Source organism: Nerophis lumbriciformis, linkage group LG09, assembly GCF_033978685.3.
Source record: "Nerophis lumbriciformis linkage group LG09, RoL_Nlum_v2.1, whole genome shotgun sequence".
In the NCBI taxonomy this organism is placed as follows: Eukaryota; Metazoa; Chordata; class Actinopteri; order Syngnathiformes; family Syngnathidae; genus Nerophis; species Nerophis lumbriciformis.
In genome coordinates, this window is record NC_084556.2 from 3,066,988 (window position 1) to 3,139,076 (window position 72,089).

The window sequence follows — 72,089 nt, forward strand, 5'->3', positions numbered from 1 at the left end:
CTGAAGTCTAGTGTAAAGTTTCCACCATCAGTGATGGTTTGGGGTGCCATGTCATTTGCTGGTGTCGGTCCACTCTGTTTCCTGAGATCCAGGGTCAACGCAGCCGTCTACCAGCAAGTTTTAGAGCACTTCATGCTTCCTGCTGCTGACCTGCTCTATGGAGATGGAGATTTCAAGTTCCAACAGGACTTGGCGCCTGCACACAGCGCAAAATCTACCCGTGCCTGGTTTATGGACCATGGTATTTCTGTTCTAAATTGGCCCGCCAACTCCCCTGACCTTAGCCCCATAGAAAATCTGTGGGGTATTGTGAAAAGGAAGATGCAGAATGCCAGACCCAAAAACGCAGAAGAGTTGAAGGCCACTATCAGAGCAACCTGGGCTCTCATAACACCTGAGCAGTGCCAGAAACTCATCGACTCCATGCCACGCCGCATTAACGCAGTAATTGAGGCAAAAGGAGCTCCAACCAAGTATTGAGTATTGTACATGCTCATATTTTTCATTTTCATACTTTTCAGTTGGCCAACATTTCTAAAAATCCCTTTTTTGTATTAGCCTTAAGTAATATTCTAATTTTGTGACACACGGAATTTTGGATTTTCATTTGTTGCCACTTCAAATCATCAAAATTAAATGAAATAAACATTTGAATGCATCAGTCTGTGTGCAATGAATAAATATAATGTACAAGTTACACCTTTTGAATGCAATTACTGAAATAAATCAAGTTTTTCAAAATATTCTAATTTACTGGCTTTTACCTGTATATATATATATATATATATATATATATATACATATATATATATATATATATATATATATATATACATACACACATATATACCTTAGGTCAGGATATATATATATATATATATATATATATATATATATATATATATATATATATATATATATATATATATATATTCTTTTTTTTTATTTTTATTTTTTTTATTGTTACGGCACAAACAAAAAATGTTATGGCATAAACCAGCCCAAACGTGGCACAAACGAATGGCAGTGTTATTTTAATATTTTCACTGATAAGTTGGGGCCAAATTCCAATTCAAATGGGCAAGGAGGGACCTGAAATCAAGTTTTTCAGTCACAATGTCACGCAATTGAGAGAATGCACGAAGAATAGATACTGTTTTGGAGGTCCAAAAATCACAGAATCTTTTTATAGGAATATCCTAAAAAAAAAAAAGCTATTTTGGGTCCGGTCTGAACTACGACCAGACACGGGGGTGTGAAATGCAGGGGAGTGATTAGTGGGAGTGGAATGAGAACGATGTTGTTGCTGCTGTGCTGTTGTTGACACAAACACAACAAATAAAGTAGTCGTTCTGCAAGTCAGGGCCGTCACAGACGCCCGCCAGTGGGTATCTAGGGACGACGTCTCGTGGAAATCCCGGGGCTTTGGTAAGCTTTGGACACGGATGTGGTGGACTGCTTGACTGTATTTTTGAAATACTTAAAAGCCTTAACAGCATAAGCTGTTTTTTTTACGGCGCAAACGTAGCAAAAATACACAGCAGTGTTTTTTAAATATCTCCACGCAGGTAATTTACCATGATCGAAATCTTCCCTATACATATGAGCATATAGTGTACTGTACATGTACTGTGATGAGAGTGTGATGCTCTCCTCAAGACAACAACATGTGTCATCACTGATGACTGAATTACTTTTTCCATTATTACTAATGACATTTTTGGGGGTTTTCTACGTTTGAAGCGTCCAAAAAAACCCACACACCTTTTATACTCAAACCTTCATCATCTTCAGGCATAAAGTAGTAAAGTAATGCAGTACTCACATGTCCATGAGTACGACCCAGAGAGTAAAGTTCGGTTCAACTCTGACGCTCCTCGTCCTCCTTCTGCGTTTTCTTCGTCTTCGCCGCGGATTCCAGTCGCTGGACGAATGGAAACAAACTGACTCACTGTGAGAGAAGAAGAGAGAGAGAGAGAGAGAAAGTGAGAGAGAACGTCTGTTTTCAATCTGTATTTCTGCCAACCCCGACAGGAAGTCAATCGACTCCAACACACACACGCACACACACACACACACACACACACACACACTGGTCAGTAGTAAACTACCGTCTCTTTGCAGACATTTAGATGTTTTTGTCCTTACCCTCATCTAAGCAGCAACCATGTCTTAAAAGTTGACTCTAATACGTCTATTTCTACAACAGAGATCCATCCTCAAATGAGTCTACTTCATCAACACAGACCTAGTCTAATGAGTCTACATCATGGGTCTCCATCAGGTTGCAAGTGAGCCAACAGATGTTGAGTAGCTCACTGAAGGGTCAAAGAAAAATACACTGGTCTACTAGTGAAATGCTTCCAAAATAAAAGTAGGTCAACCTTTCCAAATTTGGGTCACTAATAAAAAAAAGTTGCTAGTTGGCAATAGTTTCCGAGATGTATTATTGGTTCCAGATAAATTGTTGAAAAAAATCTGTAAAAATGATGTGTTTATAGGCAGATTGACGGTTCTGCCTTCTCTTCGCTTGATCTTGGTTTGTAAAATGTTTAACCTCGTCCTCCAGTGATAATGTTACTTGATGATAATACTTAAGACACTGAGAAATGCAGTTCATTTGCTGTAATGGAAGTGATTACTATTATCCTCGGGGTGCGGCTCCACACTATAATGAGACAGCTCCTCGCTTGTCATTACACCCATAACATATTTTATGCATCCTCCTCTTTGTTTTTTTTAATTTATTTTCAAATGTATTGACTTTGCTTTGTGTGTTACCGAAAGCAAACATTATTTATTATTCTCAGCGTTTTTGTATTGTGATGTGCATAACCTTTGTAAAGTGCCCTTGTAAGAATTTCCCCAGACGTCCACACAATAATTACCTAAGATGTGGCAATACGTTTTTATGGTTCAGGTTATATTTCAAATAGCCTCTGTGTTTTTTCCTGACTTAAGGTACATATGTGTGTATGTATATATATATATATATAGCAGCGAGAATACCAAGAAGCGCATATGCCAAATTTTCAAAGAGAACGGCCTACGGATCACGATTGAAGCCAACAAGCAAACCGTCAACTTCCTTGACGTCACTTTCAACCTGAGAAATAACAGCTACCAACCATTCACGAAACCCAACACAACACTCCAATACGTGCACCATGACAGCAACCATCCACCCACCACCACGAAAAGAATACCTACCGGAATCAATAAAAGGCTATCGATGCTGTCATCTAGCAAAGCTGAATTTGACCAAGCAACCCCCCCGTACCAAAAAGCCCTTGATGAAAGCGGATACAATTTCACCCTCACCTATGAACCCACGCCAGGAAACCAGCCAAAAAAGAACAGAAAACGAAACGGCATCATCTGGTACAACCCCCCATACAGCAAAAACGTCTCAACGAACATTGGACACAAATTCCTCAACCTGATTGACAAACACTTTCCCAAAGACAACAACCTAAGAAAAGTATTCAACAAGAACAACATCAAATTGAGCTACAGCTGCATGAACAATATACGACAAATCATCTCAAAACACAACAAAACAATTGCAAATGAGCCGTCGACCCCCAGTCAGAACGACTCCAAAACCAACAAAGCATGTAACTGTCGAAAGAAACCTGATTGCCCCCTCAACGGGGGATGCTTACAAACATCAGTTGTCTACCAATCTAAGGTAATACGCAAGGACATTAACACATCCGACACATATGTAGGATTAACCGAGGGTGAATTCAAAACCAGATGGAACAACCACAAGGCTTCTTTCAGGAACAAAAACCTGCGAAATACCACAGAACTCAGCAAACACATTTGGGACCTCAAAGACAATAATGTTGAATATTCAATAACATGGCAAATTCCTGCATCCAGCACACCTTACAATAGTGGTAATAAAAGATGCAACCTATGCTTGAAAGAGAAACTGTTTATTATCTACCGTCCAGACCTGTCATCCCTCAACAAGCGCAGCGAAATTGTAACAACATGCCGCCATAGACGGAAACACCTCCTAGGTAACACATGAACCAATCACCACGCCCCTAGGCCAGCCTGTACCCACCCACTCTGTGCCCTATATAAACCATGGTATGCGAATGCTCCCATTAAAATCTCCTGACGATTGAGGGTACCCCCCTCATGAAACAGGCCTGTAGAGATGAAATAGTCTTGTGATTTTTTTTCCCCCACACATACATATATATATATATATATATATATATATATATATATATATATATATATATATATATATATATATATATATATATATAACCTCACCGCACGTCAGTGACGGGTTATGTTTAAAAGCTCATACCAGCATTCTTCCCTGCTTGGCAGTCAGCATCAAGGGTTGGAATTGGGGGTTAAATCACCAAAAATGATTCCCGGGCGCGGCGCCGCTGCTGCCCACTGCTCCCCTCACATCCCAGGGGGTGAGCAAGGGGATGGGTCAAATGCAGAGGACAAATTTCACCACACCTAGTGTGTGTGTGACAATCATTGGTACTTTAACTTAACTTTAACTTTACACATACAAACTGGAGCACAAAAAAAAAGCACATTTAATCAAAAAAACGTTATTATGGTCTTACCTTTACTTATAAATGAAGTCCATGCGCAGCTCCTTTAGAACAAAAGCATCGATAACTTGTTTATAGAAGTCTTCCTTTTCTTTTTTCAGTTTTAAAAGTCTCTCTGTCTCGATGGAGATCTTCCTTTAAGTATTACCTCCTGCTTCGATTGAAAGTCCAGTTTAGAAAACTGTTTTATTTTAGATATGTAATCCTCCATGTTAATAGTCCAGGCAAGAGGAAAAAATAAACGATCGCTGCTAACTGTTGCTGCTTGTTGTCACTTCTTCTGCAGCCGAGTAGTCGCAGAAATGCTCCCTGGGATCACTACCGCCCTCTACCACCAGGAGGCGGGATTACTGCGAGCCTCACACAGTGCGTCTTCGCAGCAGTTTTATGATTGCTCAGCACAAGAAATACGTTACACACATACAGTTGTTTTTGATTGATTGATTGATTGATTGAGACTTTTATTAGTAGGTTGCACAGTGAAGTACATATTCTGTACAATTGACCACTAAATGGTAACACCCGAATACATTTTTCAACTTGTTTAAGTCGGGGTCCACTTAAATTGATTCATGATACAGATATATACTATCAGATATACTATCATCATAATACAGTCATCACACAAGATAATCATCAGGGTGTATACATTGAATTATTTACATTATTTACAATTCGGGGGGTGTGTGGGGGTTGGGGGTTAGGTTTGGTTGTTATCATCAGTCATCAACAATTGAGAACAGAGAAATGGATATTGAAACAGTGTAGGTCTGACTTGGTAGGATATGTACAGCAAGTAATGGACATAGAGAGAGAGAGAGAGAGATCAGAAGGCATAAGAAAAATATCTACATTTGATTGTTTACATTTGATTATTAACAAACCGGGGAGGGTGTTAGTTTAGGGTTGAAGTTGCCTGGAGGTGTACTTTTATTGCGGTTTTGAATGAGAATAGAGATTCCCTTTCTTTTATACCTGTTGGGAGCGCATTCCACATTGATGTGGCATAGAAAGAGAATGAGTTAAGACCTTTGTTAGATCGGAATCTGGGTTTAACGTGGTTAGTGGAGCTCCCCCTGGTGTTGTGGTTATGGCGGTCAGGAAGTAGTTTGACATGTACTTCGGTATCAGGGAGGTGTAGCAGATTTTATAGACTAGGCTCAGTGCAAGTTGGTTTACTCTGTCCTCCACCTTGAGCCAGCCCACTTTGGAGAAGTGGGTAGGAGTGAGGTGGGATCTGGGGTGGAGGTCTAGAAGTAATCTGACTAGCTTGTTCTGGGATGTTTGGAGTCTAGATTTGAGGGTTTTGGTGGTGCGAGGGTACCAGGAGGTGCATGCGTAATCGAAAAAGGGTTGAATGAGAATTCCCGCCAGAATCTTCATGGTGCTTTTGTTGACCAGAGAGGAGATTCTATAGAGAAATCTCGTTCGTAGGTTGACCTTTTTGATTACCTTGGTTGCCATTTTATCACAGGAAAGATTAGCCTCTAGAATGGAACCTAGGTAGGTGACCTCATCCTTCCTGGTGATAACAATGTCACCCACTTTTATAGTGAAGTCATTGACTTTCTTAAGGTTGATGTGGGACCCAAACAGGATGGATTCTGTTTTACCCAAGTGTATGGATAGCTTGTTGTCAGCGAGCCAGGTGCAAGTACGACAGAGTTCAGCACTGAGGATTTTCTCCACCTGTGACTTGTCCCCCTGTCTGATACCAGCAGTGCCGAGTCATCCGCAAACAAGAATGACTTGGCCCTGCTGGTATCAGCAGGGGAGCCAAAAAGGGGGGGTAAAGGAGACGGATTCTAGGGGCCCATGATGGAGGGGGGCCCAGAGAGGCCCCTAATGATGATGAAATTATAATACAGAAAAAATAATGACACTGTGTTGGGGGCCCTGTAAAGATTCTTTTCATGGGGCCCAAAATCCCCAGCGGCGCCCCTGGGTATCAGACAGGAACAAGTGTATTTTGTTGACAAAATACACTGTACATTATACACCTCAGCTAACTAAACTATGGAAATGTATAATATAGTTCATATAGCAATACGGTCTCACTGCATAGCAGGCCAGCAGTTAGCTGAGTCATTGCGCAATCCATGTTGAGGCTCAACTCAGTGACGTGCCTCAACTGGCTGCTGATCACCGCAAGTCTCTTCTCGGTATTTGAACGGCAAATGTGAAAATTCAGCGATTTTGAATAAAAAGAATCCAAAACTGGTGAAGTTAAATGGAAAATAACTTTATAGTGTAATCACTGGATACATATAACAATTTAAGTTTTTTTTTTTTTTTTAATTTTTTAAAAAAAAATTTTCTTTCCATGATGGCACGTGAGGCCCCGCCTCACCTGCCTCCCCTGACTGCACGTCACTGATATATATATATATATATATATATATATATATATATATATATATATATATATATATATATATATATATATATATATATATATATACATATATACATATATATATACATATATATATATATATATATATATATATATATATATATATATATGTATGTGTGGGGGAAAAAAATCACAAGACTATTTCATCTCTACAGGCCTGTTTCATGAGGGGGGGTACCCTCAATCGTCAGGAGATTTTAATGGGAGCATTCGCATACCATGGTTTATATAGGGCACAGAGTGGGTGGGTACAGGCTGGCCTAGGGGCGTGGTGATTGGTTCATGTGTTACCTAGGAGGTGTTTCCGTCTATGGCGGCATGTTGTTACAATTTCGCTGCGCTTGTTGAGGGATGACAGGTCTGGACGGTAGATAATAAACAGTTTCTCTTTCAAGCATAGGTTGCATCTTTTATTACCACTATTGTAAGGTGTGCTGGATGCAAGAATTTGCCATGTTATTGAATATTCAACATTATTGTCCACAAGGCTTCTTTCAGGAACAAAAACCTGCGAAATACCACAGAACTCAGCAAACACATTTGGGACCTCAAAGACAATAATGTTGAATATTCAATAACATGGCAAATTCTTGCATCCAGCACACCTTACAATAGTGGTAATAAAAGATGCAACCTATGCTTGAAAGAGAAACTGTTTATTATCTACCGTCCAGACCTGTCATCCCTCAACAAGCGCAGCGAAATTGTAACAACATGCCGCCATAGACGGAAACACCTCCTAGGTAACACATGAACCAATCACCACGCCCCTAGGCCAGCCTGTACCCACCCACTCTGTGCCCTATATAAACCATGGTATGCGAATGCTCCCATTAAAATCTCCTGACGATTGAGGGTACCCCCCTCATGAAACAGGCCTGTAGAGATGAAATAGTCTTGTGATTTTTTTCCCCACACATACATATATTGCGCTCTACTACGGTATCGAGCACTATTTTTTGGATAACCTTATTAAGACATATATATATATATATATATACAGCCGGCGCACGTCCAAATTTTTCTAACCCAATGCGGCCCCCGAGTCAAAAAGTTTGGGGACCCCTGATGTAAACTGTAAAAAGGTCACATATAATTATTGAATTTGATTGAAATATTTGAGTGGGCCACGGGCCATTCTGTAGTGGAAAAATTGGGCCCGAGGTTAAATAGGTTAAGAACCCCTTGTGTATCTGAAATTTTACAGATATTGTTGATGTCCATAATGAATAGAAAATAATCCATTACTGACCTCTTTGGGACGCCACATGCAATGCATAAGTGTTCTGACTTATTTGCAATGTTAGGAAAAACGGTGTTACATAATATAGAGGTTACATTTACTAGTAATGTATAATGTAAATAATTCCTTTTCCTACGTTACGCCGTTCCCGATGTGTATCATGTAATGTGGCACGCTAGTTTTGATGTGGTTGTATGTCAGCAAGACCGCATCAGAAGCTCAGCAGGTGCAATGCAGGAAGTATCCTTTTACAAGCAACAACTAGCACCAGACTAAAATGAACTTGATATCAAATAGGTAGAGGCAACATCACACAGCAAACAACAGACAACATGTAATTACACACGTCTACTGCTACTACTACTATGAGGGAATAAGGAACAGCAAATTAATGATTGAGGTGACAAGCTTGCAATTCTACAATACCCTGTTTGTGGACAAGGACACTACAGCCATCAAGTTAACTAGTGTTAACACAATTCAGTAAAAAGATTCAACAGACGTTACTGCTGGCAAACTGCCGTTGTTGAGCTAACAAACACAGCTGAAATAATGCTGGGTGCGCTCTCGCTGACGTCGCAAGTTGCTTGGCAACAAACACTGCCTTTCAATGGCACACACACACTGCTCTCATGAAACATCTCTCAACTGCATACAGGTAAAAGCCAGTAAATTAGAATATTTTGAAAAACTTGATTTATTTCAGTAATTGCATTCAAAAGGTGTAACTTGTACATTATATTTATTCATTGCACACAGACTGATGCATTCAAATGTTTATTTCATTTAATTTTGATGATTTGAAGTGGCAACAAATGAAAATCCAAAATTCCGTGTGTCACAAAATTAGAATATTACTTGAGGCTAATACAAAAAAGGGATTTTTAGAAATGTTGGCCAACTGAAAAGTATGAAAATGAAAAATATGAGCATGTACAATACTCAATACTTGGTTGGAGCTCCTTTTGCCTCAATTACTGCGTTAATGCGGCGTGGCATGGAGTCGATGAGTTTCTGGCACTGCTCAGGTGTTATGAGAGCCCAGGTTGCTCTGATAGTGGCCTTCAACTCTTCTGCGTTTTTGGGTCTGGCATTCTGCATCTTCCTTTTCACAATACCCCACAGATTTTCTATGGGGCTAAGGTCAGGGGAGTTGGCGGGCCAATTTAGAACAGAAATACCATGGTCTGTAAACCAGGCACGGGTAGATTTTGCGCTGTGTGCAGGCGCCAAGTCCTGTTGGAACTTGAAATCTCCATCTCCATAGAGCAGGTCAGCAGCAGGAAGCATGAAGTGCTCTAAAACTTGCTGGTAGACGGCTGCGTTGACCCTGGATCTCAGGAAACAGAGTGGACCGACACCAGCAGATGACATGGCACCCCAAACCATCACCCAACCATGCAAATTTTGCATTTCCTTTGGAAATCGAGGTCCCAGAGTCTGGAGGAAGACAGGAGAGGCACAGGATCCACGTTGCCTGAAGTCTAACTTAACCCCATAGAAAATCTGTGGGGTATTGTGAAAAGGAAGATGCAGAATGCCAGACCCAAAAACGCAGAAGAGTTGAAGGCCACTATTAGAGCAACCTGGGCTCTCATAACACCTGAGCAGTGCCAGAAACTCATCGACTCCATGCCACGCCGCATTAACGCAGTAATTGAGGCAAAAGGAGCTCCAACCAAGTATTGAGTATTGTACATGCTCATATTTTTCATTTTCATACTTTTCAGTTGGCCAACATTTCTAAAAATCCCTTTTTTGTATTAGCCTTAAGTAATATTCTAATTTTGTGACACACGGAATTTTGGATTTTCATTTGTTGCCACTTCAAATCATCAAAATTAAATGAAATAAACATTTGAATGCATCAGTCTGTGTGCAATGAATAAATATAATGTACAAGTTACACCTTTTGAATGCAATTACTGAAATAAATCAAGTTTTTCAAAATATTCTAATTTACTGGCTTTTACCTGTATACCATATATTTGACTTTTTTTTTTTTTTTTGCGTTTTTTTTAAAGAGCAATTCCGTTTTTTGGGTAAGGAGCGAGTAACTATAATTAATGGCTTTGTAAAAATAATATGCCGAACACTGCCTATTTGTACAAATTGCTGTTGGTTTTCTACACAACTCAAAGCCCCCCCTGTCTGACACCATACCTTTCAATTTTCCTAAACAATACACCATGGTTAATTGTCTATACCAGGGGTCGGCAACCCAAAATGTTGAAGGAGCCATATTGGACCAAAAATACAAAAACAAATCTGTCTGGAGCCGCAAAAAATTTAAAGACATACTACATACAGATAGTGTGTCATGGAATTAAGAGGACTTAAAGGAAACTAAATGACCTCAAATATAGCTACATATGAGGCATAATGATGCAATATGTACATATAGCTAGCCTAAATAGCCTGTTAGCATCGATTAGCTTGCAGTCATGCAGTGACCAAATATGTCTGATTAGCACTCCACACAAGTCAATAACATCAACAAAACTCACCTTTCATGCACAACCTTAAAAGTTTGGTGGACAAAATGAGACAGAAAAAGAAGTGGCATAAAACACGTCATAGAAAGTCGGAGAAAGTTATACATGTAAACAAACTACGGTGAGTTCAAGGACCGCCAAAATTAGTAGGACAAAACGTCGCTCGCCAAATACTCGAATCAGTGAAGCATGTTTAATATAAACAGTGTGCTTTGTAACAATTAGGGAGGTTTGTGTCATGTTTGTCCTCCTACAGAAACCATATTAAAACAAAAATAGATTTTTTTCCCCTCATCTTTTTCCATTTTTCATAAATTTTTTGAAAAAGCTCCAGAGAGCCACTAGGGCGGCGCTAAAGACGGCTCGAGAGCCGCGGGTTGCCGACCCCTGGTCTATACCTATTGACTTTCTTTCTGTCAAAGTAGCTTTAATAGTGAAGAAAGTTGCTCTACATTTACTTTAGCTCTACAACATAGAAATCCTGTCATAAAGCAACATCCAGTGGTGTGGAGGGGAAGTGCAGCTTCCTTCACATTTCCTCAACTGAAACAGTTCAATGCTAGCAACATACACACACACACACACACACACACACACACACACACACACACACACACACACACACACACACACACACACACACACATATGTTTGATGACGTGAGTCAGTCAAACTGGTCGTGTGAAAAACTGACAGAGCAGGTTGAGCGGTGTTTGAACCGGACCAGAATAGAAAACAGGTGGAAAGGAGACAAGTAGATCTTTGGACAAACACGGTAAGAGAACGTCTTTGCTATTTCATAATTTTTCGAATAACTACAATCGTATTTTGGGACTGGAAACATGTGAATTCACACACATTGTTGGGATGTTAACATCCCATTCCGATGTCATGACAACAGTCTGATTGGTTGTGATTGAGAACGTCTTTGGTTTTATTGGCGGCCTTAACGATAACGGAGGGCGTTGTGGATTGTGCAGCCCTTTGAGACATTTGTGATTTAAGGCTGTATAAATAAACTTAGATTGATTGATTGATTGAACGATCAATCACTCATAGTCCAAAAATATGTCCACTGTATCAGATGACCCCGGCCCCACCTGTCCCCAAACCTCGAGCTCGTTATGCACGCGACAGCTTAGGCTCCGCCTCTTCTCCGGACAGGTAAGTCCGTATATGTGCACTTATACACGTGTGTTTTTTTTGAAGAAGGAGAACACAGCTGAGACATTTTCGTGCCTTTCAGAGATCCGATTTGCCAGAATGCGTCAGATGGAGTTCTGCCAAGGACAGGTACAGGTGTACCGCAGGCACACACACACATGCACACACACCCACTACAACAAACTATTCAGGGATATTCTGGTGAGGAAAGTTAAACTGAAGGGACTGCTGATGCTTTCTGCCAAACTGGTTTGTAAACTGGTTTGAATTTTTATGTGAGCACGACGGTAGCAAAACAATTTGCAAATGCATGTCTCACACAGTGTCTGTCATCCGATCTGTGTGTGCATGATCAGATTTGTGTGTGTAAACAATATGTATTTCTGCATTAGGTTTGCAAGAAAAATACACTGTCCCACAAATTGCTGATCCCATTAGTATTTTTTACTGTTGTAATTGGAAGATCAAGAACTTTTAAGTACTGACGTGATTTGACATGGTTTATGATGTCTCCTTTCCCTTCAGATGAAGATCCCCCTCTTGATTCCACTGCTGAATCGCCGGATTTACAGACACTGGCGGGTGTTGCTGACATACCACCAACGGACGCAAGTGACTCTGCTCATGGCCCACCAATTGTACCCGACCCCTCGTCCCCTCCATCCATGCAAAGTATGGTCAGCAGCATTAAAAGCAGCATACCAAGTTTAGCAGGAACTGCTGACACCATTGCTAACCCTGCCGTTACTATACAAAGCTCCTCCACCTCGTCCCCTCCATCCATACAAAGCATGGACATGAGCAGCCGCACACCAAGTTTAGATGGAACTGTTAGCACCCTTGCTAACTCTGCTGTTACTACGCAGAGCTCCTCCACCTCGTCCCCTTCCTCCATACAAAGCATGGTCAGCAGCATTGCAAACCACACACCCAGTTTGGATGGAACTGCTAGCACCACTGCTAACCCTGTGGTTACTACGCAGAGCTCCTCCACCTCGTCCCCTTCCTCCATACAAAGCATGGTCAGCAGCAATGCAAACCGCACACCAAGTTTAGATGGAACTGCGAGCACCACTGCTAACCCTGCGGTTACTGCGCAAAGCTCCTCCACTTTGTCCCCTTCCTCCATACAAAGCATGGTCAGCAGCATTGCAAACCACACACCCAGTTTAGATGGAACTGCTAGCACCACTGCTAACCCTGTGGTTACTATGCAAAGCTCCTCCACCATGTCCCCTCCATCCATACAAAGCATGGTCAGCAGCATTGCGAACCGCATACCAAGTTTAGATGGAACTGCTAGCACCACTGTTAACCCTGCGGTTAATACGCAAAGCTCCTCCACCTCGTCCCTTCCATCCATACAAAGCATGGTCAGCAGCTTTGCAAACCGCACACCAAATTTAGATGGAACTGCTAGCACCACTGCTAACCCTGCGGTTACGACGGAAAGCTCCTCCACCTCGTCCCTTCCATTCATACAAAGCATGGTCAGCAGCATTGCAAACCGCACAACAAGTTTAGACGGAACTGCTAGCACCACTGCTAACCCTGCGGTTACTACGCAAAGCTCCACCACCTCGTCCCGTCCATCCATACAAAGCATGGTCAGCAGCATTGCAAACCGCAACCCAAGTTTAACTGGAACTACTAGCCCCACTTCTAACCCTGTGGTTACTACACAAAACTCCTCCACCTTGTCCCGTCCATCCATACAAAGCATGGTCAGGAGCATTGTAAACCGCATACCAAGTTTAGATGAAACTGCTAGCACCACTGTTAACCCTGCGGTTACTACGCAAAGCTCCTCCACCTTGTCCCCTCCATCCATACAAAGCATGTTCAGCAGCATTGCAAACCGCACAACAAGTTTAGCTGAAACTCTGAGCACCACTGCTAACCCTGCGGTTACTACGCAAAGCTCGTCCACCTCGTCCCGTTCATCCATACGAAGCATGGTCAGGAGCATTGCAAACCGCACACCAAATTTATCAGGAACTACTAGCACCACTGCTAACCCTGCAGTTACTACGCAAAGCTCGTCCACCTCGTACCCTCCATCCATACAAAGCATGGTCAGCAGCATTGCAAGCCGCATACCAAGTTTAGCAGGAACTGCCAGCACCATTGCCAACCCTGCCGTTACTACCGAAAGCTCCCCCAGCCTCGCTGTTAGCGCCTGGATGAGCCCGCAGACACGGCCACCTGAACCCCTCACTCCTTTGATAAGGGGTGACTCACACACTGGTAAATTAATCACTGTTTCTTTTTGTTGATTATCACTGTGGATCCAAGTTGCTTTTTCTGAATCTCTCGAATGGCTTTCGAATGGCCGTTGATTTTTCTTGAAACAGTATTAAGCGAGTAAAACTAAGAAAATATTGTATAGAAAACACATAGAAGGCACGCAATGAAGCACAACCTTAACAGCATCATAGATAAATTAGTTAGGTATGGGAAAGAATAATATAGGATGATGATAACACAGATCGTCCACCAGAAAATCTCTGGCTCAACACGGGTGTGCTGGCCCAGAACAGGCCCTTCCTAGCCCAAGACAAACAAGGGTGCTAGGGCCAGAGGACAACCAGCCCCCGAGCCAGCAAGAGACCAAAACCCAGAAGGTCAGATGGAAATCAGGAGGCCCCAACTGAGTGGGCGCAGAGCCACTCCCGTCTTCCCCAACAGACCTCACCCCCTTTCCTCGTCAGAGCCCAACATGGGTCGACCCGCCCAGAGTGCCCGAAGCTATGCGATGATTGAATTGACAAAATAACTTAACCCTTTGTGACAAATGTATTTTCCGCTTAATGTCCAGACCTTGTTCTTGACAATTGCTGGACAATCACTGTTGTCTTCCTCTGGTCCAGATGTGCTTGTTGTGGCCCCATCATCACAACCAGAGGGAGATGCTGGGCCTGCTGGACAAGGTACAGTACAGTAGGACCACATGCCATTTTCAGCTTGATTCACGTTCATACTTGCCAACCTTGAGACCTCCGATTCCGGGAGGTGTGTGGGGAGGGGGGCGTGGTTAAGAAGGGAGGAGTATATTTACAGCTAGAATTCACCAAGTCAAGTATTTCATATATATATATATATATATATATATATATATATATATATATATATATATATATATATATATATATATATATATATATATATATATATATATAAGAAATACTTGACTTTCAGTGAATTCTATATATATATATATATATATATATATATATATATATATATATATATATATATTTATTTTATTATATATATATATATAAATAAGAGAAATACTTGAATTTCAGTGTTCATTTACTTACACATATACACACACATAACACTCAACTACTCATTGTTGAGTTAAGGGTTGAATTGTCCATCCTTGTTCTGTTCTCTGTCACTATTTTTCTAACCATGCTGAACACCCTCTCTGATGATGCATTCTGCTTCGTCTCCTTGTTGTGTGCGCAGTTGTGCACTGCACTCTCTAAAAGCTGTAGATGTTATTGTCATACATGCATGCACAGTAGATGGCAGTATTGTCCTGTTTAAGAGTGTCACAACATTGCTGTTTACGGCAGACGAACTGCTTTACGGTAGACGAAAACGTGACTGTTGTTGTTGTGTGTTGTTACCGCGGTGGGAGGACGTTAATGAAACTGCCTAACAATAAACCCACATAAGAAACCGAGAACTCGTCCTCGATCATTCTACAGTTATAACGTGATTGGGCAGGCACGCTGTTTATATTGTGGGAAAGCGGACGTGAAAACAGGCTGTCGACACGTCACTCGGGTCCGCCTGAATTCCGGGAGATTTTCGGGAGAGGCGCTGAATTTCGAGAGTCTCCCGGAAAATCCGGGAGGGTTGGCAAGTATGTTCACATTACATCACTTCCCCTTTTATTCTCGCCACCACCACAGAAAAAGGGAAAGAAGGCCTCTACCTTAATATGTTGGACGGCTCGGATGATGACGTTGACTCCGATTCGTCAAATGAGGAGGAACCTTTGGAAGTTTCATCTGGACCTAACGGACAAATGACAGTTGACCTTGCACACAACCGGCTCAACAACAACAAGTACGTACAGTACATGCTGTACTTCACTCAGTACCACATTTTCCACGACTTTTGCTTACACTAATAATGTGTGTTGTGTCTGTTGTTCGTGCAGTGTCATTTCCAACCTTTCAGCAAGTGTTATACCCCCTCAGCCAGTCCCACCTGCTGTCCAATCACCAAAAATGGCAAAATATTACAAACAAAAGATTCCAAGGTACAAAACAGACACAACTTATGAATTTGTGGAGTCGTCGTTGTTGGTCCAGTTTTCAGCGCTAAGCCTTCTGCTAAATGTAAACACTTAGCAACGGACCTAAGTCCTCACTTACTTTTTACATGAATTTACATATTTATTTATCTCGATTAAGATAATTACCAGCAGATTTGCAATGCTGACCTAGCAAAGAGGCAATAATATAAGTGGTTATTATTTCTCATAGTCTCCTATTTGCCAACACAAATTACCCTTAAGGTTGCTCTCAACATACTTATGAAGGTTCTCATTCATCCAGGTCATTGTCATCTCAGGGCGTTCAATCGTTCGCAACTGGACTGCTTGGTTTGTCTTTTCCAAGACAAACCAAGCAGTCCAGTTGCGAACGATTGAACGCCCTGAAATGTTGCTCTCAACAGTTTACAAATGCTCTTAACGTGTGTTTATGTGAAGTGTTTAAGATCGACACACACTTTTCAAGCGTAAAACATACACAGAGAATGTCTGCAACCTGTGGACAACAGCGGACAACAAGGAAGCCTTTGGTGGTGTTTCTTTCTGTAATTATAATTAATTGTTAATATTATTAGTTATATATAGTAAGTCGGACACGTTTCCAGTGAGGGTTGGACTCCGCCAAGGCTGCCCTTTGTCACCGATTCTGTTCATAACTTTTATGGACAGAATTTCTAGGCGCAGTCAAGGCGTTGAGGGGATCCGGTTTGGTGGCTGCAGGATTAGGTCTCTGCTTTTTGCAGATGATGTGGTCCTGATGGCTTCATCTGGCCAGGATCTTCAGCTCTCACTGGATCGGTTCGCAGCCGAGTGTGAAGCGACTGGGATGAGAATCAGCACCTCCGAGTCCGAGTCCATGGTTCTCGCCCGGAAAAGGGTGGATTGCCATCTCCGGGTTGGGGGGGAGATCTTGCCCCAAGTGGAGGAGTTCAAGTACCTCGGAGTCGTGTTCACGAGTGAGGGAAGAGTGGATCGTGAGATCGACAGGCGGATCAGTGCGGCGTCTTCAGTAATGCGGACGCTGTATCGATCCGTTGTGGTGAAGAAGGAGCCGAGCCGGAAGGCAAAGCTCTCAATTTACCGGTCGATATACGTTCCCATCCTCACCTATGGTCATGAGCTTTGGGTTATGACCGAAAGGACAAGATCACGGGTACAAGCGGCCGAAATGAGTTTCCTCCGCCGGGTGGCGGGGCTCTCCCTTAGAGAGAGGGTGAGAAACTCTGCCATCCGGGAGGAGCTCAAAGTAAAGCCGCTGCTCCTCCACATCGAGAGGAGCCAGATGAGGCGGTTCGGGCATCTGGTCGGGATGCCACCCGAACGCCTCCCTCGGGAGGTGTTTCGGGCACGTCCGACCGGTAGGAGGCCACGGGGAAGACCCAGGACACGTTGGGAAGACTATGTCTCCCGGCTGGCCTGGGAACGCCTCGGGGTCCCACAGGAAGAGCTGGACGAAGTGGCTGGGGAGAGGGAAGTCTGGGATTCCCTGCTTAGGCTGCTGCCCCCGCGACCCGATCTCGGATAAGCGGAAGAAGATGGATGGATGGATTAGTTATCAATGATCAAAACATTACAAAAATTTGACAATGATCTCTAAGTTTGTTTTTTTATTGCAGTCGAGTGTCTACTTTTAACTGACCGGTTAAATAAAACAAGTAAAACATCACTATTTAAACATTTTGGTTGAATTACTGCGCATTTGGAGGTTAAGGTTACAAGGGACACTTAAAACATTGATAACAAATTCATAAAATCACAAGGTGATTCAACATTATTGAAGTATCAAAACATCACAACGCTTGCCGCAACTTTCTGAAAAAGTTGCTGCAAATTCAGGCATCTTAGGTCTCGATCATCACAAAAAAAGCCCACGAAATCCTGGAGGGACGGCCTAATGAGGACAGGCATTGTGAAAGATGGACAAATGAGACCTTTTGTGAAGTTGTGTTGTTGTCATGCAGCCTTGCAACGATTCGAGTGTCCAGAACGAAAGGACAAGGCCCACACTCCATTCCACAAAGTGGTGTGGCCCGAGCAAGCTGGCTGGAGACATGGAAAGGCTTCAGGTATTTTCATCGTCCTTTTTTGTCTTGACAGATAAAATAAACATACAATAAACAGATGTCTTGGTTTTTTTTTTAGACATTATGTATTTTGGGGGACATTTGATGGACAGTTGATGTCACTGCAGAAAAAACGAAAAGTAAGTCCGTCCTCTTTCGTGTATGTGTGTGTGTGTGTGTGTGTGTGTGTGTGTGTGTGTGTGTGTGTTAGTAATAGTTGCGTTTTCTTAAACAGGACTATTTCAGCGAGATCCTCTTCCACGTGTCCAGTATCACTAACATAAAGAAACTAGACAAGAGAAGGTTCTCGGTTTACTTCAAAAAGAAACATTATGACTTCATGGCTCCCAGTGATGGTAAGATACTGCTCTCTACTCTACCACTCTTTCCAATTTTCTGTTGTTTTGTACCATGATAATATTGGTTGACTGATATTATTGGCCGATATTGACATATAAACTGTATTCCGGATCATATCGTTATACGTTTTTTCCTGACGATAATGATGTAATCTGTTATGGTCGGGTCTAGGGATGTCCGATAATGGCTTTTTGCCGATATCCGATATTCCGATATTGACCAAACCCTTAATTACCGATACCGATATCAACCGATACCGATATCAACCGATATATACAGTCGTGGAATTAACACATTATTATGCCTAATTTGGACAACCAGGTGTGGTGAAGATAAGGTCCTTTTAAAAAAAATTAAATAAATAAAATAAGATAAATAAATTTAAAAAAAATTCTTGAATAAAAAAGAAAGTAAAACAATATAAAAACAGTTACATAGAAACTAGTAATTAATGAAAATTGTCATGACTTGGTCCTGGGGTTTAGTTTTTCTAGAAGGCAACGGAAAGTTGGCTCGGGCGAGACGGGAATGTAAGTACATGATTTATTTAATATATCAAAAAAAAGTACAAACGAAAAGCGCGCACAGTGGCGGAGAACAAACTATGAAACCAAAAGACTATAGCATTAATAAACAAAAACTTACTTGGCTTGGACAAAAATAGCAGCATGAAGGATGGACATGAAAACAAGTGTCAGGAATGTACAGAGGATAAATGTGAGATGTCGCCAGAACGACAAACTGAAAACAATGAACTTAAATACTATAGACATGATTAGTGAAAGCAGGTGCGTGACTCAAAACGTGAAACAGGTGCGTGACGTGACAGGTGAAAACTAATGGTTGCTATGGTGACAAAACAAAACAAAAGTGCACAAAAAGTCCAAAAACAAAACCGAACATGACTAAAACAAAACATGATCACACAGACATGACAAAAATGAGTAAAATTAACTGTTAAAGGTTAGTACTATTAGTGGACCAGCAGCACCATACTTGCCAACCCTCCCGGATTTTCCGGGAGACTCCCGAAATTCAGCGCCTCTCCCGAAAACCTCCCGGGACAGATTTTCTCCCGAAAATCTCCCGAAATTCAAGCGGCGCTGGAGGCCAAGCCCCCTCCAGCTCCATGCGGACCTGAGTGACGTGTCGACAGCGGCCTAGCCTGTTCTCACGTCCTCTTTCCCACAATATAAACAGCGTGCCTGCCCAATCACGTTATAACTGTAGAATGATCGAGGGCGAGTTCTTGGTTTCTTATGTGGGTTTATTGTTAGGCAGTTTCATTAACGTCCTCCCAGCGCGGTAACAGCAGTCACGTTTTTGTCTACCGTAAAGTAGTTTGTCTGCCGTAAACAGCAATGTTGTGACACTCTTAAACAGGACAATACTGCCATCTACTGCACATGCGTATGTGACAATAACATCTGCGGCTTTTAGAGAGTGCAGTGCACAACTGCTATACTATATATACAGGTAAAAGCCAGTAAATTAGAATATTTTGAAAAACTTGATTTATTTCAGTAATTGCATTCAAAAGGTGTAACTTGTACATTATATTTATTCATTGCACACAGACTGATGCATTCAAATGTTTATTTCATTTAATTTTGATGATTTGAAGTGGCAACAAATGAAAATCCAAAATTCCGTGTGTCACAAAATTAGAATATTACTTAAGGCTAATACAAAAAAGGGATTTTTAGAAATGTTGGCCAACTGAAAAGTATGAAAATGAAAAATATGAGCATGTACAATACTCAATACTTGGTTGGAGCTCCTTTTGCCTCAATTACTGCGTTAATGCGGCGTGGCATGGAGTCGATGAGTTTCTGGCACTGCTCAGGTGTTATGAGAGCCCAGGTTGCTCTGATAGTGGCCTTCAACTCTTCTGCGTTTTGGGGTCTGGCATTCTGCATCTTCCTTTTCACAATACCCCACAGATTTTCTATGGGGCTAAGGTCAGGGGAGTTGGCGGGCCAATTTAGAACAGAAATACCATGGTCCGTAAACCAGGCACGGGTAGATTTTGCGCTGTGTGTAGGCGCCAAGTCCTGTTGGAACTTGAAATCTCCATCTCCATAGAGCAGGTCAGCAGCAGGAAGCATGAAGTGCTCTAAAACTTGCTGGTAGACGGCTGCGTTGACCCTGGATCTCAGGAAACAGAGTGGACCGACACCAGCAGATGACATGGCACCCACTCTATTGGGGCTCCAGTACTATGGAATGCCCTCCCGGTAACAATTAGATGCTACCTCAGTAGAAGCATTTAAGTCCCATCTTAAAACTCATTTGTATACTCTAGCCTTTAAATAGCCCCCCTGTTAGACCAGTTGATCTGCCGTTTCTTTTCTTTTCTCCTCTGCTCCCCTTTTCCTTGAGGGGGGGGGGGGGGGGGGGGGGCACAGGTCCGGTGGCCATGGATGAAGTGCTGGCTGTCCAGAGTCGGGACCCGGGGTGGACCGCTCGCCTGTGCATCGGCTGGGAACATCTCTGCGCTGCTGACCCGTCTCCGCTCGGGATGGTGTCCTGCTGGCCCCACTATGGACTGGACTCTTACTATTATGTTGGATCCACTATGGACTGGACTCTCACAATATTATGTCAGACCCACTCGACATCCATTGCTTTCGGTCTCCCCTAGAGGGGGGGGGGGGTTACCCACATATGCGGTCCTCTCCAAGGTTTCTCATAGTCATTCACATCGACGTCCCACTGGGGTGAGTTTTTCCTTGCCCGTGTGTGGGCTTTGTGCCGAGGATGTCGTTGTGGCTTGTGCAGCCCTTTGAGACACTTGTGATTTAGGGCTATATAAATAAAGATTGATTGATTGATTGATTGATTTATAGCGGCAACATGATCACGAGCTTGTGTGACAATGTTGACATGATCGACTGATCAGCTGCTTCCTCATTTCCTTGCTCGTAAAACTTTATTGTCGATTATAAATCATGCCTCTCACCTGGAAAATAGAAGGACGAGGACGTATTCCGACAAATTGGTACACTTTGACAGCCAATTTAGACACGGGATGGCGAAAACAACACAAAAGGACGCTTGGTTCCACCCCCCTTTTCTTCGCTAGGATTATGAGTAATTTTTCATCTAAACAGCAATACATGAACATCCTAGCAGTCGGCATCTTAATGACTGCAGACCTTGTACAGTAAGTGATGTTTTATTAAGTTTATTGGCTCTCGCAAAGTCTGCAGTGAGTACTAATCAGTGATGTAATTGGGAAAAATTCCATCCATCCATTTTCTACCGCTTATTCCCTTTGGGGTCGCGGGGGCGCTGGAGCCTATCTCAGCTACAATCGGGCGGAAGGCGGGGTACACCCTGGACAAGTCGCCACCTCATCGCAGGGCCAACACAGATAGACAGACAACATTCACACTCACATTCACACACTAGGGCCAATTTAGTGTTGCCAATCAACCTATCCCCAGGTGCATGTCTTTGGAAGTGGGAGGAAGCCGGAGTACACGGAGGGAACCCACGCAGTCACGGGGAGAACATGCAAACTCCACACAGAAAGATTCCGAGCCTGGGATTGAACCCAAGACTACTCAGGACCTTCGTATTGTGAGGCAGACGCACTAACCCCTCTTCCACCGTGCTGCCCTTGGGAAAAATTAATTAATTAAATGAATACACCGCGCATGCCTACAATGAGCATAGATGTGTGTTTATCCAACTGGGCTCAGGCCGGAAGCTGTCTGGGTCTGGTGAAGAGGTAGCGCGTGGAACGATCGATAGTTTCTCCTGTGTTGTGTTGGATTCTGTCATTTGACTTCAATACAGAAATATTTCTTCCCGTTGGTTTGTGTCACAGATATTCAAGAAGGTTGGGTCCAGTCTCTCTTGGCGTCTCGGGGTCAACCGAGTCCCGCTGCACCGGAACTGCACGGGCCGATCAACATCAAAGATATAAAAAGCCGGAACTACGCTGCCGTCTGCGGTCATGACTTCTGGGTTTACCCCGACAAAGATCGTTTCCAGCTAGGCCTGGCTTCCTACAGCATTCCTCTGAACTTGGCATCAGTCACGGCGACCGGAAAACACTCATTTTCAATGACCACGCCCTTCAAGACCATACAGTACTGACCCGTTTGTCCTCCTTTCTGTCCCATTATATGTGTTATAACTGTTTTCCTCTGTGCTTGACTGTGGCTCCATCCCTTTCCCCAGCATGTCTGTTGATTCATCAAAGGATCTTAAGGTCTGGTTAGACGGCTTGTCCTCATCAATCAGCAGTGCTCTGTCCAGCAGCCAGGTGGCGACGCGTCTATGGAAAAATCCCTCCAATCAACAGTGCGCAGATTGCAGCGCCGCCAATCCTGAGTGGGCGTCGATCAACCTGTTGCTTGTCATCTGTGACAAATGTGCAGGTGACCACTCCCTTATCCGACAGTCTTCCTGTTTAATGCTAACTAACCAGCTAATGCAGGGGTCGGCAACCCGCGGCTCCGGAGCCGCATGCGGCTCTTTGATCACTCTGATGCGGCTCAGCAGCTTACTTGCTGAACCCCCCGATTTTCCCGTGAGACTTCCGGATTTCAGTCTCTCTAGCAGAAAACTCCCCCGGGATTAATATTCACCGATTTTCACCCTTACAGCTATAATAAGGGTGTACCATGATGGTACAACATTTGACGCCTTCTACAATTTATATTAACTGCGTGCTGGCCCAACACTTGTAATACAATATACATCTTCTGCTTCCACACGTCGGTGACAGCAAGGCATACTTGGTCAACAGCCACACAGGTTACACTGACGGTGACCATATAAAACAACAATAATGCGCCACACTTTGAACCAAAACCAAACAAGATGACAAACACATTTCGGGAGAACATCTGCACCTTAACACAACATAAACACAACAGAACAAACACCCAGAATCCCATGCAGCCCTGACTCTTCCGGGCTATATTATACACCCCTGCTACCACCAAACCCCGCCCCCACCCCAACCCTGCTCCCTCACACATCAACCCTCCCGCCCCCCCCCTCTCTGAGCGTCGGTTGAGGTGGGCGGGGTTTGGTAGCGGGGGTGTATAATGTATCCCGGGAGAGTTAGGGCTGCATGGGATTCTGGGTATTTGTCCTGTTGTGTTTATGTTGTGTTACGGTGCAGATGTTCTCCCGAAATGTGTTTGTCATTCTTGTTTGGTGTGGGTTCACAGTGTGGCGCATTATTAGTAAGAGTGTTAAAAAATGTTTTATACCGCCACCGTCAGTGTAACCTGTGTGGTTGTTGACCAAGTATGCGTTGCTGTCACCTACGTGAGCAAGCAAAAGCCACATACAACGTGAGGCTGATCAGGCACACTGTTTATGGTGGGTGCTATATTCTGTACCAACACGGCACGCATGACCCTGACAAGCGCCTTACAGTTAAAACCCGCATGCCGCACCAGCTTTCATACGCCGGATAGTCGAACCTCGGATTCAGGAGGAACAGTGTGGTTTTCGTCCTGGTCGTGGAACTGTGGACCAGCTCTATACTCTCGGCAGGGTCCTTGAGGGTGCATGGGAGTTTGCCCAACCAGTCTACATGTGCTTTGTGGACTTGGAGAAGGCATTCGACCGTGTCCCTCGGGAAGTCCTGTGGGGAGTGCTCAGAGAGTATGGGGTTTCGGACTGTCTGATTGTGGCGGTCCGCTCCCTGTATGATCAGTGTCAGAGCTTGGTTCGCATTGCCGGCAGTAAGTCGGACACGTTTCCGGTGAGGGTTGGACTCCGCCAAGGCTGCCCTTTGTCACCGATTCTGTTCATAACTTTTATGGACAGAATTTCTAGGCGCAGTCAAGGCGTTGAGGGGATCCGGTTTGGTGGCTGCAGGATTAGGTCTCTGCTTTTTGCAGATGATTTGGTCCTGATGGCTTCATCTGGCCAGGATCTTCAGCTCTCACTGGATCGGTTCGCAGCTGAGTGTGAAGCGACTGGGATGAGAATCAGCACCTCCAAGTCCGAGTCCATGGTTCTCGCCCGGAAAAGGGTGGAGTGCCATCTCCAGGTTGGGGAGGAGATCTTGCCCCAAGTGGAGGAGTTCATGTACCTCGGAGTCTTGTTCACGAGTGAGGGAAGAGTGGATCGTGAGATCGACAGGCGGATCGGTGCGGCGTCTTCAGTAATGCGGACGCTGTATCGATCCGTTGTGGTGAAGAAGGAGCTGAGCCGGAAGGCAAAGCTCTCAATTTGCCGGTCGATCTACGTTCCCATCCTCACCTATGGTCATGAGCTTTGGGTTATGACCGAAAGGACAAGATCACGGGTACAAGCGGCCGAAATGAGTTTCCTCTGCCGGGTGGCGGGGCTCTCCCTTAGAGATAGGGTGAGAAGCTCTGTCATCCGGGGGGAGCTCAAAGTAAAGCCGCTGCTCCTCCACATCGAGAGGAGCCAGATGAGGTGGTTCGGGCATCTGGTCAGGATGCCACCCGAGCGCCTCCCTAAGGAGGTGTTTAGGGCATGTCCGACCGGTAGGAGGCCACGAGGAAGACCCAGGACACGTTGGGAAGACTATGTCTCCCGGCTGGCCTGGGAACGCCTCGGGGTCCCCCGGGAGGTGCTGGACGAAGTGGCTGGGGAGAGGGAAGTCTGGGCTTCCCTGCTTAGGCTGCTGCCCCCGCGACCCGACCTCGGATAAGCGGAAGAAGATGGATGGATGGATGGATGGTCAAAATGGCTCTTTGACTGATAAAGGTTGCCGACCCCTGAGCTAATGCAAGGTATATTTCTTCAGGTCACCATCGAAGTCTCGGCAGCACTCTCTCCAATGTCCGGAGCCTAAAGATGGACAACAAGGTTTGGACTGAACCACTCGTACAGGTGAGGGGGAGCGGACGTAACGCACGATTAAATGTTTGTCTGTCTCTCAGACCTGTGAAACCCTCTTCCCTCACAGCTGTTCGTTACATATGGCAACAGGCTGGCCAATCAGGTGTGGGCGCCGCTGGTGCCCCTTTTCGAGCAGTTAAGACCAGAGTCTTCAGATGAGCAGAGATCCAACTTCATCCAAGACAAATACCGCAAGGGGCGGTACCGAAGAGTACATGCGCTGGCGTCCTCTTCTGATCTGATGCAGCAGGTGTGACTGACGCGTGACCATGTTGACCATAAGACCACTTGTACGTCCCAGTGACTCCACTGGTTATGTTTTGTTTCAGAGGATGCGAGAGGTTGTCTGTGGCAGCGATGTCGAAGAAACCATGGCTCTTATCTGCTCCGGGGCAAAGGTGTCACACTCACACAAACACACACCCATTCACACACATTGTATATCATCACTGCCTTTCTGCAGGTGTGTCAATCAGATCCTCAGAGCCCCTCCCCCATCCAGCTGGCTGAGAGAGCCGGGCAAGCTCTGCAGGCAGAGATACTTAAACTCAACGAGTATACAGGTGAAACACAACACTTATTTGCATTGAAAACAGTATAAAGACAAAGATGTTAGCAATCTTTGTTGTTTTTTTTCCAAAACAGAGGTTCCACCTTGCCTTCCCAAGATAGGGTACAGGCGAGCTGACCCCGTCCTCTCAGGTAAAAAAAAAAAAAAAAAAAAAAAAATTGCCGGCCTCCAGGTACTTTCATTGTATTGATTTGATATGCGTCGTGTGTGCAGGTGAGGAAGAGGAGGAGCTCCATGGCAAATTGGAAGACGATCGTTTCCTCTTTTCTTTGGAAAATGACTCTGCGGCATGTGACGTCCTCGACTTGCGAGATGTTCTATCGCTTTTCCGAAAAGACGGGTAATTATTCCTGACGATACTGTGATGGACCCGAGTGGTGAAATATTAAAATCTAATAACATTTTGCTTAAAACAAATGTAAATATTGAGAACCCAATGTAGTGAGAGCAACCGTCCCAAAATAAGGAAAGATAATGATGCTCATTTACAATTTATAACAATATAAATTAAAGGGGAACATTATCACAATTTCAGAATGGTTAAAACCATTAAAAATCAGTTCCCAGTGGCTTATTATATTTTTCGAAGTTTTTTTCAAAATTTTACCCATCACGCAATATCCCTAAAAAAAGCTTCAAAGTGCCTGATTTTAACCATCGTTATAAACACCCGTCCATTTTCCTGTGACGTCACATAGTGAAGTCAACACAAACAAACATGGCGGAAAGAACAGCAAGCTATAGCGACATTAGCCCGGATTCAGACTCGGATTTCAGCGGCTTAAGCGATTCAACAGATTACGAATGTATTGAAACGGATGGTTGTAGTGTGGAGGCAGGTAGCGAAAACGAAATTGAAGAAGAAACTGAAGCTATTGAGCCATATCGGTTTGAACCGTATGCAAGCGAAACCGACGAAAACGACACGACAGCCAGCGACACGGGAGAAAGCGAGGACGAATTCGGCGATCGCCTTCTAACCAACGATTGGTATGTGTTTGTTTGGCATTAAAGGAAACTAACAACTATGAACTAGGTTTACAGAATATGAAATACATTTGGCAACAACATGCACTTTGAGAGTGCAGACAGCCCAATTTTCATCAATTAATATATTCTGTAGACATACCCTCATCCGCGCTCTTTTCCTGAAAGCTGATCTGTCCAGTTTTGGAGTTGATGTCAGCAGGCCAGGGAAGCTAGGGTTAATAGGGGGTTTAGCTCGCTCGTCTGCGGAAACAAACTGCCGCCATTGCTTGCCGTGCTACCAAGGTCCTTTGTCCCTGAATTGCTCACACACTCCGGAAGATTCAATGGGGGTCTGGCGGCAGATTTCTTTGACTTTATCGTTGGAAATGCATCTGCTTTGAGTGTCGCAGGATATCCACACATTCTTGCCATCTCTGTCGTAGCATAGCTTTCGTCTGTAAAGTGTGCGGAACAAACGTCCAATTTCTTGCCACTTTCGCATCTTTGGGCCACTGGTGCAACTTGAATCCGTCCCTGTTCGTGTTGTTACACCCTCCGACAACACACCGACGAGGCATGATGTCTCCAAGGAACGGAAAACAGTCGAAAAAAACGGAAAATAACAGAGCTGATTTGACTCGGTGTTTGAGAAAATGGCGGATTGCTTCCCGATGTGACGCCACGTTGTGACGTCATCGCTCCGAGAGCGAATATTAGAAAGGCGTTGAATTCGCCAAAATTCACCCATTTAGAGTTCGGAAATCGGTTAAAAAAATACATGGTCTTTTTTCTGCAACATCAAGGTATATATTGACGCTTATATAGGTCTGGTGATAATGTTTCCCCTTTAAAAAAACAGTCAAGTTGATAACCCTAAAAATACCAATTGGTAAACGATAATATAGGTGAGGGTACAGCCACGACAGGCGTGGTCAGTGTCCTGGCTCCGCTCACTTCCACGGCGTCCTCCTGCACACAAATTAAATCAGAGGCAGGCCACGGGGATAAAAATCTTCTAAAACCAAGGAGACGCTATCCGGGCTAACGTCACACTTCCACGCAAGGGCCTCTGCTGTAGTTCCGCGTAGAAATATTGAGTACGCCCACTCTCCTCACCAGTCTCCGGTGGGACCTACGTGGCCGTACGCGTCCCGTCTCGCCTAGCCTCTTGGTCGCTCCCGGGAGTCACCGCAGGTCTCTGGGTCCCGACTGCTCCTGCCCACAGGACCACACAGCCAGCGTACAACGCACGAGCCCGCAAGCCCACAGCCAAAGGCAGTTTGATCACCCCCACATATCCACAATCCACGACACTTACTTCGGAGGCAGAGTTTCCTCTGCCCCTGCGTGTTGTAGGCTTCTTGGGGTTCACTCCGGTAGCTTGCGGGGTCTGCTGCGTAGTCCTGGATTCCTTCCCAGCCTGCGGGCATCCACCCGGACGCTCTTGGCAAAGCCTGTCGATCCTCTCCGGTCGCTTCCCCCTCCTGTCGCTTTCCTCGATCCTTGCCTGTTCTCTCCTTTTAAATGTGCAGTCCCAGGGGCGCCGGAAAGGGGGGGGTAAAGGAGACGGATTCTAGGGGCCCATGATGGAGGGGGGCCCAGAGAGACCCCTAATGATGATGAAATTATAATACAGAAAAAATAATGACACTGTGTTGGGGGCCCTGTAAAGATTCTTTTCATGGGGCCCAAAATCCCTAGCGGCGCCCCTGTGCAGTCCTAATGCTCCACAGGTGCGTCTAATTTCAGGTGCCGTTCGATTGGGCACCTTGGTTGCTAGAGGCAACAAGCTAAAAGGGGCAACGTCTTAAAATACCAGCAAAGTCCACAAGGAGTAAAAACATGCAATTAAAAAGACAATCAAATTCCAAAGTGTAAAAACATGCAATTAACAATACAATCAAATTCTAAAGTGTAAAAACATGCAATTAAAATCTACAGCAATAGCATCGACGTCCCACTGGGGTGAGTTTTTCCTTGCCCTTATGTGGGCTTTGTATCGAGGATGTCGTTGTGGCTTGTGCAGCCCTTTGAGACACTTGTGATTTAGGGCTATATAAATAAACATTGATTGATTGATTGATTGAATAAAAACACTAAGACTTGCATGGCAATGAAACATAAAAAAATAAAATCCTTTACTTGTGTCCAGGGGCGTCACTAGCTTTTAAGGACAGGGGGGGCTTTGCCCCCAGGAGATGCACAGGATGCGAGCGAATGTTACGCACGAGCTCAAAACTTCACAAACGGCTAACAAAGACTTAGAAATTATTCATTGTTATTATTATTTTTTTTTTGTAAATGCACGGGACGAAATGAGATGCTCCCCGGGACGATGGCTTTTAACCATATATTTTCTTTTTCTTTTTATGTATTTATTCATATTACATTTTATATTAAATGTCTTGGTTTTTCCTCCCTCTGAAAATCCTATTAAATGTTTAACAAGCCATCCTATAATAATAAAACAGCTATTAATGTAACAATACAATAAAACAAATATATTTAATGATGTTTCTTTCATTATTTTAACAATAGGCTTATGTATATTACTTTATATAGATTCTACAAGAAACACAAAACTTAAAAAATTAAGGATTTACAATTGCACACACAAGGTTTTGTGCAGCTTCACTCATTGTAAAGGAAGATAATGTGCTTCATACACCTGCAGGACCGCAAGCAAGGTCGCAGAGAAAATGCGGGCTGGAATTTGAGTGATGTGGGCATTTTCTATATGAACAAGTGGAATGGATTGGATACCGACGCACGAAAGGGGCTCTCTACCTTACGCTACGAAGTGAGGGGAAACTGAGTGAATAATAACAGGTTATATGATTATTGATTTAAACTCATATTTGGGCCACTTTATAATGAATATGTTGGCATTTATTTGTAAAAAAAAAACAAAAAAAAACACCAAATTATTTAGGGGGGCTTAAGAATATTTTAGGGGGGCTTGAGCCCCCCTAAAATAGGCCTAACAACGCCAATGCTTGTGTCCCATCACATCACTACTACATTAGTAACTAGAAAAGCACTTGATGAACACAGACTTCCCAATAGCAAAATAGTCCTTAATACACACGGTGATCTGGATTACTCTGAAAATATAGTCACTTGTTCCTCGAAATTATCTTGTAACGATCTTGCGTTCCTTATCTAATTTCTGACATTTCCTGAAAATTAAAAAAAAAAAATCAATCAAAATGTATCTATATAGCCCTTAATCACAAACCACAAAGACGTCCTCGGATTAGATGAACATCCACTTATGACTTTTTGAGCTATCTAAAACAAGATGAAAGAAACTGAGTGAACCTTCTTGTTTATCTCCATATCATACACCCACACAAATGCATTAACGGAAGTTAACGTAGCAGAAATTATACAGATTAGGCCCAAATTCAAATCGATTGTTCATTATCCCATTTTTGGAAAGTTGAATCAAAATATAACCCAAAACATTTTGAGCTACAGTATCGATAGCGGAATGGGGGAAAAAACGGAGTGAACCCTCTTGTCAGACATCCTCTGAGATTTGTCTCAGTGGGTGGAGGCGAGACCGCACGTATCAATCAATCAATCAAAGTTTATTTTTGATCACAAGTGTCTCAAAGGGCTGCACAAGCCACAACGACATCCTCGGCTCATATCCCACATCAGGGCAAGAAAAAACTCAACCCAATGGGATACAATGAGAAACCTTGGAGGGGACCGCACATGTGGGGACCCGCCCCCTGGGCAACCGGTGCAATGGACGTCGAGTGGCTCTAGTTGATAATGTGAGAGTCCAGTCCATAGTGGGGCCAGCAGGGAATCGTCTTGAGTGGAGACAGGTCAGCAGCGCAGAGACGTCCCCAACTGATGCACAGATGAGTGTGGTCAGCTAATAACCTCTCCACGCAGGAGAGGGGGGCAGAGCAGAAAAGAGACGGCAGATCAACTGGTCTAAAAGGAGTGTCTATTTAAAGGCTAGCATATATATATATATATATATATATATAGCTAGAATTCACTGAAAGTCAAGTATTTAAATTCAGCGCCTCTCCCAAAAACCTCCCGGGACAAATATTCTCCCGAAAATCTTGCGATTTTCACCCAAAGCTGGAGGCCACGCCCCCTCCAGCTCCATGCGGACCTGAGTGAGGACAGCCTACAGACTACAGGGTGACAAGAACTAAATCATCCAGACTAGAGATAAATTGTATTATTATGTTTATCTTCCCTAAAAATAAATATATTTATTAATTTAAAAAAATACATTTTTACTATATTTTGCTAAAAACATCAAAATTAATTGTATTTTTATTTGTATTTTTTATGACTCCTTATTACATCCAGCCATAGAATTATACATTAAAATAAACATATTTGAAATAATTAATTTTAAATTATCATAATAATTCATTTAAAATGACCATATTTAATTATTAAAATAATTGCTTGTTTATCAACAACTTTAGCATTTTATTCATTACATTTTGAAGCTCTCAGAAGCCAAGTTATGTTATATTCCTTAATATTTATTTATGCAAGTTTGAAGTATCAATTATCCAAACACAGTTTTTTTTTGCATATTTTCAGGATATATATATATATATATATATATATATATATATATATATATATACACAGGTAAAAGCCAGTAAATTAGAATATTTTGAAAAACTTGATTTATTTCAGTAATTGCATTCAAAAGGTGTAACTTGTACATTATATTTATTCATTGCACACAAACTGATGCATTCAAATGTTTATTTCATTTAATTTTGATGATTTGAAGTGGCAACAAACGAAAATCCAAAATTCCGTGTGTCACAAAATTAGAATATTACTTAAGGCTAATACAAAAAAGGGATTTTTAGAAATGTTGGCCAACTGAAAAGTATGAAAATGAAAAATATGAGCATGTACAATACTCAATACGGTACTTGGTTGGAGCTCCTTTTGCCTCAATTACTGCATTAATGCGGCGTGGCATGGAGTCAATGAGTTTCTGGCACTGCTCAGGTGTTATGAGAGCCCAGGTTGCTCTGATAGTGGCCTTCAACTCTTCTGCGTTTTTGGGTCTGGCATTCTGCATCTTCCTTTTCACAATACCCCACAGATTTTCTATGGGGCTAAGGTCAGGGGAGTTTGGGGGCCAATTTAGAACAGAAATACCATGGTCCGTAAACCAGGCACGGATAGATTTTGCGCTGTGTGCAGGCGCCAAGTCCTGTTGGAACTTGAAATCTCCATCTCCATAGAGCAGGTCAGCAGCAGGAAGCATGAAGTGCTCTAAAACTTGCTGGTAGACGGCTGCGTTGACCCTGGATCTCAGGAAACAGAGTGGACCGACACCAGCAGATGACATGGCACCCCAAACCATCACCCAACCATGCAAATTTTGCATTTCCTTTGGAAATCGAGGTCCCAGAGTCTGGAGGAAGACAGGAGAGGCACAGGATCCACGTTGCCTGAAGTCTAGTGTAAAGTTTCCACCATCAGTGATGGTTTGGGGTGCCATGTCATCTGCTGGTGTCGGTCCACTCTGTTTCCTGAGATCCAGGGTCAACGCAGCCGTCTACCAGCAAGTTTTAGAGCACTTCATGCTTCCTGCTGCTGACCTGCTCTATGGAGATGGAGATTTCAAGTTCCAACAGGACTTGGCGCCTGCACACAGCGCAAAATCTACCCGTGCCTGGTTTACGGACCATGGTTTTTCTGTTCTAAATTGGCCCGCCAACTCCCCTGACCTTAGCCCCATAGAAAATCTGTGGGGTATTGTGAAAAGGAAGATGTAGAATGCCAGACCCAAAAACGCAGAAGAGTTGAAGGCCACTATCAGAGCAACCTGGGCTCTCATAACACCTGAGCAGTGCCAGAAACTCATCGACTCCATGCCACGCCGCATTAACGCAGTAATTGAGGCAAAAGGAGCGCCAACCAAGTATTGAGTATTGTACATGCTCATATTTTTCATTCTCATACTTTTCAGTTGGCCAACATTTCTAAAAATCCCTTTTTTGTATTAGCCTTAAGTAATATTCTAATTTTGTGACACACGGAATTTTGGATTTTCATTTGTTGCCACTTCAAATCATCAAAATTAAATGAAATAAACATTTGAATGCATCAGTCTGTGTGCAATGAATAAATATAATGTACAAGTTACACCTTTTGAATGCAATTACTGAAATAAATCAAGTTTTTCAAAATATTCTAATTTACTGGCTTTTACCTGTGTGTGTGTGTGTATATATATATATATATATATATATATATATATATATATATATATATATATATATATATATATATGAAATACTTGACTTGGTGAATTCCAGCTGTAAATATACTCCTCCCCTCTTAACCACACCCCCCGACCACGCCCCCTCTACCGACCACGCCCCCTCTCCCCACCTCCCGAAATCGGAGGTCTCAAGGTTGGCAAGTATGGCATATACAAATGAGTTTTAAGATGGGACTTACGTACACACACAGAAGTTGAAGGTTGTAAGAAAAAACGTAAGGTAACTTAGTAGAAATGATCTGGATCAGCCCTAAAAACAAATTCCTAAATGTTAGATAAAATATTTTATCACTTTTTGAGTTGGTTGGCAAATTTACTAACAGACAAACAAACCAACAATATTTTAGTGACACAAGACTAACAACTGTTTTTGCCTTCAGGCCAACCTTTCAGTTCGAGTTGGTCACTTTAGACAGTCGGCTCGTTTGTGTGGCTGAAAGCGAGGACGAGCTCTTGACGCACCTGGTCCACATCCTTAAGGTGAGCCTCCCCAAGACTCCTTCCAAGACCCAGACCGACTGACAAGACCAATACCCCCTGATAAGATTTCCAGACCTCAGAACGAAACACATGACAGGCCTCAAACATGCTTCGAATCACCTGACATGGGTCAGGCTGGCCCTATGTTGCATGTTCAAATGTTTCAGATTGTCACTGCTGTCATTTGTTTTTGCAGGTAATTCTGCCAGGGGGCGTGTCTTACGCAGAGGTGTGCGGGGCCTTAGCGGTTAGTAAAGTGTGTGTTGTTGAAGAGGGGTTAGCCACCAATAATCCCGATGCTTGGTTGTTGCTTTGGGATGGAGGCGTGAGCGTTCACCGTGATCACAGACACTCAAAGCCGCCTCTCATAATGGAACTGAGCACGCTCAGTCACCACGGTAACGCTTCTTGACGTTCACATTCAACATGAATTAAAGTCACATGGAAAACATCCAAAGCAAGGTTCATTCATTTTTTTTTTTTTTTAGAGGTTGAGCCATCTGAAGACGCCATCTCCATGGTATCCGGAGACAGGTGGGTGTGAATGTTACACACATTTGTTGGAAATTACGTGACACTTGCGCGTCAGCAGGGGCGTTTCTCTGCACTTTGACGAGCACTACAGCTGCCATAGCTGGTACCACCTCCTCCAGGATGCTCTGGCCAATCAGAACACTTCAAAACCTCCGGCCGCCAATCAATCTCTGTACCCAATAGCAGACATCGAAGTGATGAGCTCGGTGCCGCTGGGCATAGAACGCTGCATCAAACACATCCAAGACTACGGTAAGAAGACTTCTCTTCTTCACATTGTCCTTTTCTTCTATAAAAGGAGAAGACGGTGTTTATTGGTTGTTGTTTCAGGTCTGAAGGTGGAGGGCGTGTACCGCCGCTGTGGACGGGCCTCCAAGGTGTCACAACTGGTGGAGGCCTTGGTGAAATCTCCGAGCTCCGCCTCTCTGGAGTCAGATGAACAAGGTGTTTTGGACGTAGCCTCTGCCCTCAAACGATACATTCGCCAGCGGGAAGCGCTCTTCCCAGAGAAGGAAAAGAAGGACTGGAGACAGGCTGCAGGTCAGTCCAGAGTACTACAAAAGTACAAACCCCGTTTCCATAGGAGTTGGGAAATTGTGTTAGATGTAAATATAAACGGAATACAATGATTTGCAAATCCTTTTCGACCCATATTCAATCGAATGCACTACAAAGACAAGATATTAAGATTTTTTTTCCGCAAATAATAATTAACTTAGAATTTCATGGCTGCAACACATGCCAAAGTAGTTGGGAAAGGGCATGTTCACCACTGTGTTACATCACCTTTTCTTTTAACAACCCTCAATAAACGATTTGGGAACTGAGGAAACTAATTGTTGAAGCTTTGAAAGTGGAATTATTTCCCATTCTTGTTTTATGTAGAGCTTCAGTCGTTCAACAGTCCGGGGTCTCCGCTGTCGTATTTTACGCTTCATAATGCGCCACACATTTTCGATGGGAGACAGGTCTGGACTGCAGGCGGGCCAGGAAAGTACCCGCACTCTTTTTTTACGCTGTTTTACACGTGCTGAATGTGGCTTGGCATTGTCTTGCTGAAATAAGCAGAGGCGTCCATGAAAAAGACGGCGCTTAGATGGCAGCATATGTTGTTCCAAAACCTGTATGTACCTTTCAGCATTAATGGTGCCTTCACAGATGTGTAAGTTACCCATGCCTTGGGCACTAATGCACCCCCATACCATCACAGATGCTGGCTTTTCAACTTTGCGTCGATAACAGTCTGGATGGTTCGCTTCTCCTTTGGTCCAGATGACACGATGTCGAATATTTCCAAAAACAATTTGAAATGTGGACTCGTCAGACCACAGAACACTTTTCCACTTTGCATGAGTCCATCTTAGATGAGCTCGGGCCCAGAGAAGCCGACGGCGTTTCTGGATGTTGTTGATAAATGGCTTTCGCTTTTTTAGCATAGCGACAAACTGTATTTAGTGACAGTGGTTTTCTGAAGTGTTCCTGAGCCCATGTGGTGATATCCTTTAGAGATTGATGTCGGTTTTTGATACAGTGCCGTCTGAGGGATCGAAGGTCACGGTCATTCAATGTTAGTTTCCGGCCATGCCGCTTACGTGGAGTGATTTCTCCAGATTCTCTGAACCTTTTGATGATATTATGGAGCGTAGATGTTGAAATCCCTAAATTTCTTGCAATTGCACTTTGAGAAACGTTGTTCTTAAACTGTTTGACTATTCGCTCACGCAGTTGTGGACAAAGGGGTGTACCTCGCCCCGTCCTTTCTTGTGAAAGACTGAGCATTTTTTGGGAAGCTGTTTTTATACCCAATCATCAATCAATCAATCAATCAATCTTTATTTATATAGCCCTAAATCACAAGTGTCTCAAAGGGCTGCACAAGCCACAACGACATCCTCGGTACAAAGCCCACATACGGGCAAGGAAAAACTCACCCCAGTGGGACGTCGATGTGAATGACTATGAGAAACCTTGGAGAGGACCGCATATGTGGGTAACCCCCCCCCCTCTAGGGGAGACCGAAAGCAATGGATGTCGAGTGGGTCTGACATAATATTGTGAGAGTCCAGTCCATAGTGGATCCAACATAATAGTGAGAGTCCAGTCCATAGTGGGGCCAGCAGGACACCATCCCGAGCGGAGACGGGTCAGCAGCGCAGAGATGTTCCCAGCCGATGCACAGGCGAGCGGTCCACCCCGGGTCCCGACTCTGGACAGCCAGCACTTCATCCATGGCCACCGGACCTGTGCCCCCCCCCCCCCCCCCCCCCCCCCCCCCCCCTCAAGGAAAAGGGGAGCAGAGGAGAAAAGAAAAGAAACGGCAGATCAACTGGTCTAACAGGGGGGCTATTTAAAGGCTAGAGTATACAAATGAGTTTTAAGATGGGACTTAAATGCTTCTACTGAGTTAGCATCTCTAATTGTTACCGGGAGGGCATTCCATAGTACTGGAGCCCCAATAGAAAACGCTCTATAGCCCGCAGACTTTTTTTGGGCTCTGGGAATCACTAATAAGCCGGAGTTCTTTGAACGCAGATTTCTTGCCGGGACATATGGTACAATGCAATCGACAAGATAGGACGGAGCTAGACCGTGTAGTATTTTATACGTAAGTAGTAAAACCTTAAAGTCACATCTTAAGTGCACAGGAAGCCAGTGCAGGTGAGCCAGTATAGGCGTAATATGATCAAACTTTCTTGTTCTTGTCAAAAGTCTAGCAGCCGCATTTTGTACCAATTGTAATCTTTTAATGCTAGACATAGGGAGACCCGAAAATAATACGTTACAGTAGTCGAGACGAGACGTAACGAACGCATGAATAATGATCTCATTTCATCATTGGCACCACCTGTTCCCAATTAGCCTGCACACCTGTGGGATGTTCCAAATAAGTGTTTGATGAGCATTCCTCAACTTTATCAGTATTTATTGCCACCTTTCCCAACTTCTTTGTCACGTGTTGCTGGCATCAAATTCTAAAGTGAATGATTATTTGCACAAATATGTTTATCAGTTTGAACATCAAATATGTTGTCTTTGTAGCATATTCAATTGAATATGGGTTGAAAAGGATTTGCAAATCATTGTATTCCGTTTATATTTACATCTAACACAATTTCCCAACTCATATGGAAACGGGGTTTGTGTTACTACTTGTGGTAGTGCTTGACACCTTTTGTGTGTCAGTGATTTCAGATGAAGAGAAGAGGTGGTCAGCCTACCGCCAGTTGCTACAGCAACTCCCTGGTCAGCAGCGTGCGACGCTGGACGCCTTGTTTGGACATTTTTACATGTAAGTAAAAACATGGAAGGGACTCGGACTCATTCCCCCTAATTCAGTGTTTTTCAACCACTAGTGTGCCGTGAGATAAAGTCTGGTGTGCCGTGGGAGATGATCTAATTTCATATTTTTTTGCAAACCAGTAATTCTAGTCTGCAAATGATGTGTTGTTGTTGAGTGTCGGTGCTGTCTAGAGCTCGGCAGAGTGGCCGTGTAATACTCTTCCATATCAGTAGGTGGCAGCCGGTAGCTAATTGCTTTGTAGATGTCAGAAACGGCAGGAGGCAGCGTGCAGGTAAAAAGGTGTCTAATGCTTAAACCAAAAATAAACAGAAGGTGAGTGCCCCTAAGAAAAGGCATTGAAGCTTAGGGAAGGCTATGCAGAACGAAACTAAAACTGAACTGGCTACAAAGTGTCATGACTTGATCTTGGGTTGTTTGCTTTTCCGGGATGCAACGGAAAGTTGGCACGGGCGAGACGGGAATGAAGGTACATGATTTATTTAAACCATCAAAAAAAGGAATAAACGAAAAGCGCGCACAAGGGCGGAAGTACAAAACTTGACTATAAACACAAAACTTGCACAAGGGCAGAAACTATGAACAATTAAACAAAACTTGCAAACTATGGCTTGAATAAAGAAAACTTACTTGGCTTGGACAGGAATAGTTGCTTGAGGAATTGACATGGAAAGAAGTATCAGACATGGACAGAGCATAAATGTGGTGAGGTCGTCAGAAAGACAAACTGAAAAACACTGAACTTAAACAAACCTGGGGGTAAAGTTTGACTCAGATTTTAAATTCGAAAAACAAATCAGCAGCGTCGTTCAAAAAAGCTTTTATCAATTACGCCAAATAGCGAAAGTGAAACCGCTTCTATCAAGACATGATCTTGAGAAATTAATCCACGCTTTTATCTCGACTCGTCTTGATTATTGTAATGCCCTGTATGTTGGCATTAGCCAGGCCTCCCTCGCCCGCCTGCAGCTCGTGCAGAACTCTGCTGCTCGTCTGCTAACACAGACCCGCAGACGTGAGCACATCACCCCTATTTTAGCGTCCCTTCACTGGCTCCCTGTGCGTTACCGAATACATTTTAAACTCCTTTTATTTGTTTTTAAATGTCTAAACAACCTCGCGCCAACCTATCTCTCCGACCTCCTTCAGCCTTACTGCCCCACCCGATCCTTAAGATCAGCCGATCAGCTGCTGTTGACGGTCCCTGACACAAGGCTGAAGCTTAGAGGTGACAGAGCTTTCGCCGTTGCTGCTCCCAAGCTCTGGAACGACCTACCCCTGAGTGTTAGACAAGCCTCCTCTCTTCCTGTTTTTAAATCTCTCTTAAAAACATACTTTTATTCCATGGCTTTTAACACTGAGTGATATCCATCCTGCAATGGCGCCCCATAATACACCTGCTGTGATCCTGTTTTTATGTTTTTATTAATTCTATTTTAATTATTTATTTTTTATCGTGTTCTGTTTGTGTTGTGTTGTGTTTGCTCGGTACTCGTTTTATCTTTTAACCTGCTCATTGTACAGCACTTTGGCTACCCCTGTGGTAAATTTTAAATGTGCTCTATAAATAAAGTTGATTTGATTTGATTTGACTTAAATACTATGGACATGATTAACGAAAACAGGTGCGTGACTCAAAACGTGAAACAGGTGCGTGACGTGACAGGTGAAAACTAATGGTTGCTATGGTGACAAACAAGAGTGTACAATGAGTCCAAACGTGGAACAGGTGAAACTAATGGGTAATCATGCAAACAAGACAAGGGAGTGAAAAGCCAGAAACTAAACAAAACATGACTTAAAGCAAAACATGATTACACAGACATGACACAAAGTAAACAAAAACATAATGCTGGACGACAGCAAAGACTTACTGTGGAGCAAAGACGGCGTCCACAATGTACATCGGAACATCAAATCAAATCAAATCAACTTTATTTATAAAGCACATTTAAAATTTACCACAGGGGTAGCCAAAGTGCTGTACAATGAGCAGGTTAAAAGATAAAACGAGTACCGAGCAAACACAACACAACACAAACAGAACATGATAAAAAATAAATAATTAAAATAGAATTAATAAAAACATAAAAACATAAAAACAGGATCACAGCAGGTGTATTATGGGGCGCCATTGCAGGATGGATATCACTCAGTGTTAAAAGCCATGGAATAAAAGTATGTTTTTAAGAGAGATTTAAAAACAGGAAGAGAGGAGGCTTGTCTAACACTCAGGGGTAGGTCGTTCCAGAGCTTGGGAGCAGCAACGGCGAAAGCTCTGTCACCTCTAAGCTTCAGCCTTGTGTCAGGGACCGTCAACAGCAGCTGATCGGCTGATCTTAAGGATCGGGTGGGGCAGTAAGGCTGAAGGAGGTCGGAGAGATAGGTTGGCGCGAGGTTGTTTAGACATTTAAAAACAAACATGACATGACAATCAACAATGTCCCCACAAAGAAGGATAAAAACAACAAAAATCTTCTTGATTGCTAAAACAAAGTAGATGCGGGAAACATCGCTCAAAGGAAGACATGAAACTGCTATAGGAAAATACCAAAAAAAAGAAAAAGCCATTAAAATAGGAGCGCAAAACAAGAACTAAAACACTACACACAGGAAAACAGCAAAAAACTCCAAATAAGTCAGGGTGCGATGTGACAGGTCGTGACAGTACACCTACTTTGAGACAAGAGCTATATTGATGCATGCTAGGTTAGGCTTTAAAGTCATACCCAACAATTGTGACAACGACTTTTTACCGTCAACTGAGTTTAGTTTTTTAATGATGTCTGCTGGTGGTGTGCCTCCGCATTTTTTCAACGCAAAAAAATGTGCCTTGGCTCAAAAAAGGTTGAAAAACACTGCCCTAATTGTGTGCGTGTCTTGTGTCAGGGTTCAGACATACTCCCAAGTCAACAAGATGTCCGCCCAAAACCTGGCCCTGGTTCTGGTTCCCTCACTCTTCAACAGTTTGAGCGCCGATCTGCTCAACATGACCCGCGAGTTCATCATCCACCACGAGACGCTTTTTCCGGTACAGCATGCGTGTCACGTGACCCACGTTAATGGATTATTCGTTGGCTAACAAGTGTGTTGCAATGGTTTCCAGACTCACAAACAGCATCGCAGGTGAGGAAGAGCAGCAGATCACAGTCCTCCGAAGAAGTTTGGGACGACATGAATACTGATGATCAATTGTCTAAAGAGTTGGAAGACATCAGCACCTTTTCCACCAAAACACCAAGAAGTTTAAAAAAAAATTGTTTTATATAATAAATGAAATATGGAGAATAGTATATCTCTACTAGGGTTGTACGGTTTACCGGTACAAATAAAGTACCGCGATACTAATGAGTTAAAAACGGACTATACTGCTTCTGAAAAATACCGTCCATCCATCCATCCATCCATCTTCTTCCGCTTATCCGAGGTCGGGTCGCGGGGGCAGCAGCCTAAGCAGGGAAGCCCAGACTTCCCTCTCCTCAGCCACTTCGTCCAGCTCCTCCCGGGGGATCCCGAGGCGTTCCCAGGCCAGCCGGGAGACATAGTCTTCCCAACGTGTCCTGGGTCTTCCTCGTGGCCTCCTACCGGTCGGACATGCCCTAAACACCTCCTTAGGGAGGCGCTCGGGTGGCATCCTGACCAGATGCCCGAACCACCTCATCTGGCTCCTCTCGATGTGGAGGAGCAGCGGCTTTACTTTGAGCTCCCCCCGGATGACAGAGCTTCTCACCCTATCTCTAAGGGAGAGCCCCGCCACCCGGCGGAGGAAACTCATTTCGGCCGCTTGTACCCGTGATCTTGTCCTTTCGGTCATAACCCAAAGCTCATGACCATAGGTGAGGATGGGAACGTAGATCGACCGGTAAATTGAGAGCTTTGCCTTCCGGCTCGGCTCCTTTTTCACCACAACGGATCGATACAGCGTCCGCATTACTGAAGACGCCGCACCGATCCGCCTGTCGATCTCACGATCCACTCTTCCCTCACTCGTGAACAAGACTCCGAGGTACTTGAACTCCTCCACTTGGAAAATACCGGTACTTTTTATTTTCCGGACATGGCGGCGCGGTGGTGAAACGAGCAGAGGCGCATTTTAAACAATGCACACACACAAAGTACCTACATGTAGAAACAGTGTGGTGATAGGAAAGGGAGAATAGACACATTTTTGGCTTAAAGGGGAACATTATCACCAGACCTATGTAAGCGTCAATATATACCTTGATGTTGCAGAAAAAAGACCATATATTTTTTTAACCGATTTCCGAACTCTAAATGGGTGAATTTTGGCGAATTAAACGCCTTTCTGATATTCGCTCTCGGAGCGATGACGTCACAACGTGGCGTCACATCGGGAAGCAATCTGCCATTTTCTCAAACACCGGGTCAAATCAGCTCTGTTATTTTCCGTTTTTTCGACTGTTTTCCGTACCTTGGAGACATCATGCCTCGTCGGTGTGTTGTCGGAGGGTGTAACAACACCAACAGGGACGGATTCAAGTTGCAGCAGCGGCCCAAAGATGCGAAAGTGGCAAGAAATTGGACGTTTGTTCCGCACACTTTACCGACGAAAGCTATGCTACGACAGAGATGGCAAGAATGTGTGGATATCCTGCGACACTCAAAGCAGATGCATTTCCAACGATAAAGTCAAAGAAATCTGCCGCCAGAACCCCATTGAATCTGCCGGAGTGTGTGAGCAATTCAGGGACAAAGGACCTTGGTAGCACGGCAAGCAATGGCGGCAGTTCGTTCCCGCAGACGAGCGAGCTAAACCCCCTATCGACCCTAGCTTCCCTGGCCTGCTGACATCAACTCCAAAACTGGACAGATCAGCTTTCAGGAAAAGAGCGCGGATGAGGGTATGTCTCCAGAATATATTAATTGATGAAAATTGGGCTGTCTGCACTCTCAAAGTGCATGTTGTTGCCAAATGTATTTCATATGCTGTAAACCTAGTTCATAGTTGTTAGTTTCCTTTAATGCCAAACAAACACATACCAATCGTTGGTTAGAAGGCGATCGCCGAATTCGTCCTCGCTTTCTCCCGTGTCGCTGGCTGTCTCGTCGGTTTCGCTTGCATACGGTTCAAACCGATATGGCTCAATAGCTTCAGTTTCTTCTTCAATTTCGTTTTCGCTACCTGCCTCCACACTACAACCATCCGTTTCAATACATTCGTAATCTGTTGAATCGCTTAAGCCGCTGAAATCCGAGTCTGAATCCGAGCTAATGTCGCTATAGCTTGCTGTTCTTTCCACCATGTTTGTTTGTGTTGACTTCACTATGTGACGTCACAGGAAAATGGACGGGTGTATATAACGATGGTTAAAATCAGGCACTTTGAAGTTTTTTTAGGGATATTGCGTGATGGGTAAAATTTTGAAAAAAACTTCGAAAAATATAATAAGCCACTGGGAACTGATTTTTAATGGTTTTAACCCTTCTGAAATTGTGATAATGTTCCCCTTAAAAAAACTAAGGGTAACGTTAAAGCTATAAACACTGAAGCGCTGCTCTGCAATAGGTGCTTAGTTCTTGCTCTTGTTAGCCGTTAGCTAGCTAGCGGCTAACGTCCATCCGCAGTCAGTAGTGTTTTAGCTACTTCTATATCAGTAATCCTCGCCGCCATGGCGACAAATTAACTACGTTTCTTACAATTATCGTCCCTGAAGGACGAGGACTAGCTAAACATACTTCACTACACACCATAGGACAGGGGTCGGCAACCCGCGGCTCCGGAGCCGCATGCGGCTCTTTGACCACTCTGATGCGGCTCAGCTGCATTCTTGCCAACCCTCCCGATTTTTCCGGGAGACTCCCGGATTTCACTGCCTCTCCCAGGGCAAACATTCTCCGATTTTCACCCGGGCAACAAAATTGAGGGCGTGCCGTGATGGCACTGCATTTTGCGTCCTCTACAACCTGTCGTCGCGTCCGCTTTTTCACCTAAGAAACGGCGTGCCGACCCAGTCACATTTTGTGTGCGGCGTCTGCTCACACACTAAGTGACAGCAAGGCATACTTGTTCAACAGCCATACAGATCACACTGACGGTGGCCGTATCCATCCATCCATCTTCTTCCGCTTATCCGAGGTCGGGTCGCGGGGGCAGCAGCTTAAGCAGGGAAGCCCAGACTTCCCTCTCCCCAGCCACTTCGTCCAGCTCTTCCTGTGGGACCCCGAGGCGTTCCCAGGCCAGCCGGGAGACATAGTCTTCCCAACGTGTCCTGGGTCTTCCCCGCGGCCTCCTACCGGTGAGACGTGCCCTAAACACCTCCCTAGGGAGGCGTTCGGGTGGCATCCTGACCAGATGCCCGAACCACCTCATCTGGCTCCTCTCCATGTGGAGGAGCAGCGGCTTTACTTTGAGCTCCTCCCGGATGGCAGAGCTTCTCACCCTATCTCTAAGGGAGAGCCCCGCCACCCGGCGGAGGAAACTCATTTCGGCCGCTTGTACCCGTGATCTTGTCCTTTCGGTCATAACCCAAAGCTCATGACCATAGGTGAGGATGGGAACGTAGATCGACCGGTAAATTGAGAGCTTTGCCTTCCGGCTCAGCTCCTTCTTCACCACAACGGATCGATACAGCGTCCGCATTACTGAAGACGCCGCACCGATCCGCCTGTCGATCTCACGATCCACTCTTCCCCCACTCGTGAACAAGACTCCGAGGTACTTGAACTCCTCCACTTGGGGCAAGATCTCCTCCCCAACCCGGAGATGGCACTCCACCCTTTTCCGGGCGAGAACCATGGACTCGGACTTGGAGGTGCTGATTCTCATCCCAGTCGCTTCACACTCGGCTGCGAACCGATCCAGTGAGAGCTGAAGATCCTGGCCAGATGAAGCCATCAGGACCACATCATCTGCAAAAAGCAGAGACCTAATCATGCATCCACCAAACCAGATCCCCTCAACGCCTTGACTGCGCCTAGAAATTCTGTCCATAAAAGTTATGAACAGAATCTGTGACAAAGGGCAGCCTTGGCGGAGTCCAACCCTCACTGGAAACGTGTCCGACTTACTACCGGCAATGCGGACCAAGCTCTGGCACTGATCATACAGGGAGCCGTATAAACAACTATAACACTCTTACTAATATGCGCCACACTGTGAACCCACACCAAACAAGAATGACAAACACATTTCGGAAGAACATCCACACCGTAACACAACATAAACACAACAGAACAAATACCCAGAATCCCATGCATCCCTAACTCTTCCGGGCTACATTACACACCCTGCTACCACCAAACTCCGCCCACCTCAATATACGCACGGGGGGTGTTGTTGATGTGTGGGGGGGCAGGGTTGGGGTGGCGGGCTTTGGTGGTAGCGGGGGTGTATAAAGTAGCCCGGAAAAGTTAGGGATGCATGGGATTCTGGGTATTTGTTCTGTTGTGTTACGTTGCGGATGTTCTCCCGAAATGTGTTTGTCATTCTTGTTTGGTGTGGGTTCACAGTGTGGCGCATATTAGTAAGAGTGTTAAAGTTGTTTATATCGCTACCCTCAGTGTGATCTGTATGGCTGTTAACCAAGTATGCATGGCATTCACTTATGTGTGTCTGCAGAAGCCTCATATAACATGTAACTGGGCTGGCAAGCTGTTTGTTCAAGCCGTAGAGGGCGCTAAAGGTAGTGACATCACGGCACGCCCTTATTATTGTTGTTTGGGTGAAAATCAGCATACATTCGAGAGAATAGTTTCCCTGAAATTCGGGAGTCTACCGGAAAAATCGGGAGGGTTGGCAAGTGTGACGCTGTCAAGTGCCCTTCATATAAAACTCGCGGGCCGCACTAACATTGCATTTCCATATTAAGGTGCGGGCCGCGTGTCTGAGACCCCTGGTTTATACATAGCACAAAGCAAAAAAAAAACTTTGTATGTAGTGTTATTTCATTTTAGATTTCAAAAGAGTTTTGTGGTTCCCATTGTTTTCTTTAATTTGTGGAAACGGGTCAAAATGGCTCTTTGAGTGGTAAAGGTTGCCGACCCCTGCCATAGGAGGATACAATGGCTAACCGCCAACAGCAAGCTAGCGCTCCTCAATGTAAACAAATGCCGTGGTCGGGTATACATACACAAACATCAACTGTACCACCAAGTACAAGAGCCGTATATAGTTGATACTACAAAGGTTACGTCGATAATGTCCATTTTTTTGTGTTTTTTTTTTTAATTGTTTATTAATGAATGAAATGGACACAGGAGAACTTTAATTATGATCAATGTATGACCCTGTGCCTACTTGGTATTGGATTGATAGCAACATTTGTAGTATCACCCAAAATGTATATAAAGTATCCAAACAACAGAAAAATAAGTGCTTATTACATTTTAACAGAAGTTTAGATAGAGCATGTTAAAAGAGAAAGTAAGCAGATATTAATAGTAAATGAACAAGTAGATTAATTATCCATTTTCTACCGCTTGTTCCTCATAATTATGAGGAAATAATAGTATGGATATGCATACATCAGCAGCCAAAATGGGAGCCTTAGTTTGCTAGCTTACAACTAAAATATATGTTTACTATTATATTTAATGCCACAATTATTCTTTGATTGCAATAAGAAATGTATGTTTAATGAGATTTTCTGTGAAAATAAAGCCATTAATTACATTTTGTTTGTGGTCTCTTTTTGTTTTGAAAAGTATCAAAAAGTATCGAAATGCATTTTGGTACCGGTCCCAAAATATTGGTATCGGGACAACCAACAGTGATGCCAGGTCAAAAAAACAGAAACATTTTCACCAACTTTTTTTTTTAATTTTTTTTTTAATAAAAAATAACACACACACACACTTAATACTCTATCTGTATTTGCTTTTGTTGTATTTCATTGCTTTTGATTTTTATTAAGGATCCCCATTAGCTGGTTGCCTCAACAACTCACTAGTCTTCCTGGGGTTGTTGAAAGAGCCTTGACTATTGTGTGAAATATAAATGTATGTTTATTGTTCAATTAAAAAACAAAAACAAAAAACTTGAATAGCTCCACCAATAAAAAATAAAAATACAAAATTTTAAAAAAAAAAGATAGGTACGCAAAGCACGCAACCACTAAAACAGAAGCAAACATGGAGATTTAACCACAGTAAAGAAGAAGTGAAGGATATAGTTAGGATAGGATACAATAAAAAGTGGCAAGATAATTGGAATAAGGAAGGGAGTATTCCAAAGTCCAGATGACAGTAGGTGTAATGAGAGGAGAGAATAGATGTTGTCAGCAGATAGAAAGTGTAGGACATGTTTTAATACATTGTAGGAAAGACTATAACGAAAGGGAAATAAGTTAGCGAAAGAGAAGGTTAGGTTGAGTTGAGTTGAGTTGAGTTTGAGTTTATTTGGAACATGCATGCATACAACATGATAAATCACAATTTCCAGTTCCTCTATTCAACATGTTCGAAAAGGAGTAGGAAGAAGCAGAGCTTATTTAATCCTACCCCTTTTCATTTACATAGCAGTTACTGAAACCTTTGTTCACATGTTCTCAATTTATTCACAATATACTCCATAATTAATAATAATAAAAATATACAAATAATAATTAGTGAAGTAAGTTGTATTTCATATGGTGAGATGAGTAAGATTATCTAGAAAATGAATGAGATCAATTCAGAATGTTTATCATGGTTCTTCTTCTTTGTACTTTGTAAACACTTTAAGTTTGGAGAGTTTCTTGAAGTGGATCATATTAGTACATTGTTTGATTTCTTTGCTTAATCCATTCCATAATTTAATTCCACATACTGATATACTGAAGGTCTTAAGTGTTGTACGTGCGTACAAATGTTTTAAATTACATTTTTCTCTAAGATTATATTTCTCCTCTTTTGTTGAGAATAATTGTTGTATATTCTTGGGTAGCAGGTTACAGTTTTCTTTGTGTATAATTTTAGCTGTTTGCAAATGCATTATGTCGTGGAATTTCAGTATTTTTGATTCAATAAATAAAGGGTTTGTATGTTCTCTATATCCAACATTATGTATTATTCCAACTGATCTTTTTTGTAACACCGTTAATGAAAAGTGTACTTGGTACTCTCCATCATATCTCTCTGACCTGATCCATGTCACCACGCCCTCACGTTCCCTAAGATCCTCTTCATCCATCCATCTCACTGTCACCTTATTTAAAATGTCCACCATGGGTGCCCGAGCTTTCAGCCGCTCTGCCCCACATCTTTGGAACTCTTTGCCACCAGACCTTCGTAACTTGGACTCAATATCCCTCTTCAAATCAGGACTCAAAACACACCTATTCCTGACTGCCTATTCATTATAATCATCTTTTCTTCTCTATCTTTGTTGTTGTTATTAGGGACCGCAATGTCCCTTTGGGACAGAGGACCCTATTGTATTTGTAAGGTTTTATTATTATTCTTTATTATACCGCCGCCTCTTTGAGCTGTAATTTGACCCCCTTAACATGTTTCAAAACTCACCATATTTGACACACACATCAGGACTGGCGAAAATTGCCATTTAATAAAAAAACCAAACCCCAAAACTCAAAATTGCGCTCTAGCGCCCCCTAGGAAAAACACAGACAACACGGCATGTAACTTCCAGTAGGAATATCGTAGAGACATGAAGCAAAAACATCTATGTAGGTCTGACTTAGACCTAGATTTCATACACTGACATCCTTCAGCAAAATTCAACAGGAAGTTGGCAATTCCCCCTTCAAAACAAAAGTTTAGTAAAAACAGTCACTTTTGCCTCTTTGAGCTCTAATTTGACTCCCTTAACATGCTTCAAAACTCACCATATTTGACACACACATCAGGACTGGCGAAAATTGCCATTTAATAAAAAACAAAACAAAAAACAAAAACTCAAAATTGCGCTCTAGCGCCCCCTAGGAAAAAACAGACAAAACGGCCTGTAACTTCCAGTAGGAATATCGTAGAGACATGAAACAAAAACCTCTATGTAGGTCTGACTTAGACCTAGATTTCATACACTGACATCCTTCAGCAAAAATCAACTGGAAGTTGGCAATTCCCCCTTCAAAACAAAAGTTTAGTAAAAACAGTCACTTTTGCCTCTTTGAGCTGTAATTTGACTCCTTAACATGCTTCAAAACTCACCATATTTGACACACACATCAGGACTGGCGAAAATTGCCATTTAATAAAAAACAAAACAAAAAACAAAAACTCAAAATTGCGCTCTAGCGCCCCCTAGGAAAAAACAGACAAAACGGCCTGTAACTTCCAGTAGGAATATCGTAGAGACATGAAACAAAAACCTCTATGTAGGTCTGACTTAGACCTAGATTTCATACACTGACATCCTTCAGCAAAAATCAACAGGAAGTTGGCAATTCCCCCTTCAAAACAAAAGTTTAGTAAAAACAGTCACTTTTGCCTCTTTGAGCTGTAATTTGACTCCCTTAGTATGCTTCAAAACTCACCATATTTGACACACACATCAGGACTGGCGAAAATTGCCATTCAATAAAAAAATTAAAAAAATTAAAAAAAATAAAAATTGCGCTCTAGCGCCCCCTAGGAAAAAACACAGACAAAACGGCCTGTAACTTCCAGTAGGAATATCGTAGAGACATGAAACAAAAACCTCTATGTAGGTTTAACTTAGACCTAGATTTCATACACTGACATCCTTCAGCAAAAATCAACAAGAAGTTGGCAATTCCCCCTTCAAAACAAAAGTTTAGTAAAAACAGTCACTGTTGCCTCTTTGAGCTGTAATTTGACTCCCTTAACATGCTTCAAAACTCACCAAACTGGACACACGCATCAGGATTAGCGGAAATTGTGATCTAATAAATAACCAAACTTGAAAACTCAAAATTGCGCTCTAGCGCCTCCTAGGAATAAAACACAGACAAAACTGCTCCTAGGAAGAAAACACAGACAAAACTGCTTGTAACTTCTGGTAGAAATCCATGTCACCACGCCCTCACGTTCCCTAAGATCCTCTTCATTCATCCATCTCACTGTCACCTTATTTAAAATGTCCACCATGGGTGCCCGAGCTTTCAGCCGCTCTGCCCCACATCTTTGGAACTCTTTGCCACCAGACCTTCGTAACTTAGACTCAATATCCCTCTTCAAATCAGGACTCAAAACACACCTATTCCTGACTGCCTATTCATTGTAATCATCTTTTCTTCTCTATCTTTGTTGTTGTTATTAGGGACCGCAATGTCCCTTTGGGACAGAGGACCCTATTGTATTTGTAAGGTTTTATTATTATTCTTTATTATACCGCCGCCTCTTTGAGCTGTAATTTGACCCCCTTAACATGCTTCAAAACTCACCATATTTGACACACACATCAGGACCGGCGAAAATTGCCATTTAATTAAAAAAAATAAAAATAAAAATAAAATTGCGCTCTAGCGCCCCCTAGGAAAAACACAGACAACACGGCATGTAACTTCCAGTAGGAATATCGTAGAGACATGAAGCAAAAACATCTATGTAGGTCTGACTTAGACCTAGATTTCATACACTGACATCCTTCAGCAAAATTCAACAGGAAGTTGGCAATTCCCCCTTCAAAACAAAAGTTTAGTAAAAACAGTCACTTTTGCCTCTTTGAGCTGTAATTTGACTCCCTTAACATGCTTCAAAACTCACCATATTTGACACACACATCAGGACTGGCGAAAATTGCCATTTAATAAAAAACTAAACAAAAAACAAAAACTCAAAATTGCGCTCTAGCGCCCCCTAGGAAAAAACAGACAAAACGGCCTGTAACTTCCAGTAGGAATATCGTAGAGACATGAAACAAAAACCTCTATGTAGGTCTGACTTAGACCTAGATTTCATACACTGACATCCTTCAGCAAAAATCAACAAGAAGTTGGCAATTCCCCCTTCAAAACAAAAGTTTAGTAAAAACAGTCACTTTTGCCTCTTTGAGCTGTAATTTGACTCCCTTAACATGCTTCAAAACTCACCATATTTGACACACACATCAGGACTGACGAAAATTGCCATTTAATAAAAAAACCAAACCCCAAAACTCAAAATTGCGCTCTAGCGCCCCCTAGGAAAAAACACAGACAAAACGGCCTGTAACTTCCAGTAGGAATATCGTAGAGACATGAAACAAAAACCTCTATGTAGGTCTGACTTAGACCTAGATTTCATACACTGACATCCTTCAGCAAAAATCAACAGGAAGTTGGCAATTCCCCCTTCAAAACAAAAGTTTAGTAAAAACAGTCACTTTTGCCTCTTTGAGCTGTAATTTGACTCCTTAACATGCTTCAAAACTCACCATATTTGACACACACATCAGGACTGGCGAAAATTGCCATTTAATAAAAAACAAAACAAAAAACAAAAACTCAAAATTGCGCTCTAGCGCCCCCTAGGAAAAAACAGACAAAACGGCCTGTAACTTCCAGTAGGAATATCGTAGAGACATGAAGCAAAAACATCTATGTAGGTCTGACTTAGACCTAGATTTCATACACTGACATCCTTCAGCAAAAATCAACAGGAAGTTGGCAATTCCCCCTTCAAAACAAAAGTTTAGTAAAAACAGTCACTTTTGCCTCTTTGAGCTGTAATTTGACTCCCTTAACATGCTTCAAAACTCACCATATTTGACACACACATCAGGACTGACGAAAATTGCCATTTAATAAAAAAACCAAACCCCAAAACTCAAAATTGCGCTCTAGCGCCCCCTAGGAAAAACACAGACAACACGGCATGTAACTTCCAGTAGGAATATCGTAGAGACATGAAGCAAAAACATCTATGTAGGTCTGACTTAGACCTAGATTTCATACACTGACATCCTTCAGCAAAATTCAACAGGAAGTTGGCAATTCCCCCTTCAAAACAAAAGTTTAGTAAAAACAGTCACTTTTGCCTCTTTGAGCTGTAATTTGACTCCCTTAACATGCTTCAAAACTCACCATATTTGACACACACATCAGGACTGGCGAAAATTGCCATTTAATAAAAAACAAAACAAAAAACAAAAACTCAAAATTGCGCTCTAGCGCCCCCTAGGAAAAAACAGACAAAACGGCCTGTAACTTCCAGTAGGAATATCGTAGAGACATGAAACAAAAACCTCTATGTAGGTCTGACTTAGACCTAGATTTCATACACTGACATCCTTCAGCAAAAATCAACAGGAAGTTGGCAATTCCCCCTTCAAAACAAAAGTTTAGTAAAAACAGTCACTTTTGCCTCTTTGAGCTGTAATTTGACTCCCTTAACATGCTTCAAAACTCACCATATTTGACACACACATCAGGACTGACGAAAATTGCCATTTAATAAAAAAAACCAAACCCCAAAACTCAAAATTGCGCTCTAGCGCCCCCTAGGAAAAACACAGACAACACGGCATGTAACTTCCAGTAGGAATATCGTAGAGACATGAAGCAAAAACATCTATGTAGGTCTGACTTAGAGCTAGATTTCATACACTGACATCCTTCAGCAAAATTCAACAGGAAGTTGGCAATTCCCCCTTCAAAACAAAAGTTTAGTAAAACCAGTCACTTTTGCCTCTTTGAGCTGTAATTTGACTCCCTTAACATGCTTCAAAACTCACCATATTTGACACACACATCAGGACTGGCGAAAATTGCCATTTAATAAAAAACAAAACAAAAAACAAAAACTCAAAATTGCGCTCTAGCGCCCCCTAGGAAAAAACAGACAAAACGGCCTGTAACTTCCAGTAGGAATATCGTAGAGACATGAAACAAAAACCTCTATGTAGGTCTGACTTAGACCTAGATTTCATACACTGACATCCTTCAGCAAAAATCAACAAGAAGTTGGCAATTCCCCCTTCAAAACAAAAGTTTTGTAAAAACAGTCACTTTTGCCTCTTTGAGCTGTAATTTGACTCCCTTAACTTGCTTCAAAACTCACCATATTTGACACACACATCAGGACTGGAGAAAATTGCCATTTAATAAAAAAACCAAACCCCAAAACTCAAAATTGCGCTCTAGCGCCCCCTAGGAAAAAACACAGACAAAACGGCCTGTAACTTCCAGTAGGAATATCGTAGAGACATGAAACAAAAACCTCTATGTAGGTCTGACTTAGACCTAGATTTCATACATTGACATCCTTCAGCAAAAATCAACAGGAAGTTGGCAATTCCCCCTTCAAAACAAAAGTTTAGTAAAAACAGTCACTTTTGCCTCTTTAAGCTGTAATTTGACTCCTTAACATGCTTCAAAACTCACCATATTTGACACACACATCAGGACTGGCGAAAATTGCCATTTAATAAAAAACAAAACAAAAAAAACAAAAACTCAAAATTGCGCTCTAGCGCCCCCTAGGAAAAAACAGACAAAACGGCCTGTAACTTCCAGTAGGAATATCGTAGAGACATGAAACAAAAACCTCTATGTAGGTCTGACTTAGACCTAGATTTCATACACTGACATCCTTCAGCAAAAATCAACAAGAAGTTGGCAATTCCCCCTTCAAAACAAAAGTTTAGTAAAAACAGTCACTTTTGCCTCTTTGAGCTGTAATTTGACTCCCTTAACATGCTTCAAAACTCACCATATTTGACACACACATCAGGACTGGTGAAAATTGCCATTTAATAAAAAACCCAAACCCCAAAACTCAAAATTGCGCTCTAGCGCCCCCTAGGAAAAAACACAGACAAAACGGCCTGTAACTTCCAGTAGGAATATCGTAGAGACATGAAACAAAAACCTCTATGTAGGTCTGACTTAGACCTAGATTTCATACATTGACATCCTTCAGCAAAAATCAACAGGAAGTTGGCAATTCCCCCTTCAAAACAAAAGTTTAGTAAAAACAGTCACTTTTGCCTCTTTAAGCTGTAATTTGACTCCTTAACATGCTTCAAAACTCACCATATTTGACACACACATCAGGACTGGCGAAAATTGCCATTTAATAAAAAACAAAACAAAAAAACAAAAACTCAAAATTGCGCTCTAGCGCCCCCTAGGAAAAAACAGACAAAACGGCCTGTAACTTCCAGTAGGAATATCGTAGAGACATGAAACAAAAACCTCTATGTAGGTCTGACTTAGACCTAGATTTCATACACTGACATCCTTCAGCAAAAATCAACAAGAAGTCGGCAATTCCCCCTTCAAAACAAAAGTTTAGTTAAAAACAGTCACTTTTGCCTCTTTGAGCTGTAATTTGACTCCCTTAACATGCTTCAAAACTCACCATATTTGACACACACATCAGGACTGGCGAAAATTGCCATTTAATAAAAAAACCAAACCCCAAAACTCAAAATTGCGCTCTAGCGCCCCCTAGGAAAAAACACAGACAAAACGGCCTGTAACTTCCAGTAGGAATATCGTAGAGACATGAAACAAAAACCTCTATGTAGGTCTGACTTAGACCTAGATTTCATACACTGACATCCTTCAGCAAAAATCAACAGGAAGTTGGCAATTCCCCCTTCAAAACAAAAGTTTAGTAAAAACAGTCACTTTTGCCTCTTTGAGCTGTAATTTGACTCCCTTAGTATGCTTCAAAACTCACCATATTTGACACACACATCAGGACTGGCGAAAATTGCCATTTAATTAAAAAAAATTAAAAAAACTCAAAATTGCGCTCTAGCGCCCCCTAGGAAAAACACAGACAACACGGCATGTAACTTCCAGTAGGAATATCGTAGAGACATGAAGCAAAAACATCTATGTAGGTCTGACTTAGACCTAGATTTCATACACTGACATCCTTCAGCAAAAATCAACAGGAAGTTGGCAATTCCCCCTTCAAAACAAAAGTTTAGTAAAAACAGTCACTTTTGCCTCTTTGAGCTGTAATTTGACTCCTTAACATGCTTCAAAACTCACCATATTTGACACACACATCAGGACTGGCGAAAATTGCCATTTAATAAAAAACAAAACAAAAAACAAAAACTCAAAATTGCGCTCTAGCGCCCCCTAGGAAAAAACAGACAAAACGGCCTGTAACTTCCAGTAGGAATATCGTAGAGACATGAAACAAAAACCTCTATGTAGGTCTGACTTAGACCTAGATTTCATACACTGACATCCTTCAGCAAGAATCAACAAGAAGTTGGCAATTCCCCCTTCAAAACAAAAGTTTAGTAAAAACAGTCACTTTTGCCTCTTTGAGCTGTAATTTGACTCCCTTAACATGCTTCAAAACTCACCATATTTGACACACACATCAGGACTGGCGAAAATTGCCATTTAATAAAAAAACCAAACCCTAAAACACAAAATTGCGCTCTAGCGCCCCCTAGGAAACAACACAGACAAAACGGCCTGTAACTTCCAGTAGGAATATCGTAGAGACATGAAACAAAAACCTCTATGTAGGTCTGACTTAGACCTAGATTTCATACACTGACATCCTTCAGCAAAAATCAATAGGAAGTTGGCAATTCCCCCTTCAAAACAAAAGTTTAGTAAAAACAGTCACTTTTGCCTCTTTGAGCTGTAATTTGACTCCCTTAGTATGCTTCAAAACTCACCATATTTGACACACACATCAGGACTGGCGAAAATTGCCATTCAATAAAAAAATAAAAAAAAAATAAAAAACTCAAAATTGCGCTCTAGCGCCCCCTAGGAAAAAACACAGACAAACCGGCCTGTAACTTCCAGTAGGAATATCGTAGAGACATGAAACAAAAACCTCTATGTAGGTTTAACTTAGACCTAGATTTCATACACTGACATCCTTCAGCAAAAATCAACAAGAAGTTGGCAATTCCCCCTTCAAAACAAAAGTTTAGTAAAAACAGTCACTGTTGCCTCTTTGAGCTGTAATTTGACTCCCTTAGTATGCTTCAAAACTCACCATATTTGACACACACATCAGGACTGGCGAAAATTGCCATTCAATAAAAAAAATAAAAAATAAAAAAAACCTCAAAATTGCGCTCTAGCGCCCCCTAGGAAGAAACACAGACAAAACGGCCTGTAACTTCCAGTAGGAATATCGTAGAGACAGGAAACAAAAACCTCTATGTAGGTCTGACTTAGACCTAGATTTCATACACTGACATCCTTCAGCAAAAATCAACAGGAAGTTGGCAATTCCCCCTTCAAAACAAAAGTTTAGTAAAAACAGTCACTTTTGCCTCTTTGAGCTGTAATTTGACTCCCTTAGTATGCTTCAAAACTCACCATATTTGACACACACATCAGGACTGGCGAAAATTGCCATTCAATAAAAAAAATAAAAAATAAAAAATAAACTCAAAATTGCGCTCTAGCGCCCCCTAGGAAAAAACACAGACAAAACGGCCTGTAACTTCCAGTAGGAATATCGTAGAGACAGGAAACAAAAACCTCTATGTAGGTTTAACTTAGACCTAGATTTCATACACTGACATCCTTCAGCAAAAATCAACAAGAAGTTGGCAATTCCCCCTTCAAAACAAAAGTTTAGTAAAAACAGTCACTGTTGCCTCTTTGAGCTGTAATTTGACCCCCTTAACATGCTTCAAAACTCACCAAACTGGACACACGCATCAGGATTAGCGGAAATTGTGATCTAATAAATAACCAAACTTGAAAACTCAAAATTGCGCTCTAGCGCCTCCTAGGAATAAAACACAGACAAAACTGCTCCTAGGAAGAAAACACAGACAAAACTGCTTGTAACTTCTGGTAGAAATGTCGTAGAGACATGAAACAAAAACCTCTATGTAGGTCTCACATAGACCTACATTTTATTCATTGACAACCCCCAGCAAAAATCAACAGGAAGTTTGCAATTATCCCTTCAAAACAAAAGTGGGGTCAAAACAGTCACCTTTTTTTTAAACATTATCTCCTCTGAGCGCGTTTGTCGTGTCGGCTTCAAACTAGCACAGGACAGAGATTGAACCCTTCTGATTAAAAGTTGATAAAAGAGTTTTCATAACTACTCCGGTTTTGATTTAATGAGCCTTCAAAGAACCGCTGCGCTGATGCTGCTGCCGTCTCAAGATGGCCGCTTAAAAGCAGGAAGCACCAGCGTGACCTCACAATGCAGAGAAGGTAGGTACTGTGCGGGTAAAGATATGTTGACTGGGTAAAGGCAGAAAGGGTTAGGGTTAGGGTTAGGGTTAGGGTTAGGGTTAGGGTTAGGGTTAGGGTTAGGGTTAGGGTTAGGGTTAGGGTTAGGGTTAGGGTTAGGGTTAGGGTTAGAGGGTTAGGGTTAGGGTTAGGGTTAGGGTTAGGTAACCCTAACCCTAACCCTAACCCTAATTAACCCTAACCCTAACCCTAACCCTAACCCTAACCCTAACCCTAACCCTTTCTGCCTTTACCCAGAGGGTTAGGGTTAGGGTTAGGGTTAGGGTTAGGTAACCCTAACCCTAACCCTAACCCTAATTAACCCTAACCCTAACCCTAACCCTAACCCTAACCCTAACCCTAACCCTAACCCTAACCCTAACCCTAACCCGAGGCGTGGTTGGGGGCGTGGTTAAGAGGGGAGGAGTATATTGACAGCTAGAATTCACCAAGTCAAGTATTTCATATATATGTATATATATATATATATATATATATATATCCTGAAAATATGCAAAAAAAACTGTGTTTGGATAATTGATACTTCAAACTTGCATAAATAAATATTAAGGAATATAACATAACTTGGCTTCTGAGAGCTTCAAAATGTAATGAATAAAATGCTTAAGTTGTTGATAAACAAGCAATTATTCTTAATAATTAAATATGGTCATTTTAAATGAATTATGATGATAATTTAAAATTAATTAATTCAAATATGTTTATTTTAATGTATAATTCTATGGCTGGATGTAATAAGGAGTCATAAAAAATACAAATAAAAATACAATTAATTTTGATGTTTTTAGCAAAATATAGTAAAAATGTATTTCGTTTTTTTTTTTTAATTAATAAATATATTTATTTTTAGGGAAGACAAACGTAATAATACAATTTATCTCTAGTCTGGATGATTTAGTTCTTGACACCCTGTTGTCCTCCCGTCATGAAAAAAGGCTGTCCTCACTCAGGTCCGCATGGAGTTGGAGGGGGCGTGGCCTCCAGTTCCGGCTGAAAATCGCGAGATTTTCGGGAGAATATTTGTCCCGGGAGGTTTTCGGGAGAGGCGCTGAAAATTCGGGAGGGTTGGCAAGTATGGAATATAGATTGATTTTTGGTCTAGAACATGTTTTGCTTTATTCATTATTGACGTGTTTCTTGCTACTTTATGTTGTATATTTTTTAGGTTAGGTTAGTAGTGGAAGATATTTTAGGATTGCACTCAGAACACGTAGGATACAAAGCATTATATACAGGTAAAAACAGACAAAACGGCCTGTAACTTCCAGTAGGAATATCGTAGAGACATGAAACAAAAACCTCTATGTAGGTCTGACTTAGACCTAGATTTCATACACTGACATTCTTCAGCAAAAATCAACAAGAAGTTGGCAATTCCCCCTTCAAAACAAAAGTTTAGTAAAAACAGTCACTTTTGCCTCTTTGAGCTGTAATTTGACTCCCTTAACATGCTTCAAAACTCACCATATTTGACACACACATCAGGACTGGCGAAAATTGCCATTTAATAAAAAAACCAAACCCCAAAACTCAAAATTGCGCTCTAGCGCCCCCTAGGAAAAAACACAGACAAAACGGCCTGTAACTTCCAGTAGGAATATCGTAGAGACATGAAACAAAAACCTCTATGTAGGTTTAACTTAGACCTAGATTTCATACACTGACATCCTTCAGCAAAAATCAACAAGAAGTTGGCAATTCCCCCTTCAAAACAAAAGTTTAGTAAAAACAGTCACTGTTGCCTCTTTGAGCTGTAATTTGACTCCCTTAGTATGCTTCAAAACTCACCATATTTGACACACACATCAGGACTGGCGAAAATTGCCATTTAATAAAAAACAAAACAAAAAAACAAAAACTCAAAATTGCGCTCTAGCGCCCCCTAGGAAAAAACAGACAAAACGGCCTGTAACTTCCAGTAGGAATATCGTAGAGACATGAAACAAAAACCTCTATGTAGGTCTGACTTAGACCTAGATTTCATACACTGACATCCTTCAGCAAAAATCAACAAGAAGTTGGCAATTCCCCCTTCAAAACAAAAGTTTAGTAAAAACAGTCACTTTTGCCTCTTTGAGCTGTAATTTGACTCCCTTAACATGCTTCAAAACTCACCATATTTGACACACACATCAGGACTGGCGAAAATTGCCATTTAATAAAAAAACCAAACCCCAAAACTCAAAATTGCGCTCTAGCGCCCCCTAGGAAAAAACACAGACAAAACGGCCTGTAACTTCCAGTAGGAATATCGTAGAGACATGAAACAAAAACCACTATGTAGGTCTGACTTAGACCTAGATTTCATACACTGACATCCTTCAGCAAAAATCAACAGGAAGTTGGCAATTCCCCCTTCAAAACAAAAGTTTAGTAAAAACAGTCACTTTTGCCTCTTTGAGCTGTAATTTGACTCCCTTAGTATGCTTCAAAACTCACCATATTTGACACACACATCAGGACTGGCGAAAATTGCCATTTAATTAAAAAAAATAAAAAAAACTCAAAATTGCGCTCTAGCGCCCCCTAGGAAAAACACAGACAACACGGCATGTAACTTCCAGTAGGAATATCGTAGAGACATGAAGCAAAAACATCTATGTAGGTCTGACTTAGACCTAGATTTCATACACTGACATCCTTCAGCAAAAATCAACAGGAAGTTGGCAATTCCCCCTTCAAAACAAAAGTTTAGTAAAAACAGTCACTTTTGCCTCTTTGAGCTGTAATTTGACTCCTTAAGATGCTTCAAAACTCACCATATTTGACACACACATCAGGACTGGCGAAAATTGCCATTTAATAAAAAACAAAACAAAAAACAAAAACTCAAAATTGCGCTCTAGCGCCCCCTAGGAAAAAACAGACAAAACGGCCTGTAACTTCCAGTAGGAATATCGTAGAGACATGAAACAAAAACCTCTATGTAGGTCTGACTTAGACCTAGATTTCATACACTGACATCCTTCAGCAAGAATCAACAAGAAGTTGGCAATTCCCCCTTCAAAACAAAAGTTTAGTAAAAACAGTCACTTTTGCCTCTTTGAGCTGTAATTTGACTCCCTTAACATGCTTCAAAACTCACCATATTTGACACACACATCAGGACTGGCGAAAATTGCCATTTAATAAAAAAACCAAACCCTAAAACTCAAAATTGCGCTCTAGCGCCCCCTAGGAAACAACACAGACAAAACGGCCTGTAACTTCCAGTAGGAATATCGTAGAGACATGAAACAAAAACCTCTATGTAGGTCTGACTTAGACCTAGATTTCATACACTGACATCCTTCAGCAAAAATCAACAGGAAGTTGGCAATTCCCCCTTCAAAACAAAAGTTTAGTAAAAACAGTCACTTTTGCCTCTTTGAGCTGTAATTTGACTCCCTTAGTATGCTTCAAAACTCACCATATTTGACACACACATCAGGACTGGCGAAAATTGCCATTCAATAAAAAAATAAAAAATAAAAAAAAAAACTCAAAATTGCGCTCTAGCGCCCCCTAGGAAAAAACACAGACAAAACGGCCTGTAACTTCCAGTAGGAATATCGTAGAGACATGAAACAAAAACCTCTATGTAGGTTTAACTTAGACCTAGATTTCATACACTGACATCCTTCAGCAAAAATCAACAAGAAGTTGGCAATTCCCCCTTCAAAACAAAAGTTTAGTAAAAACAGTCACTGTTGCCTCTTTGAGCTGTAATTTGACTCCCTTAGTATGCTTCAAAACTCACCATATTTGACACACACATCAGGACTGGCGAAAATTGCCATTCAATAAAAAAAATAAAAAATAAAAATAAACTCAAAATTGCGCTCTAGCGCCCCCTAGGAAGAAACACAGACAAAACGGCCTGTAACTTCCAGTAGGAATATCGTAGAGACAGGAAACAAAAACCTCTATGTAGGTCTGACTTAGACCTAGATTTCATACACTGACATCCTTCAGCAAAAATCAACAGGAAGTTGGCAATTCCCCCTTCAAAACAAAAGTTTAGTAAAAACAGTCACTTTTGCCTCTTTGAGCTGTAATTTGACTCCCTTAGTATGCTTCAAAACTCACCATATTTGACACACACATCAGGACTGGCGAAAATTGCCATTCAATAAAAAAAATAAAAAATAAAAAATAAACTCAAAATTGCGCTCTAGCGCCCCCTAGGAAAAAACACAGACAAAACGGCCTGTAACTTCCAGTAGGAATATCGTAGAGACATGAAACAAAAACCTCTATGTAGGTTTAACTTAGACCTAGATTTCATACACTGACATCCTTCAGCAAAAATCAACAAGAAGTTGGCAATTCCCCCTTCAAAACAAAAGTTTAGTAAAAACAGTCACTGTTGCCTCTTTGAGCTGTAATTTGACCCCCTTAACATGCTTCAAAACTCACCAAACTGGACACACGCATCAGGATTAGCGGAAATTGTGATCTAATAAATAACCAAACTTGAAAACTCAAAATTGCGCTCTAGCGCCTCCTAGGAATAAAACACAGACAAAACTGCTCCTAGGAAGAAAACACAGACAAAACTGCTTGTAACTTCTGGTAGAAATGTCGTAGAGACATGAAACAAAAACCTCTATGTAGGTCTCACATAGACCTACATTTTATTCATTGACAACCCCCAGCAAAAATCAACAGGAAGTTTGCAATTATCCCTTCAAAACAAAAGTGGGGTCAAAACAGTCACCTTTTTTTTAAACATTATCTCCTCTGAGCGCGTTTGTCGTGTCGGCTTCAAACTAGCACAGGACAGAGATTGAACCCTTCTGATTAAAAGTTGATAAAAGAGTTTTCATAACTACTCCGGTTTTGATTTTATGAGCCTTCAAAGAACCGCTGCGCTGATGCTGCTGCCGTCTCAAGATGGCCGCTTAAAAGCAGGAAGCACCAGCGTGACCTCACAATGCAGAGAAGGTAGGTACTGTGCGGGTAAAGATATGTTGACTGGGTAAAGGCAGAAAGGGTTAGGGTTAGGGTTAGGGTTAGGGTTAGGGTTAGGGTTAGGGTTAGGGTTAGGGTTAGGGTTAGGGTTAGGGTTAGGGTTAGGGTTAGAGGGTTAGGGTTAGGGTTAGGGTTAGGTAACCCTAACCCTAACCCTAACCCTAATTAACCCTAACCCTAACCCTAACCCTAACCCTAACCCTAACCCTAACCCTAACCCTAACCCTAACCCTAACCCTTTCTGCCTTTACCCAGAGGGTTAGGGTTAGGGTTAGGGTTAGGGTTAGGTAACCCTAACCCTAACCCTAACCCTAATTAACCCTAACCCTAACCCTAACCCTAACCCTAACCCTAACCCTAACCCGAGGCGTGGTTGGGGGCGTGGTTAAGAGGGGAGGAGTATATTGACAGCTAGAATTCACCAAGTCAAGTATTTCATATATATGTATATATATATATATATATATATATATATATCCTGAAAATATGCAAAAAAAACTGTGTTTGGATAATTGATACTTCAAACTTGCATAAATAAATATTAAGGAATATAACATAACTTGGCTTCTGAGAGCTTCAAAATGTAATGAATAAAATGCTTAAGTTGTTGATAAACAAGCAATTATTCTTAATAATTAAATATGGTCATTTTAAATGAATTATGATGATAATTTAAAATTAATTAATTCAAATATGTTTATTTTAATGTATAATTCTATGGCTGGATGTAATAAGGAGTCATAAAAAATACAAATAAAAATACAATTAATTTTGATGTTTTTAGCAAAATATAGTAAAAATGTATTTCGTTTTTTTTTTTTAATTAATAAATATATTTATTTTTAGGGAAGACAAACGTAATAATACAATTTATCTCTAGTCTGGATGATTTAGTTCTTGACACCCTGTTGTCCTCCCGTCATGAAAAAAGGCTGTCCTCACTCAGGTCCGCATGGAGTTGGAGGGGGCGTGGCCTCCAGTTCCGGCTGAAAATCGCGAGATTTTCGGGAGAATATTTGTCCCGGGAGGTTTTCGGGAGAGGCGCTGAAAATTCGGGAGGGTTGGCAAGTATGGAATATAGATTGATTTTTGGTCTAGAACATGTTTTGCTTTATTCATTATTGACGTGTTTCTTGCTACTTTATGTTGTATATTTTTTAGGTTAGGTTAGTAGTGGAAGATATTTTAGGATTGCACTCAGAACACGTAGGATACAAAGCATTATATACAGGTAAAAGCCAGTGAATTAGAATATTTTGAAAAACTTGATTTATTTCAGTAATTGCATTCAAAAGGTGTAACTTGTACATTATATTTATTCATTGCACACAGACTGATGCATTCAAATGTTTATTTCATTTAATTTTGATGATTTGAAGTGGCAACAAATTAAAATCCAAAATTCCGTGTGTCACAAAATTAGAATATTGTGTAAGGCTAATACAAAAAAGGGATTTTTAGAAATGTTGGCCAACTGAAAAGTATGAAAATGAAAAATATGAGCATGTACAATACTCAATACTTGGTTGGAGCTCATTTTGCCTCAATTACTGCGTTAATGCGGCGTGGCATGGAGTCGATGAGTTTCTGGCACTGCTCAGGTGTTATGAGAGCCCAGGTTGCTCTGATAGTGGCCTTCAACTCTTCTGCGTTTTTGGGTCTGGCATTCTGCATCTTCCTTTTCACAATACCCCACAGATTTTCTATGGGGCTAAGGTCAGGGGAGTTGGCGGGCCAATTTAGAACAGAAATACCATGGTCCGTAAACCAGGCACGGGTAGATTTTGCGCTGTGTGCAGGCGCCAAGTCCTGTTGGAACTTGAAATCCTCATCTCCATAGAGCAGGTCAGCAGCAGGAAGCATGAAGTGCTCTAAAACTTGCTGGTAGACGGCTGCGTTGACCCTGGATCTCAGGAAACAGAGTGGACCGACACCAGCAGATGACATGGCACCCCAAACCATCACTGATGGTGGAAACTTTACACTAGACTTCAGGCAACGTGGATCCTGTGCCTCTCCTGTCTTCCTCCAGACTCTGGGACCTCGATTTCCAAAGGAAATGCAAAATTTGCATGGTTGGGTGATGGTTTGGGGTGCCATGTCATCTGCTGGTGTCGGTCCACTCTGTTTCCTGAGATCCAGGGTCAACGCAGCCGTCTACCAGCAAGTTTTAGAGCACTTCATGCTTCCTGCTGCTGACCTGCTCTATGGAGATGGAGATTTCAAGTTCCAACAGGACTTGGCGCCTGCACACAGCGCAAAATCTACCCGTGCCTGGTTTACGGACCATGGTATTTCTGTTCTAAATTGGCCCGCCAACTCCCCTGACCTTAGCCCCATAGAAAATCTGTGGGGTATTGTGAAAAGGAAGATGCAGAATGCCAGACCCAAAAACGCAGAAGAGTTGAAGGCCACTATCAGAGCAACCTGGGCTCTCATAACACCTGAGCAGTGCCAGAAACTCATCGACTCCATGCCACGCCGCATTAACGCAGTAATTGAGGCAAAAGGAGCTCCAACCAAGTATTGAGTATTGTACATGCTCATATTTTTCATTTTCATACTTTTCAGTTGGCCAACATTTCTAAAAATCCCTTTTTTGTATTAGCCTTAAGTAATATTCTAATTTTGTGACACACGGAATTTTGGATTTTCATTTGTTGCCACTTCAAATCATCAAAATTAAATGAAATAAACATTTGAATGCATCAGTCTGTGTGCAATGAATAAATATAATGTACAAGTTACACCTTTTGAATGCAATTACTGAAATAAATCAAGTTTTTCAAAATATTCTAATTTACTGGCTTTTACCTGTAGTTGATACTACAAAGGTTACGTCGATAATGTCCATTTTTTTGTGTTTTTTTTTTAAATTGTTTATTAATGAATGAAATGGACACAGGAGAACTTTAATTATGATCAATGTATGACCCTGTGCCTACTTGGTATTGGATTGATAGCAACATTTGTAGTATCACCCAAAATGTATATAAAGTATCCAAACAACAGAAAAATAAGTGCTTATTACATTTTAACAGAAGTTTAGATAGAGCATGTTAAAAGAGAAAGTAAGCAGATATTAATAGTAAATGAACAAGTAGATTAATTATCCATTTTCTACCGCTTGTTCCTCATAATTATGAGGAAATAATAGTATGGATATGCAGCCAAAATGGGAGCCTTAGTTTGCTAGCTTACAACTAAAATATATGTTTACTATTATATTTAATGCCACAATTATTCTTTGATTGCAATAAGAAATGTATGTTTAATGAGATTTTCTGTGAAAATAAAGCCATTAATTACATTTTGTTTGTGGTCTCTTTTTGTTTTGAAAAGTATCAAAAAGTATCGAAATGCATTTTGGTACCGGTCCCAAAATATTGGTATCGGGACAACCAACAGTGATGCCAGGTCAAAAAAACAGAAACATTTTCACCAACTTTTTTTAAAAAAAATTTTTAATAAAAAATAACACACACACACACACACTTAATACTCTATCTGTATTTGCTTTTGTTGTATTTCATTGTTTTTGATTTTTATTAAGGATCCCCATTAGCTGGTTGCCTCAACAACTCACTAGTCTTCCTGGGGTTGTTGAAAGAGCCTTGACTATTGTGTGAAATATAAATGTATGTTTATTGTTCAATTAAAAAACAAAAACAAAAAACTTGAATAGCTCCACCAATAAAAAATAAAAATACAAAATTAAAAAAAAAAAAGATAGGTACGCAAAGCACGCAACCACTAAAACAGAAGCAAACATGGAGATTTAACCACAGTAAAGAAGAAGTGAAGGATATAGTTAGGATAGGATACAATAAAAAGTGGCAAGATAATTGGAATAAGGAAGGGAGTATTACAAAGTCCAGATGACAGTAGGTGTAATGAGAGGAGAGAATAGATGTTGTCAGCAGATAGAAAGTGTAGGACATGTTTTAATACATTGTAGGAAAGACTATAACGAAAGGGAAATACTGGGAAATAAGTTAGCGAAAGAGAAGGTTAGGTTGAGTTGAGTTGAGTTGAGTTGAGTTTGAGTTTATTTGGAACATGCATGCATACAACATGATAAATCACAATTTCCAGTTCCTCTATTCAACATGTTCGAAAAGGAGTAGGAAGACGCAGAGCTTATTTAATCCTACCCCTTTTCATTTACATAGCAGTTACTGAAACCTTTGTTCACATGTTCTCAATGTATTCACAATATACTCCATAATTAATAATAATAAAAATATACAAATAATAATTAGTGAAGTAAGTTGTATTTCATATGGTGAGATGAGTAAGATTATCTAGAAAATGAATGAGATAAATTCAGAATGTTTATCATGGTTCTTCTTCTTTGTACTTTGTAAACACTTTAAGTTTGGAGAGTTTCTTGAAGTGGATCATATTAGTACATTGTTTGATTGCTTTGCTTAATCCATTCCATCATTTAATTCCACATACTGATATACTGAAGGTCTTAAGTGTTGTACGTGCGTACAAATGTTTTAAATTACATTTTTCTCTAAGATTATATTTCTCCTCTTTTGTTGAGAATAATTGTTGTATATTCATGGGTAGCAGGTTACAGTTTTCTTTGTGTATAATTTTAGCTGTTTGCAAATGCATTATGTCGTGGAATTTCAGTATTTTTGATTCAATAAATAAAGGGTTTGTATGTTCTCTATATCCAACATTATGTATTATTCCAACTGATCTTTTTTGTAACACCGTTAATGAAAAGTGTACTTGATACTCTCCATCATATCTCTCTGACCTGATCCATGTCACCACGCCCTCACGTTCCCTAAGATCCTCTTCATCCATCCATCTCACTGTCACCTTATTTAAAATGTCCACCATGGGTGCCCGAGCTTTCAGCCGCTCTGCCCCACATCTTTGGAACTCTTTGCCACCAGACCTTCGTAACTTAGACTCAATATCCCTCTTCAAATCAGGACTCAAAACACACCTATTCCTGACTGCCTATTCATTGTAATCATCTTTTCTTCTCTATCTTTGTTGTTGTTATTAGGGACCGCAATGTCCCTTTGGGACAGAGGACCCTATTGTATTTGTAAGGTTTTATTATTATTCTTTATTATACCGCCGCCTCTTTGAGCTGTAATTTGACCCCCTTAACATGCTTCAAAACTCACCATATTTGACACACACATCAGGACTGGCGAAAATTGCCATTTAATTAAAAAAAATAAAAAAACCTCAAAATTGCGCTCTAGCGCCCCCTAGGAAAAACACAGACAACACGGCATGTAACTTCCAGTAGGAATATCGTAGAGACATGAAGCAAAAACATCTATGTAGGTCTGACTTAGACCTAGATTTCATACACTGACATCCTTCAGCAAAAATCAACAGGAAGTTGGCAATTCCCCCTTCAAAACAAAAGTTTAGTAAAAACAGTCACTTTTGCCTCTTTGAGCTGTAATTTGACTCCCTTAGTATGCTTCAAAACTCACCATATTTGACACACACATCAGGACTGGCGAAAATTGCCATTCAATAAAAAAAATAAAAAATAAAAAATAAACTCAAAATTGCGCTCTAGCGCCCCCTAGGAAAAAACACAGACAAAACGGCCTGTAACTTCCAGTAGGAATATCGTAGAGACATGAAACAAAAACCTCTATGTAGGTTTAACTTAGACCTAGATTTCATACACTGACATCCTTCAGCAAAAATCAACAAGAAGTTGGCAATTCCCCCTTCAAAACAAAAGTTTAGTAAAAACAGTCACTGTTGCCTCTTTGAGCTGTAATTTGACCCCCTTAACATGCTTCAAAACTCACCAAACTGGACACACGCATCAGGATTAGCGGAAATTGTGATCTAATAAATAACCAAACTTGAAAACTCAAAATTGCGCTCTAGCGCCTCCTAGGAATAAAACACAGACAAAACTGCTCCTAGGAAGAAAACACAGACAAAACTGCTTGTAACTTCTGGTAGAAATGTCGTAGAGACATGAAACAAAAACCTCTATGTAGGTCTCACATAGACCTACATTTTATTCATTGACAACCCCCAGCAAAAATCAACAGGAAGTTTGCAATTATCCCTTCAAAACAAAAGTGGGGTCAAAACAGTCACCTTTTTTTTAAACATTATCTCCTCTGAGCGCGTTTGTCGTGTCGGCTTCAAACTAGCACAGGACAGAGATTGAACCCTTCTGATTAAAAGTTGATAAAAGAGTTTTCATAACTACTCCGGTTTTGATTTTATGAGCCTTCAAAGAACCGCTGCGCTGATGCTGCTGCCGTCTCAAGATGGCCGCTTAAAAGCAGGAAGCACCAGCGTGACCTCACAATGCAGAGAAGGTAGGTACTGTGCGGGTAAAGATATGTTGACTGGGTAAAGGCAGAAAGGGTTAGGGTTAGGGTTAGGGTTAGGGTTAGGGTTAGGGTTAGGGTTAGGGTTAGGGTTAGGGTTAGGGTTAGGGTTAGGGTTAGGGTTAGAGGGTTAGGGTTAGGGTTAGGGTTAGGGTTAGGGTTAGGTAACCCTAACCCTAACCCTAACCCTAATTAACCCTAACCCTAACCCTAACCCTAACCCTAACCCTTTCTGCCTTTACCCAGAGGGTTAGGGTTAGGGTTAGGGTTAGGGTTAGGTAACCCTAACCCTAACCCTAACCCTAATTAACCCTAACCCTAACCCTAACCCTAACCCTAACCCTAACCCTAACCCTAACCCTAACCCTAACCCGAGGCGTGGTTGGGGGCGTGGTTAAGAGGGGAGGAGTATATTGACAGCTAGAATTCACCAAGTCAAGTATTTCATATATATGTATATATATATATATATATATATATATATATATATATATCCTGAAAATATGCAAAAAAAACTGTGTTTGGATAATTGATACTTCAAACTTGCATAAATAAATATTAAGGAATATAACATAACTTGGCTTCTGAGAGCTTCAAAATGTAATGAATAAAATGCTTAAGTTGTTGATAAACAAGCAATTATTCTTAATAATTAAATATGGTCATTTTAAATGAATTATGATGATAATTTAAAATTAATTAATTCAAATATGTTTATTTTAATGTATAATTCTATGGCTGGATGTAATAAGGAGTCATAAAAAATACAAATAAAAATACAATTAATTTTGATGTTTTTAGCAAAATATAGTAAAAATGTATTTCGTTTTTTTTTTTTAATTAATAAATATATTTATTTTTAGGGAAGACAAACGTAATAATACAATTTATCTCTAGTCTGGATGATTTAGTTCTTGACACCCTGTTGTCCTCCCGTCATGAAAAAAGGCTGTCCTCACTCAGGTCCGCATGGAGTTGGAGGGGGCGTGGCCTCCAGTTCCGGCTGAAAATCGCGAGATTTTCGGGAGAATATTTGTCCCGGGAGGTTTTCGGGAGAGGCGCTGAAAATTCGGGAGGGTTGGCAAGTATGGAATATAGATTGATTTTTGGTCTAGAACATGTTTTGCTTTATTCATTATTGACGTGTTTCTTGCTACTTTATGTTGTATATTTTTTAGGTTAGGTTAGTAGTGGAAGATATTTTAGGATTGCACTCAGAACACGTAGGATACAAAGCATTATATACAGGTAAAAACAGACAAAACGGCCTGTAACTTCCAGTAGGAATATCGTAGAGACATGAAACAAAAACCTCTATGTAGGTCTGACTTAGACCTAGATTTCATACACTGACATCCTTCAGCAAAAATCAACAAGAAGTTGGCAATTCCCCCTTCAAAACAAAAGTTTAGTAAAAACAGTCACTTTTGCCTCTTTGAGCTGTAATTTGACTCCCTTAACATGCTTCAAAACTCACCATATTTGACACACACATCAGGACTGGCGAAAATTGCCATTTAATAAAAAAACCAAACCCCAAAACTCAAAATTGCGCTCTAGCGCCCCCTAGGAAAAAACACAGACAAAACGGCCTGTAACTTCCAGTAGGAATATCGTAGAGACATGAAACAAAAACCTCTATGTAGGTCTGACTTAGACCTAGATTTCATACATTGACATCCTTCAGCAAAAATCAACAGGAAGTTGGCAATTCCCCCTTCAAAACAAAAGTTTAGTAAAAACAGTCACTTTTGCCTCTTTAAGCTGTAATTTGACTCCTTAACATGCTTCAAAACTCACCATATTTGACACACACATCAGGACTGGCGAAAATTGCCATTTAATAAAAAACAAAACAAAAAAACAAAAACTCAAAATTGCGCTCTAGCGCCCCCTAGGAAAAAACAGACAAAACGGCCTGTAACTTCCAGTAGGAATATCGTAGAGACATGAAACAAAAACCTCTATGTAGGTCTGACTTAGACCTAGATTTCATGCACTGACATCCTTCAGCAAAAATCAACAAGAAGTTGGCAATTCCCCCTTCAAAACAAAAGTTTAGTAAAAACAGTCACTTTTGCCTCTTTGAGCTGTAATTTGACTCCCTTAACATGCTTCAAAACTCACCATATTTGACACACACATCAGGACTGGCGAAAATTGCCATTTAATAAAAAAACCAAACCCCAAAACTCAAAATTGCGCTCTAGCGCCCCCTAGGAAAAAACACAGACAAAACGGCCTGTAACTTCCAGTAGGAATATCGTAGAGACATGAAACAAAAACCACTGTGTAGGTCTGACTTAGACCTAGATTTCATACACTGACATCCTTCAGCAAAAATCAACAGGAAGTTGGCAATTCCCCCTTCAAAACAAAAGTTTAGTAAAAACAGTCACTTTTGCCTCTTTGAGCTGTAATTTGACTCCCTTAGTATGCTTCAAAACTCACCATATTTGACACACACATCAGGACTGGCGAAAATTGCCATTTAATTAAAAAAAATAAAAAAAACTCAAAATTGCGCTCTAGCGCCCCCTAGGAAAAACACAGACAACACGGCATGTAACTTCCAGTAGGAATATCGTAGAGACATGAAGCAAAAACATCTATGTAGGTCTGACTTAGACCTAGATTTCATACACTGACATCCTTCAGCAAAAATCAACAGGAAGTTGGCAATTCCCCCTTCAAAACAAAAGTTTAGTAAAAACAGTCACTTTTGCCTCTTTGAGCTGTAATTTGACTCCTTAACATGCTTCAAAACTCACCATATTTGACACACACATCAGGACTGGCGAAAATTGCCATTTAATAAAAAACAAAACAAAAAACAAAAACTCAAAATTGCGCTCTAGCGCCCCCTAGGAAAAAACAGACAAAACGGCCTGTAACTTCCAGTAGGAATATCGTAGAGACATGAAACAAAAACCTCTATGTAGGTCTGACTTAGACCTAGATTTCATACACTGACATCCTTCAGCAAGAATCAACAAGAAGTTGGCAATTCCCCCTTCAAAACAAAAGTTTAGTAAAAACAGTCACTTTTGCCTCTTTGAGCTGTACTTTGACTCCCTTAACATGCTTCAAAACTCACCATATTTGACACACACATCAGGACTGGCGAAAATTGCCATTTAATAAAAAAACCAAACCCTAAAACTCAAAATTGCGCTCTAGCGCCCCCTAGGAAACAACACAGACAAAACGGCCTGTAACTTCCAGTAGGAATATCGTAGAGACATGAAACAAAAACCTCTATGTAGGTCTGACTTAGACCTAGATTTCATACACTGACATCCTTCAGCAAAAATCAACAGGAAGTTGGCAATTCCCCCTTCAAAACAAAAGTTTAGTAAAAACAGTCACTTTTGCCTCTTTGAGCTGTAATTTGACTCCCTTAGTATGCTTCAAAACTCACCATATTTGACACACACATCAGGACTGGCGAAAATTGCCATTCAATAAAAAAATAAAAAATAAAAAAAAAACTCAAAATTGCGCTCTAGCGCCCCCTAGGAAAAAACACAGACAAAACGGCCTGTAACTTCCAGTAGGAATATCGTAGAGACATGAAACAAAAACCTCTATGTAGGTTTAACTTAGACCTAGATTTCATACACTGACATCCTTCAGCAAAAATCAACAAGAAGTTGGCAATTCCTCCTTCAAAACAAAAGTTTAGTAAAAACAGTCACTGTTGCCTCTTTGAGCTGTAATTTGACTCCCTTAGTATGCTTCAAAACTCACCATATTTGACACACACATCAGGACTGGCGAAAATTGCCATTCAATAAAAAAAATAAAAAATAAAAATAAACTCAAAATTGCGCTCTAGCGCCCCCTAGGAAGAAACACAGACAAAACGGCCTGTAACTTCCAGTAGGAATATCGTAGAGACAGGAAACAAAAACCTCTATGTAGGTCTGACTTAGACCTAGATTTCATACACTGACATCCTTCAGCAAAAATCAACAGGAAGTTGGCAATTCCCCCTTCAAAACAAAAGTTTAGTAAAAACAGTCACTTTTGCCTCTTTGAGCTGTAATTTGACTCCCTTAGTATGCTTCAAAACTCACCATATTTGACACACACATCAGGACTGGCG

The 72,089-nt window shown here is 41.6% G+C and overlaps 2 protein-coding genes across 3 annotated transcripts in view; one reads left to right on the forward strand and one right to left on the reverse strand.

Moving 5' to 3' along the window:
* LOC133607174 (platelet-derived growth factor receptor beta-like) overlaps nucleotides 1-1,952 on the reverse strand; it is a 101,074-nt gene extending 99,122 nt beyond the window's left edge. The window contains exon 1 of one of the 2 annotated variants that reach the window (XM_061961639.2): nucleotides 1,826-1,952. The gene's annotated coding sequence lies outside the window, so the exon portion shown is untranslated. The remainder of the gene's footprint in view (nucleotides 1-1,825) is intronic. The other variant, XM_072913766.1, reaches the window with a different exon arrangement.
* A 9,483-nt stretch (nucleotides 1,953-11,435) lies between these two features.
* LOC133607820 (arf-GAP with Rho-GAP domain, ANK repeat and PH domain-containing protein 1) lies at nucleotides 11,436-41,025 on the forward strand. The gene is made up of 26 exons (XM_061962797.2): nucleotides 11,436-11,527; nucleotides 11,837-11,916; nucleotides 11,999-12,045; nucleotides 12,442-14,163; nucleotides 14,787-14,846; nucleotides 15,843-15,999; nucleotides 16,094-16,195; nucleotides 18,172-18,276; nucleotides 18,353-18,413; nucleotides 18,509-18,629; nucleotides 22,469-22,733; nucleotides 22,825-23,024; nucleotides 25,385-25,470; nucleotides 25,547-25,729; nucleotides 25,809-25,877; nucleotides 25,943-26,042; nucleotides 26,125-26,181; nucleotides 26,264-26,390; nucleotides 33,698-33,797; nucleotides 33,994-34,195; nucleotides 34,286-34,331; nucleotides 34,390-34,583; nucleotides 34,662-34,871; nucleotides 37,515-37,620; nucleotides 40,519-40,660; nucleotides 40,736-41,025. The coding sequence occupies exons 2-26, from the start codon at nucleotides 11,837-11,839 to the stop codon at nucleotides 40,757-40,759; spliced, it is 4,566 nt and encodes a 1,521-aa protein (XP_061818781.2). The 5' UTR covers nucleotides 11,436-11,527; the 3' UTR covers nucleotides 40,760-41,025.
* Nucleotides 41,026-72,089: the final 31,064 nt, after the last annotated feature.

Coding starts and splice junctions, on each gene's coding strand:
- LOC133607820 (XM_061962797.2), top strand. CDS start 11,837: ATGACCCCGGCCCCACCTGTCCCCAAACCTCGAGCTCGTTATGCACGC. Junction 18,630..22,468: donor CTTCATGGCTCCCAGTGATG/GTAAGATACTGC, acceptor TTTGTGTCACAG/ATATTCAAGAAGGTTGGGTC. Junction 23,025..25,384: donor CATCTGTGACAAATGTGCAG/GTGACCACTCCC, acceptor ATATTTCTTCAG/GTCACCATCGAAGTCTCGGC.